The sequence below is a fragment of the Manis javanica genome, chromosome 9 (assembly GCF_040802235.1).
Source record: "Manis javanica isolate MJ-LG chromosome 9, MJ_LKY, whole genome shotgun sequence".
NCBI lineage: Eukaryota > Metazoa > Chordata > Mammalia > Pholidota > Manidae > Manis > Manis javanica.
The window spans coordinates 66,830,539-66,902,627 of NC_133164.1; positions in this window are offsets into that span (position 1 = coordinate 66,830,539).

A 72,089-nucleotide genomic window follows, 5' to 3' on the forward strand; every position below is an offset into this window, starting at 1 on the left:
TTCTATGTGGAATTTCTCCATCATGACAAAGATATGTAGGTTACTCATCTATTTAATGCCTTTAAGGCCTAGACTGGATAGTTATATTTTGAAGAAAAAACAGTAATGGGTTTGTTCCATTACAATTTATTACATCTATGCACTTGACCAGCTGTATCAGAATAAAGCAACATTTCAAAGATCTGAATGCTTTTGGCATAAGAGAGTTTCTTACCCTCATTCGTAAAGTATGATTCTGTTCACACCAAGAAGCTCATGATATTGTAATGCTAGGTTTCATTTTTCCATTGAAAGTCTTAGTTTTCTTTCTGTGTACAACTTACTGCCTAGAAGTTTCTAAGTATCTGACCCTACAGCACTGTAACTCTGCTGAATCAGCACACTATGATCTGTAAATAATACCTGAGAAGTACTTATCCCTGAGCAGTAAAAGCTTACTTTATCACTTTCTTTGCAAAAAGGAATAAAAGCATGAAGGTTTGGGGAAGTCGCTACACTGTTACGACCTGTTTTAAATTTTCTATGATCAGGCTTGTTTTATGGAATCTATGGTTTAATTCTTCACTAAAGGGAAATAAAACAGAATTTCACCCACATAACAGGAAGGTCTCTTTGGAAAAGCTGAGCTGACTTGCCTGAGAGCTTTAGCAGAATCAGGAGGTGCAGGCGCTAAGAACGTGACAATTAGGAGTGAGTAAGGAAGAGTCAGAATTAGCCAGAATCCCAGGTCCAGGGCGCGGTGCGTGGGCCCTGGCTGCGGGCTAGTTTCCGGGGCTCGAGAATGAGAACTGCATGTAGGCGCGTTCTTCCCCTGGGACTTTCTTTTGCGTGTTTATAAATTAGAAACTGCTAACATGCTATTCATATTTGGTCAGGAAGCATCTCAAGATAGCTATATTCACCAAAAACTCTCTCCTTTTTCTTGGCAGTAAGTGTCCCGAGAAAGAGCCCATTGTGTGGGGGCATGAGCAGCACCAGGTGGGCATTTTTATAGGTATGTGTAGAGACTGTGTCTCCACCTTCTGGCCCCTAGGCCTCTCTCAGAGAGCTGCAAGGAAACCTTTCCTTTGTTGCAGGAGAAGGGCAGGTGTTCACAGCAAGTTCAACAGGGAAGAAGGACAAGGGGGCCTTTGAGGGAAGTTAGAATTGTGTTTTGTGAGTGACCTAAATTTTTATCCTTTGTCCTCCTAAGAATTCTGTAGTGAAGTATTCACTAGTACTTTGCAAAATCGGCTTTTTTTTTTAATGTGCCAAACTTGTTTCAGTGTTGGCACAGAGGAAAAATAGAGGCTGCCTCCAGGACACCCAGCCATAGCTGAATGAAATGTAGCATGAAATAAAGAGATTGTTAGAAAGCAGCAAAGATAAATCTGGAGTCTCAGATTGTTTGCCTGAATTTGTGGGAAAGCTGAAAGCTCTCATCCTGGGCCATGAGGACATGAAGAGCTTCTTTTAGGAACAGTGGCTGACACAATACTGGTGGTCACTAAACCGCGAAGAACACTCCCAAGGAAGTTGCAGACACATCAAGAAACACGAGGATGATGGGGATCCAGATGGTCTTAAAGTTCTCAGCTTGACTAAACTTTACACAGATTTCTTTCTGACTACAGGACCTGACCTCCTTTTTCTTAGAGCACTTACTTTAGAAAACATGTAAATTATCTCTCAGCCCTTTTGCAATGTATGTAAATCTTCTCCCGGTCTAGTGGCAGTTTTGCAGCCCAGGAAATGTCCTTCTCGAGGACCTGGAAACCATCTCTGAAATGTAAACACAGAAGGAGATAACACGCCTGTCTCTCCATCTCTGTGGGAGGTCAGAAGCCTAACGTGGATGGGAGCCAGTTCAGCACCACAGACGGTCTCATCACAGACACACAAACTCGGGGAAAGCTCCGCAGGCTCCACGCACCCCATTGATCATCTACCCACAGCGTGCTCCAGGAATATTCCGTTAACTCACCCGGCTCTTAAAAACCCTTCAATCCTTTGTTTCAGAGGAGCTGAGTATCTGGACTTGGTCTGTATTCTCTCACCTATTGGTAATGGTAATAATACTGGCATAAAATCAATTCTTTATGTGAATCTTCTTTGGTGCAGTTTTTCCTTACACATTTACAATGGGTAATTAGCTCTGGAAAGATACAGAAGCCTACTTAAGAGAAATGTGTGACAGAAAAAAGAAGTGAGAAAATGCCGACTATTAACAACCAAACTTTCTTGTTTTTAAATACTTGCTATCATGTAATGGTATAACATACACCTTCTTTACAGTTTATCATTGAAGAATTGCTCAGTTCCCTTTAGAACTCCAGTACTGTAGAAAGAAAGTGGATCTATTTCTGAGCCACAAACTTCAGAAAAACTTTGTCTTTATCCTTATATGCTTTACTTGACAACACACCTGAGCTGTAAGCCTGAGCTTCAAGGAAACACATCTTTAAGAAAATAGATCTAAGGATGCTCAACTAGCTCATGTCTTAGAAGCCATTGTTTTAAAGACTGGCTCTGAGTATTAAAGTGAATGGTGTAGGTGAAATGTTTTACAAAGTGCCTGCCACCTAATTAATGGTGACAACATCAGCAAGCCATCTGTTTTCTATTAACCTGTTTCATCAGTTGTTAAAAGGGGCTAGAAACAATACTATTTCACTATTCAGTTGTGAGGAATGAAAGAGATACATGCAGAAAGTAATTGCAGATTCGTAGGCACATACTAAGGCTTATGCAGGTTTTTGTTATGTTTTGATTTTTAATAAGAAGCTAAGAGCAAATACAACCAAGCCCACCCTACCCACTCAGCAATTGCTACACTAAACCTCCTTGTAAGAAGCAACTGCTGCTGGATTTCTTCCCCTAACCCTATCCACCAGTGCCCATCAGTACTTTAAAAAGTCCCTTCATGAACCTGAGGGTCAAGTAGGTTCAAGCTATGATTTTTTTTTTGTTCACAACTTACTCAAATAGCACCACAGAGTGAGGTTCTCTGTGATGAAGAAGACATAGTCTGGGCCTTAGAAAGTCTATACCATGCAATTGTGTTTACTCCACAGCTCCTTCCAGAAGCCTATCCAGGTAGACCACCAACAGCTTGCTTTAAATCCCCCTCCATCAGCCTTCCTCAAATACCCAGGATCTTGGATAACCATGCAAATAACTGAAGGAACTATAATCCAAATTTCTCCCAACTGTCTCCTCTTAGAAGAGAGAACATCAATCATTTTTCCTAGAGAGTTCTTCCATCTTCCCAAGGCTTCACCTATGCATGTGGACGCAGTTTTACTAAGATGAATGAATCCATTTTTCTCTACCATTGCCTTAATTTTTCTGATGAAGGGTCACCAGTCTCATGCAAATTTCCCCCTGAGCATTTATTTGATTCTGTGTGTTCCCACATGTGCTTAGCAATGCATCTTTTTCATTCAGTACCCAGCAGGGACGGCAGCCCCTTCCGAGCACTGCAGAGGCCTGCAGCATACCACCACAGTGACAACAGCCTCTGTGGCCCTTGAGGCTTCAACCTCTTACCATCTTCTGACAGCGATGTGCAATACAAGTGGGGGAGTAACCCGTTTGCTCTCCTCTTTCTCACTGTGCTTCACTCATGGGCCTCAGGGAGCAGGGCCTCTGCTCCCACGGTGAGGGATGTACTTGAAATGTCTTTTCTTCTCAGAAAATCATGTTTCCTATTAGTGGCTTATTCATTCTTCTCGTTGGATGACTTTTCCTCAGAGACTCTCATTCCTCATGCAATTAGAACCTGCCAGCAACTCCAGATGAAGGTCCCTCCATTCTGCCAGAAATATCAAGGCACGTCAGATGTTCATCTGGGCTCTGACACATTAAAACTAAAATTATGGGATTTTACAAGCTAAATTTGTACCTATTTTACCAGACCAGTCACCTCATTTTCACACTTTCTTTCATTTTGTTGCTTCATGCTTTAATCTACATTCTCTAAATCTGATAGATTTTACCACTTAACTATTTTTTCCTTTTCTTATTATTTTCTTATACTCACTACTCAACTTGTTTTAATTTCAGCTAAAAAATACATTTATACTTTGAATTCAGCCCAGACACAAAAAAAATGTTATTAGAACTCATATATATGCTGAGTAATGATATTATGCTAGTAAAATAAAGATGAACTTTCTATAAATGGGAAAATACTGCTAAAACACTCTTTCAAGATATTTTTTGGTTTGTTCTTTATGAGATACTATATAGGAAATTAAGTGTATTTGCAAATATGTTTTTAAAATTTAATCATACTGACTTTAGACCAAAATATTCATTTAAGTGTTCAAGATAAGTGGCTACACTCCCAGATTTTATATTTGTGCCAGATATATGGGGGGGGGGGGGGGAATTGGGCAAAAATAGAATTTACAGTTTTCCAAAAATAGCTTTGTTACATAAACATATCTTGAAAATAGGCTTTGTTGACCTCTCTCTTAGACAGCATACACCTGACATCTCCAGATCAGGTGTACTAATTGTACCCAAATGCTCAAGAGAGACACTCTAAAGAAGGTGGAAAGTTCTCCGTTTGTGTATCAGAAAAGTAATGTTGTTAGCATTCTCCAACATGTTTCAGAAATGAAACTGGTATTTTACATGATTATTTTCAAGTTTCATGGAGAAAAAGCATATCAAGCAACAATTAACATCTCCAAATATAACATCACTTTGTTTCTCTGCCAGTTAAAATCAAGTTTTTGGACTGAAAATAAATAAATAATAAATAAAAGACAGTCTCTAAAAAATGTCTTTTAGTAATTTTAAATCAAATATATTTGTCACCAAGGAAATATCACAGGCTTTCGACTTGTTTTTCATACCAGATGTGCATATAGGCCTATTTCCAATTTTCAATATATCTCAGAAGCATCAATGGATACCAATTAATCTGATTCCATGCACAAAGGTTAGCATCCAAGTAGTAAGACTTTAAGACACCCAACAAATAAAGCTGAAGTGTAAATACTTAAAATGACATGAATGAAAAGAACTGTGGAAATTATAGGGAGTAAATCCCGCAATATTATCCTAAATCCTAAATCAGCAAAGCGTGAAATCCTTGGTCTTGGAAGGATTTTGAAAATGTATTTAACTCAACAACAGTCCTTGAGCTCCATTCAGACCTATTTCTGCCTTATGGCTTACACTGTGCTAATCACATAATTTCATTTAATCTTCACAGTAACCCATGGAAGCAGATATGACAAACACATGCAAAGCTCGTACATGGCGAGGGTGGAACATACCCGCAATCTCCAGTTTCATCTTCTGCATTCCTTCCCTTGTATAATACAGGTGACAGTTTGTTCTGACCTAATTCAGCTCCAATGACAAAATTTCAACTATCAAGAATTATGATGCACCATCTGCTACAATAAATATGTACAGATTTAGGCATGGCTTACTCAGCCCAAGGGGTATTTGTAGAAGCTAGACTGTTGAAATAGCACCTGAACTCACTGAAGAATAAATGAAATATGATCAAAAGGGGAAGAATAATGAAATTTGGGACTGAAAACTTAGAATCAAAATAAGAAATTTCTGATATTAGCCTTTATTCCCTATGTTATTATCTACACATCACATTTAGCCGATAAGAAAATACTGTTAAAGCTGGCAAGGTGTTCACCCAAGATTATTTATTCAAAGTAAGTTTTCCTAATATATTTCTGTTAGGATGGGTTATTTATTTCCTTTAGGAAATCCAGCTTTTTTGAAAAGAGATAACTGAAACGAAAGACCTTGCCAAGAAATTAGTATTTATGATTAGCCTCTATTTCCAAGACACTGACATTAATACTTTTGTGTCAAAAGAGTTCTTGTACTAGGACTTTCAAATGAGTATTGATGATATTTATCCAGAGTTAAATCCATGAAATCAAAGGGCAATCAGGGAACTGGTGGGTGGTGTCTGAGAGCCTGGGCTTTTGAGTCAGCTGAACCCAGGATTGAGTCCTGGTCCTGCATTAACTAGCTCTACAGCCTTTAACAAACTACTTACATTGTCCCTATTGTGTGAAATGGGTCAGATGATAATTACTTCATAGATATGTTGTAAACAACAATTCAGTAAGATGCAGCTAGCAAGAGCTTTATATGAATTATTTCAGGATAAATTAAGTGTTGTAAAACAGAATTTCCCAGAATGAAGTACATGTACTTTGAATTGATCTTATGTGATACATCTAATAATATATTTAAACAGTTATACATTTATTTTATTTTACATTAGAACTACTGTAACTACCTCAAAAATATGATTTCATAGGCATGTTTCCTTTTTTGATAGTTCTCTACCTTGAGGCTAAGACAATATACTGAGTTAGTTTAATGTTGAAGGAAAACATTGTTATCTTTCAATGGAACCAAAAGATACATAATTTGGTAAAAAGTATGGTCAATAAATTTTAAATGACTTGAAGTTTCCTCAAAGCCCAAATTAATATATTTGGCAGTAAAAAAGAAGAACAAGGAGAAATTAATAAAATAATCCTGTGATCATTGTATATAATCTAATGACTTGCAAATTTAGGATAAACTTTTCTAATTAGACTATTAAATACAAAACATAATTAAATGCTATCATATGAGTAAGCTATTTTGATTCTACATAAAAAAACTCACTATAGTTCGCAGAAAACTTGTGTGTAATGGACTGTGCACAGGTATTTTATGGAGCAAAATACATCTGGTTATTTTCACAATTTAATATTCATTCATTAATTTATTCATTTATTTAATCAGCCCACATTCTCATTTTAATTTTTCTTACTTTTTTATTTTGAAGTGTCATGCACATAATTAAATGTTTACAAGTAATGTGTGTTACAGATCACTGAATTGTGAATTATCATTACAAAATAAACGCACATGTCACCAATGCCCAGCCCAGTACCCCGCACAGCACCTCACCTCTCCTCTCCTTCCCCAAGTCTTCACTGTCCTGACTTGTGACATCTCAAATCAGTGTTTTTCCTGTTTGAGTTTTGAATCAATTAAGCCGTACAGTGTGTAATTACATTGTGCCATGTTTGTTCTCTTGTTTTCTAGCCTGAATATGCCACAACTCTACAAAAACAGTAGAATGCTACTGGTTTTGGCATTAGGATGTGCCTGAGGGCGGGCAAGCTGTGCCCAGGCCCTGCCAGCTTTGCGTTCTTGCCCATCCTGGCGGTGTCCGCGCACCTCACCAGGCCTCCAGTGTGCTTCCCTGGCGATGGTGAGGCGGACGTCTGTCCTTCTGTCTGTTGGCCTTTGGGGTGCCTGCTTTTGTAAAGTCCCTTCCAGTCCATTACCCATCTCTCACACTGGGTGGCCATCTTTTTTTTTCACTGATTTGCAGTCATTCTTTATATATCTGGATGTGAGTCCTTTGTCAGTTATATGCATTGTAGCCATCCTCTCCCCCTCTGTGTCTGGGTTTATCATTGTCTTAATATGTCTTTTGATGAACAGAAGCCTTGATTTTAATACTGTTGACCTTATCAACTTTTTTTATGGTTAACGCATTTTGTGTCATTTACAAAATCTTGTCCTACCCCCAAATTTTTAATTTCTTCTCTGATGCAATAGACTTTCCTTTTGATAAAAGAGAATAAACTTTTTTCATCTACCTTGGAACGATTTTTTTTATTGAACCATAGTTGACATACAATATTATATTAGTTTTAGGCATACAACATAGTGATTCAACATTCATACACATTACAAAGTGATCACCATGCTAAATCAGGCTACCATCTGTCATCATACAAAGTTTGAAGTAATACTAACTATATTCCCTATGCCGTACCTGGCATCTCTGTGTCTTATTTATTGTATAACTGGAAGTTCATACTTCTTTATTGTATAACTGAAAGTTTGTACTTCTTCATTTTATAACTGTAAGTTTATACTTCTTAACCCCCTTTACCTATTCCATTCATTCTCCATGTCCCTCCCCCCTAGGAACTGCAAGGTTGTTCTCTGTGTCTATGAGTCAGTTTCTGTTTCGATCAACAAATATTCTTAAGTGGCTGTTACAAACCAGATACTGATCTGGAGCCGGAAATACAATGATGAATGAGACAGACATAGCACCCTGGCCATATCCTAGTATGGAAGACATAAAATAAATAACTCAATGTCTACTTTGTTATAGAAGAGTACAGGGCTTTTGAATTATTTTTAGCTTTTTGTACTTACATTAATTCCCATCTTCTTTTTTCTCATTGAATTGGTTATCATTTTGATAAACTTTCTGATATTTTTATATAAATATAATATATTTTTTATCAATTAGATCAAACTGAAAGATTCAAATACATAATACATTAAATACATCATACACGCAAATACATTAATAACGCAGGTTGTTTTCGATATGTGTATTTGTAAAATATAAAAGTTAACTTGTATGTTACATTGGCCAACACTTCTTTATCAGTATCTAGTTTCACATATTCTAAACGCTTAAGACTGTGAGTTTTCAGTATTAGAATTTTGGGTGTATTAACTCAGAAAATACCAGACACATCTGTACCTTCTCATCACTGATGCAGTTACCATTCTTTTGGAATTCCTGTCTAAACCATTTTCTCATCAGTTCTTATTTAAAGAGCAGAGAACATTTCATATTTAGGTTTCTAAATAGGAAGCATGCTTTCTTTCTTTTAAAGGACTCTGAACAATGATGTTTTAGTCCTGTGTCACTCTGAAATGACTTAAACTTTGATTTTTAGATTTCTTCCCAGAACAATGGATCAAGATAGAAAAGTAATTAAGTATAAACTCATCTTCATTTTCCCTTGTCCTTGAAAAACAGAGCCTTGATCAACTTTCCAACATTAAAAGTTATAAAATATGTGGGATACAACAACTTTGTGAATCTAAATTCTGATTTGGTAGATTAGTGAAAAAAAATTCCATTTGGGAGCATTTCAGAGTCTCAGCAGATATATTTAGGTGCCACGCTGCTGTCATCATTTCAAATAAGGAAAAGGAGATTTCCATAAAAGACTGTCTGTCACAGGAGAGAACACAACTGATGAATTATTTTCTTAACTGCCATTACTTCTGCCATTAAGATTTCTTTGCAAGAAACTCATTTTAGGAAAACTCAAAACTTAGATCAAAAAAAATTATTTCTTCTGCTCACCGATTCAAATTACCTGAATGTCCTGAATGTATAAAACATTTCCTCAGGTTGTTCACTGTAGTAATTTGGATTTTTGCAGTGATTCCAACACATATGGTGACAAAAATTGGACACAAACTAAGAGGTCAGACAAGAAGCTATACGGGACGTGAGAGGATTAAAGATGGCGGTGTGAGAGGAGAGACAGAGGCTTCCTCCTAAAACTGGATACAATTAGAAAATTTAACTGGCGCAACTAATCCTGAGAGAGCAACAGGAAAGAGAATGGCATCAGACTGCACACACCTGGAGAAAAGAACAGACCTCAGTGAATGGGGTAATGTACCAGAGCTGTGGCTCTGTGGGACCCGAGCCCCTCCCCCACCCCAGCTCACTGGCGGGAAGAAGAGAACAGAGCAGGGAGGGAGTGGAAGGCTTGGGACTGCTGAGTACCTAGCTCCGGAGATCTGCGCTGGGAGCACAAACCTACATTTCATGGTGCTTTCATGAGACTCGCATGACTACTGGGTTGGAAAGTTAATACAGGCAGAGTTCCTTGGGAGACAAGGATTCTGGCTGCTTGTGGAAAGCAGGGATCCATATCTGGCTGCTCTGGGACAAAAACTTGTATCTGTGTGCCTGGCCCACTGGCTCAGGCAGTGGAGACAGGCACAGGAGCCAGGAGGTGGGGAACAGCTCTTTCCTCCCCCAGGCACCAGTACCGGCTCCCCTGTGACCCCCGACATTGCTTCAGGGGCTGAGCAGCTCCAGAGACTACAGCTTCTGGACACTAGGGGGCGCCATATACAAACATGAACCGCCGAAGGAACCTGGTCCAGAGTAAAATTGTTAATACAACTCCAGAGAAAGATTTAAATGATATGGACCTTGTGACTCTTCCTGAAAGGGAGTACAAAATAAAAATCATCAACATTCTAATGGAGGTACGGAAAGACATCCAAGACCTCAGGAATGAATTCAGGTCAGAGATCTAATCGTTGAAGAACAGGATGGAGGGTATTAAAAGCAGGTTGCATACGGTGGAGGAGACAATAAGTGAAATAGAAACTAGAAAAGGAATACAAAGAAGCTGAGGCAGAGAGAGAAAAAAGGATCCCAAAAAATGAAAGAATATTGAGAGAACTGTGTGACCAATCCAAGGGGAACAATATTTGCATTAGAGGGATACCAGAAGAAGAAGAAGAGAGAGAGAAAGGGATAGAAAATGTCTTTGAGGAGGTAGCTGATGAAAACTTCCCCAAGCTGGGGAAGCAGAGAGTCTCTCAGGCCATGGAGACCCACAGATCCCCCTTCAAAAGGGATCCAAGGAAGACAACACGAAGACACATAGTAATTAAAATGGGAAAGATCAAGGATAAGGACAGACTGTTAAAAGCAGCAAGAGGCAGAAATAAGATAACATACAAAGGAAAGCCCATCAGGCTAACATCAGACTTCTCAGCAGAAATCTTACAGTCCAGAAGGAAGTGGCATGATGTATTTAACGCCATGAAGCAGAAGGGCCTGGAACCAAGATTACTTTATCTGGCAAGATTATCATTTAAATTTGAAGGAGGGATTAAACAATTTCCAGATAAACAAAGCTGAGAGAGTTTACCTCCCACAGACCATCGCTGCAGTCTATTTTGGAGGGACTGCTATAGATGGAAGTGTTCCTAGGGTTGGATAGCTGTCACCAGAGGTAGTAAAATCATGGTAGGGAGGGTGGAGCATCTGATTGTGAGTCAAATGTAAAATTAAATTGACTATCCCTAAAGCCAATCAAGGGAAAGAGAAAAAGTATATAATCTGATACCTAATATATAAAGAATGAAGGAGGAAGAAAGAGGAGGAGAAATAGAAAAGAACCTTTAGATTGTGTTTGTAACAGCATACTAAGTGAGTTAAGTTAGACTCTTAGATAGTAAGGAAACTAACCTGGAACCTTTGGTAACCATGAATCCAAAGCCTGAAATGGCAATAAGTACATACCTATCGATAATCACCCTAAATGTAAATGGACTGAATGCACCAATCAAAAGACATAGAGTCACTGAATGGATAAAAAAACAAGACCCATCTATATGCTGCTTACAAGAGACTCACCTCAAACCCAAAGACATGCACAGACTAAAAGTCAAGGGATGGAAAAAGGTATTTCATGCAAACGATAGGGAGAAAAAAGCAGGAGTTGCAGTACTAGTATCAGACAAAATAGACTTCAAAACAAAGGAAGTAACAAGAGATAAAGAAGGACATTACATAATTATAAAGGGCTCAGTCCAACAAGAGGATATAACCATTATAAATATATATGCACCCAACACAGGAGCACCAGCATATGTGAAACAAATACTAACAGAACTAAAGGAGGAAATAGACTGCAGTGCATTCATTTTAGGAGACTTCAACACACCATTCACTTCAAAGGACAGATCCACCAGACAGAAAATAAGTAAGGACACAGAGGCACTGAACAATACACTAGAACAGATGGACCTAATAGACATCTATAGAACTCTACACCCAAAAGCAACAGGATACACATTCTTCTCATGTGCACATGGAACATTCTCCAGAATAGACCAAATACTAGGCCACAAAAAGAGCCTCAGTAAATTCAAAAAGATTGAAATCCTGCCAACCAACTTTTCAGACCACAAAGGTATAAAACTAGAAATAAATTGTACCAAGGAAATAAAAAGGCTCACAAACACATGGGGGCTTAACAAAATGCTTCTAAATAGTCAATGGAACAACGACCAAATTAAAATGGAGATCCAGCAATATATGGAAATAAATGACAACAACAACACAAAGCCCCAACTTATGTGGGACACAGCGAAAGCAGTCTTAAGAGGAAAGTATATAGCAATCCAGGCATATTTAAAGAAGGAGAAAAAAACCCAAATGAAGAGTCTAATGTCACAGTTATCAAAACTGGAAAAAGAAGAACAAATGAGGCCTCAAGTCAGCAGAAGGAGGGACATAATAAAGATCAGAGAAGAAATAAACAAAATTGAGAAGAATAAAACAATAGAAAAAATCAATGAAACCAAGAGCTGGTTCTTTGAGAAAATGAACAAATAGATAAGCCTCTCACCAGACTTATTAAGAGAAGAAGAGAATCAAAACACATCAACAGAATCAGAAATGAGAAAGGAAACATCATGACGGACGCAACAGAAATACAAAGAATTAATAGAGACTACTATGAAAACCTATATGCTAACAAGCTGGAAAACCTAGAAGAAATGGACAACTTCCTAGAAAAATACAACCTTCCAAGACTGACCAAGGAAGACACACAAAATCTAAACAAACCAATTACCAGTAAAGAAATTGAAGTGGTAATCAAAAAACTACCCAAGAAAAAAACAACCAGGCCAGATTGATTTACCTCGAAATTTTATCAGACATACAGAGAAGATATAATACCCATTCTCCTTAAAGTTTTCCAAAAAATAGAAGAGGAGGGAATACTCCCAAACTCATTCTATGAAGCCAACATCACCCTTATACCAAAACCAGGCAAAGACCCCACCAAAAAAGAAAATTACAGACCAATATCCCTGATGAATGTAGATGCAAAAATACCCAATAAAATATTAGCAAACCGAATTCAAAAATACATCAAAAGGATCATACTCCAGGACCAAGTGGGATTAATCCCAGGGATGCAAGGATGGTACAACATTCAAAATCCATCAACATCATCCACCAATCAACAAAAAGAAAGACAAAAACCACATGATCATCTCCATAGATACTGAAAAAGCTTCAACAAAATTCAACATCCATTCATGATAAAAACTCTTAGCAAAATGGGTATAGAGGGCAAGTACCTCAACATAATAAAGGCCACATATGATAAACCCACAGCCAACATCATACTGACCAGTGAGAAGCTGAAAGCTTTTCCTCTGAGATCAAGAAGAAGACAGGGATGCCCACTCTCCCCACTGTTATTTAACATAGTACTGGAGGTCCTAGCCACAGCAATTACACAAAACAAAGAAATACAAGGAATCCAGATTGGTAAAGAAGAAGTTAAACTGTCACTATTTGCAGATGACATGATATTGTACATAAAAAACCCTAAAGTCTCCACTCCAAAACTACTAGAACTAATATCGGAACACAGCAAAGTTGCAGGATACAAAATTAAGACACAGAAATCTGTGGCTTTCCTATACACTAACAATGAGTCAACAGAAAGAGAAATCAGGAAAACAATTCCATTCACCATTGCATCAAAAAGAATAAAACACCTAGGAATAAACCTAACCAAAGAAGTGAAAGACCTATACCCTGAAAACTATAAGACACTCTTAAGAGAAGTTAAAGAGGACACTAACAAATGGGGACTCATCCCATGCTCTTGGCTAGGAAGAATTAATATTGTCAAAATGGCCATCCTGCCCAAAGCAATATACAGATTTGATGCAATCCCTATAAAATTACCAACAACATTCTTCAACGAACTGGAACAAATAGTTCAAAAATTCATATGGAAACACCAAAGACCCCGAATAGCCAAAGCAATCCTGAGAAAGAAGAATAAAGTGGGGGAGATCTCACTCCCCATCTTCAAGCTCTACTACAAAGCCATAGTAATCAAGACAATTTGGTACTGGCACAAGAACAGAGCCACAGACCAGTAGAACAGATTAGAGACTCCAGACATTAACCCAAACATATATGGTCAATTAATATTCGATAAAGGAGCCATGGACACACAATGGGGAAATGACAGTCTCTTCAACAGATGTTGCTGGCAGAACCGGACAGCTACATGTAAGAGAATGAAACTGGATCACTGTCTAACCCCACATACACAAAAATAAATTCAAAATGGGTCAAAGACCTGAATGTAAGTCATGAAACCATAAAACTCTTAGAAAAAAACATAAGCAAAATTCTCTTGGATGTGAACATTAGCGACTTCTTCATGAATATATCTCCCAGGGCAAGGAAAACAAAAGCAAAAATGAACAAGTGGGACTATATCAAACTGAAAAGCTTCTGTACAGCAAAGGACACCATCAATAGAACAAAAAGGTACCCTACAGTATGGGAGAATATTTTCGTAAATGACAGATCCGATAAAGGCTTCACATCCAAAATATACAAAGAGCTCATGCTCCTCAACAAACAGAAAGCAAATAATTCAATTAAAAAATGGGCAGAGGAGCTGAACAGACAGTTCTCCAAAGAAGAAATTCAGATGGCCAACAGACACGTGAAAAGATGCTCCACATCGCTTGTCATCAGAGAAATGCAAACTAAAACCACAATGAGATATCACCTCACACCAGTAAGGATGGCCACCATCCAAAAGACAAACAACAACAACGGTTGGCGAGGTTGTGGAGAAAGGGGAACCCTCCTACACTGCTGGTGGGAATGTAAATTAGTTCAACCATTGTGGAAAGCAATATGGAGGTTCCTCAAAATGCTCAAAATAGACTTACCATTTGACCCAGGAATTCCACTTCTAGGAATTTACCCTAAGAATGCAGCACTCCAGTTTGAAGAAGACAGATGCACCCCTATGTTTATCACTGCACTATTTACAACAGCCAAGATATGAAAGCAACCTACGTGTCCATCAGTAGATGAATGGATAAAGGAGATGTGGTACATATACACAATGGAATATTATTCAGCCCTAAGAAGAAAACAAATCCTACCACTTGCAACAACATGGATGGAGCTAGAGGGTATTATGCTCAGTGAAATAAGCCAAGCTGAGAAAAACAGATACCAAATGATTTCACTCATCTGTGGAGTATAAGAAGAAAAGAAAAACTGAAGGAACAAAACAGCAACAGAATCACAGAACCCAAGAATGGACTAACAGTTACCAAAGGGAAAGAGACTGGGGAGAATGGGAGGGTAGGGAGGGATAAGGGCGGGGAAGAAGAAAGGGAGTATTATGATTAGCATGTATAATGTGGGGGGTGGGGGAAAGGGGAGGGCTTTGTAACACAGAGAAGACAAGTAGTGATTCTACAACATCTTACTTTGCTGATGGACAGTGACTGTAATGGGGTTTGTGGGGGGGACTTGGGGTAGGGGAGAGCCTAGTAAACATAATGTTCTTCAAAAAAAATAAAACTTTAAGCCAAGATTTCTGCTGTAATAAAAGGAAAAAAATACAATATGAAGAGAAAAAAAAAGAAGCTACGATTGATTTAACAGGAGAGCCATGATAATACTGGACAAAGAAGTACTCATTATTCTGTCAGAAATTGCCAAAACAATGAATTGAAAGATGGACTTAGATGACTCTTCCCTTTAAAAAAAACATCAAATAATTAATTATGCATATGTGGAGACTAATTTGGAAAAGTTATTTTTTGTTTAACCAAAGTAAAAAGGTAGACTCATGTCATCCAGGATTCACGACATACACATAGAAAGTGCACAACACATTGTATGGTAAAATCTAAACAGATGAGATCAAGGAGAGGCTCAGGCACTTCGGGGGTCTTCATGGAGGAAGTAAGGCCTCAGATGGACGGAAAGGAGCAGGACAGAGCAGCACAAATGTCAGAGGGCACAGCAGTGGGGACAGAACGTGGAGGCAGAAGTGGACATGTGCAAAGCACAGCGTTTCTGGAGAAAAGTGATGGCTGTTTTAAGAGCTGGGTTGGAATTCTGCATAAAATGCTACGAACTTTAAAGTAGTTCATAGGAATAGGAAACTTTTGAATTCTCTTATTTTTTAGCTATGGAATTAATTTAGGAGATAAGCATTGTTGTGGGTCACCAAAATGACAGTTCTATCATATTGATGTATGGCCAGAACATACATTGTTCTACTCCTGGACGCTCTACGAGTGTGCAGTAACTGTATTTCACCCGTTTGTAAGACTGTCATGTTGTGAGAGAACTGGCTGAGTGGGCTGGGCCAACGTCTAGCTTTGGTGATATCACATGAATTATGGTGGAGAGACTTCTCGGGGCTTGAGCCTCAGGCCGGGTGCCCTGAGGATGCCTACATCAACTCTGCTCGGGAATTCAGACAGAGCTATGAAGGTTCTGAGCTACAGGGCAAGGCCCCAATCATCTCTCAGTCATCATCTGCTCCAGCATCAGAAACCAAGTACTCTAGAATAAGCACTTAGGTCAAAAATAATTTGTTTCAGAAATGAGACAAAATGAGTGAAAATTCTAGAGAGATTAGAGAGGGGAAACATCATCCCCAAACATGAGCAAGAATGCTAAGGACTTGGGAGGTCTGACAGCACGTGAGCAAAAGCAGGTAATGGACACAGATTTTGTTCAATATCAGCTTGGTGAATAAAGCATAAATACATCTGGTCTACTTAGAAAATCTCACAGATAAGGAAACCTCTCTTCCCAGAACAGTATTTCCACACTGTTCTGATACTTGGAACAGGTGAAGAATATTCCTGATCTTCTGTTCCAAGAGTAGAACAAAACCAGAAGAAATCTCTAAAAGGCAATGCCCTCATCTCAAAAAGAGTGACATGAAAACCAAGTATTTTCAATTTCACCATTTTCTGCTCATCAACACAGTTGAAACTGTAGATTAGCTCCTGCCAAGAGCCTCACCTCCTCCAAGACTTGGCAGTAGAATCTGGACTTTTCTGTGTGTTACCTCAGGGAACCTAATATCCCAAATGCAAGGCCCTGGATTCAGCCACCTGATCTCAGTTTCAGAACTTCAAGTTCATATCTGTGAAAAATATAGAGTTTTGGTTAATGAATTGTGCAGGCTATACTTTCCAAGCTTCAGAAGGGAAATTAGGAAAGGGAAAAAGAAATCACTCATTTAACAAACAGTTTTGAGCTCGATTCGCATAGAAATAGTGCTCACATATAAACCTCATATGTGCCTCATCTTATAGGATCCCATTTTGTTCAGTTTTTAATATTTGCTATTATAGCCCTGATTACATGCCAGAAATTTCCCTTTAAGGTGAACTGGAACTTTTGATTATGTCTTGTGTCCAGGACCAATTTGGAAAGCAGGGAGTAATAAATCCATACAGGCAAATTTTTCACGAGTCCAGAGAGGAAAGGAGCATTCTTGTCCCTAAGTGCGAGCACAGAAGTTTACCGTTCAAGATGCATGGCTTCCTCAGAGGTCAGTGTAAGACCTGGAGGGCTGCCTCATAGGGTGACATGTGGAACTGAGCACCCCGTCAGTTACCCGGTTGCCCATCTCTGAGGTATTCAGAGAAATAGCATCTCTGGCAGTTATGAAGCTAGAGACCTGGGGACTGCAGTGCTACCCTGAGGCATGGAGATGGCAGGGGAGGAAAGGAAGAATCTCCTACTCCTTCTGTCCCCCAGCGCACAGGAGGAATGAAGAGCACATTTCTAGCTTGATATTTAAAGAGTAGAAAAGAATGACTTCAAATGTAGATCATTACCTCATGTTTGTCCTTCTTGAATTTATGTCACCTTGGTCCTATCAAACTCAGTTAAATACTCAAAAATAAAACTCTTGGGTCTCTAAGAAGGTATGACTAGCCCAGAATTTCTAGTTAAAGAAGAGCAGTTTATTGCTTACCTCAGCTCCATCTGTAAGAAGAACCAAGTTTAAATGATATTGTTTTAATAATTGTTAAACCTTCAGAATGTATTTTAAATATAGTTAAAATATGATAAAGGCAACTGACTATATAATTAATGATAGTATAGAGCAAAATCATTAGAAATTTTCCAAAATTGTACAAACATCATGAAATAAGAAGATGTATTCTATAAACCTATCTCTTTCTAAGGAAACAATAGCATATATTTGAAATAAGAAATAAACATTCTATTTCTGTCTACATCTGCCACAGAGAACATAACTGTAGACAGTGCATGTAATTGTAGAGATAAGTAAGATTGTTTAATTTTCCTTAGGGTCATGCTACATACAATTCTAGGGCATGGAATATGAAAGGACACAAGTAGCCCTGATTCTTAATTCTGGACATGCAAATCTATGTAAAAAATCAATAATTTTTGTAAGAGCTGTATCAAATTTGACTAAACAATCAGTGGGGCAGTACACTTTTTCATTCCTATCACTGTGCTATGATCTTTTTCCTTTTCTTTCTACAACTCTTTTTCCAGCAACACTTAGATGGCAAGATTTTATAGCAGTACAAGACTGTGGATCATAAGTCTGGTTCATGACCAGATTCCTAAATCATGGAATTCAAAGCAGTTGAATTAATCCCAACTTCAAGCAATATCAAATGATAGCAGATGCTCAATAAATGTTTGTCTAATTAAAAAATGTGCAGATTCTAGAAACAGACACAAAGCATATAAATGTCCAAATGGACAGTCTTCATAAAACCCTCAGTTCCATGTCAACAAAATGACAATTGTGAGAATGTTCTGCTAACTGGCGATTCTCCTCTACTGGGGAGAGGAAACGTCTGCAATGAGCAATGGAAGTAGGACTATTTATAACATATGCCAGAAAACACAATTTGATTTTGGGAAAGAGAGAACAAAAGTTCATTACTTACTACTCATAATTTTTAATAATATTTTCTATGATTGTTAAAAATTTGTTTCATCTATTCCTCCATCCATCTACTTATTTAACAAGCATGTTAGACCCTATGTCTAAGCACTGTGTTTGGCACTGGAACAAAGATAAATAAGATAAAAACCTCCCCTCAGGGAACTGTACTCCAGTAGGGTAAACAATATCTGATCAAACCACTGAAACAGAGTGTGAAGGATGTGTTGGCAAATAAAGTGAGAGCACACAGAGACAGCGATCAAAGCTGCAGAGAGGACAGAAGAAATTGGAGCGAAGTGTTGAAGAATGAATATGAGTCTGCTATTCTGACATGAAGGATAGAGTTTTCCATGCAGCGGAGATGAGAGTACTGAAAAGCATGGTCCAAATGACACAATCAGAAAAAGCTTGCAAGTGTGTCATGTGACCAGTGCAAGGGAACAGCCTGAGGTTAGAGACAAACATGTCATGTGAGCAGCAGGGAGTCACTCAGATATTTTATGCAAGAAAAGGACAAGTTCATTCCTGATTTTAAAAAGATAAAACTCTTGGGTCTCTAAGAAGGTATGACTAGCCCAGAATTTCTAGTTAAAGAAGAGCAGTTTATTGCTTACCTCAGTTCCATCTGTAAGAAGAACCAAGTTTAAATGATATTGTTTTAATAATTGTTAAACCTTCAGAATGTATTTTAAATATAGTTAAAATATGATAAAGGCAACTGACTATATAATTAATGATAGTATAGAGCAAAATCATTAGAAATTTTGTGAGCATTACAGCAAGGGAGAAATTGGAATCAGGGTTCCATATATGAGGTTATTGAAATAGTGCATTTAAAGATGAGGCCTTAAATTATACAGGAATGGAGAGGTGGGAAAAGAGGTTGGTATTCAGGTTTCTGGCCAGTGCCTTTGACTGAAATAGAGGTCAAAGGAGAAGGAAGATTTTGGGAAAAGAGAATGAATCGGTTTAGGGCACGTGGAGTATGAAGTTTATGGGACATTAATATGAAGGAATTCAGTAGTATAATATATATAGTTTTATGGGTAAGTTAAATATAAATATTTATATATCCAAAAGAAAATATCCAAAACATTTAAGGAAATCCTACAACTTAATAACAACAATGACAAAAAAAAACAAATCCCAATTTTAAAATGGGCAAAAGACTTGAGCAAATATTTCTCCAAAGAAGACATTCAAATCGCCAAAAGGTATATGAAAAGATGCTCAATAGCATTGATTACCAGGAAAATGCAAATCAGAACCACAATGAGGTATTACTTCAGATCTGTTAGGATGGCTATAAAAGAAAAGATAAAGGTGAGGATATGGTCTCATTTTAAGATTTGACTTGATGTGAATCCACAAAACTGTTCTTTAACAGGATTCAGCTGCTCACAAACCCTGGGCTGGTGGGCCTTTGACTCTGTCACAGCAGTGCTCCATACTGTACGCCAGCTAGCTTCCTTCAGAGGAAAGGCAAAAAGGGAAGAGAGAATAAACTGGAACAAGATAGAAGTCAAAATCTTTCAAATTTAATCTTGGAAATGATACCCTATATTTTTTGCCATATATAATTTATAATAAGCCTCTAGACCTAGCCCATGCACAAGGGGAGGGATTACTCAGGGCACGAACACCAGGAGACAGATCATTGGGGGATTCAGCCTACCACGTTATGGAAATAAAACTTCACTTTACTGAATTTTAGGAAAAAAATTATTCCTACTTTTTCAGGGAGTTTTTCCGACTTTATTGCCATAGATTTATACGCATTCTTTAAAAATAATTCCTCAGCCACTTCTACGCTTCAGTTCCTGGACCCAAGTAGTTTACCACTGTTTATTTATTTAGAGTGTATACTTCAACCTTGAAGGACTGCACCCCTTCCTTGTAGGGTATTAATTCAAACTGGTGCACTAGCAGCATATTTAAAAGACCATTCAATTGGTTTATGAGGTTGGCAGTTTCTGGGTGGTGTGGTATGTGACGGACCAGTACATGCTATGGTCTTTTGCCCACTGCTGCACCTCCTTTGCTGTGGAGTAAGTCCCTTAGACTGATGTGTCATGCAGGATTCAGCATCAGTGATTCAAACTCTGTTAAGTCCTCAAACATGGTACTAGCAGAGACCCTGTGGGAAATGCACCTCTAGTATACATGTGCTCTGCTCTGAACGTCTGTGTCCCCCCAGAATCCACGTATTGAAATATTAATGCCCACTGTGATGGTATCAGGAGGTGAGGACTCTGGGAAAAGGAAAGCCGAGCCCTCGTGAATGAGATTAGTGACCTTATAGATGCAGCGTCTGAGGCCTGGTTCACCCCTCCCACCATGTGAGGGCGGCGCGGGAAGTCACAGTCTGCTATGGGGAGGACAGCCTTCACTAGAACCTGACCATGCAGGCACCCCGACCTTGGACTTCCAGGCTCCAGAACTGTGAGAAATAAAGAAATAAAATAAAGCCCAGCCTGGTATTTTGTTACAGCAAGTCGAATAGACTACGACAATGTGTCGATCTCAATCAAGAGGAATTGCTTCCCTGGTGGAAGGGGTTCCAGAGAATCCATTGCCACCAAACTGGCCTTCTCAAGTTGCCGTGTCACATCAGCAGCACGCCGCTGATGCCTGCTGCTGGCAGATGCTATATGCAGCGTGGTCTGTGCATCTGCCTCGTAGTTCTGCTACATGACACCCACAACCTCTGTGGACCAGCAGACAAGCCAGGGCACACGATTCTCAAGACAATAGCAAAGGTGCAAAAGAACATGTCCAACCACATGAGCATGTTTCCATCTCCACATGCTGAAAAAAAAAAAGAAAAGACAAGCTTTTAATATCCCTTTGGTCAAAATGAGTTGTCGCATTAGCCAAGCCCAGAATCTAAGGGTGCTTTGGAAGTACACTCTCTGTTCTGGGGGACAAATTGCAAAATTACATGGAAAAAGGTATAAAATTGAGGAAGGAATGAAATCTACTTTAATACTACAGATCTTTTGAAGAAAAGATAATGAATTTGGTACATTTTATAGTCAAATTAGAATGTAAACATCCAGGGTATATCCAGGAGGCAACTGAGGTCAAAGACTTGATAATATCAAAGCAAGGGAAATAGATTTTGCCAACAAATATGTAACAGGTTTTCAGTTCATACAATACCAAGGGTTAGAAGGATAATATTTTGGAATAAATATAAACTTATGGGTACAGGTAGCAGAAAAGAAAGCAGCAGAGGAGGTTAAGAAGTAACATTCATATCTATGAGTGGTGTGGTAGATACTAGACGAAAAAAAATTCTGAGGGAGGAAGAAGTCATAAAATATGCCAAAAGGTAAATAAGGCTGAAACCTAGAAATAGATAATTACGTTTGGCGATTCAGAGGTCTTATTTTCATGTTACAGATGTATGAAGTAATTACATAATTTGTACATGGATTAATATCTAAATATGAATCACACATCATGGCATCTGACTTCAGGACTGCCTGCACTAAGACCATGTAATAAACATGAGACCTTGCCAGTCATATTCCTAGGGGCAAATTAAATATTAAGATCCTTTGATATTTGCATAAGAAATTCTTATAATTAGATGTATATGGAAGAACAGTTATCCAAATTACAAAAGCTGAAAAAATATTAAGCTGGCAAAGCCTCCTCAGTCTATCTCTTTTACAGTATGAGTAATAAAAAATATAATTAGAATAAAGTACAATAGGAGGCACAGATTCTCCAAGCCTACCCTACAAGTTTCAACTCTGCATTCCAAGGAAACTTATTTAAATGAGCAAAAAGAAAATGCAACCTACTGAGAATAACAAAATCATAAGTCATATCAGTAAAGCTGTTTGCTCCCCACAGGAGTACACTCAATAATATCAGTTGGAATTCCATACAAAGAAGAAACTTAATAGTGTTAGATTCTGGTCTATCAGGAATAATTTTGTTATCTATCCAAATGTAACTTGTTCTCATAGATTAAATAGTTAAAGAGAATGCTACACATAGAATATGCCTGACAAAACTTCATCTAATTTTTATAGACACAGCAAGAAGGATTAAGTGATTTTGGCTGTGAAGGTTGATTTTATGTATGAAAGGGTTTGAGTGGAACTGTGTGCTGCCTAAAAAGACACCTTCAAGTCTTACTCCCCAGAACCTCAGAATGTGACCTTCTTTGGAAATAGGGGTTGCAGATGGAATTGGAGGAAGTCATGCTGAAGCAGAGTGGCCCTCCAGCGCTGTATTACTGGTACCTGTTCATGACTGCCGTGTGAGGAAGTGCAAGTGCATATGTACAAGCCAGAGAAATCCTAGGACAGGCAGCGAACCACCGAAGCTAGGAAGAGGCAAGGAAGGGTTACCCGACACATTTCACAGGCAACATGGCCCAGTCAACATCGTGTTTTCAGACTTCCGGCCTCTAGAACCATGAGAAAATTAATTTCCATTAAATTTCCACTGCTGGTGCACAGTGAGGCCATTATAAAATATCATGCCAATGCACAGTGAGGCTGTTATCATTCTTGTCCTATAACCTGATAAACTTCTATCCTTTCAGAAATCCTTGCTCCTCACTATTGCAAATCATTATATTCCCCTTTCAATTTCCTTTATCATAGGATTTCCATATCATCCTCTAATTAAAGTACAATTCAAAAGTGAAGTGTATGCTGTGGCTTATCAATCTGACAGGAGAGAGATGTGACAGGGCATAAAAATGTACAGTCTCTACACCCAGACCCATCTGGTCTTCCTCCACTGCCAGGAAGGAAGACTTGGGCAATTCATCAAACCTCTCAAAGTATCTGTTTATTCTGCTGGAGAATAAGATAATTATAATGTCTACTTTACATCAAGTGCAAAATATACACAGAACATCTGGCACATAGAGGCTCAAAAGTTGCTGGGGTAGGCCTCCCTAATCCCTCAATCCATTCAGGCACCAGGTCCAATCCATTGCCATCCCCATTGGCTTTTAGTTTATCAAAGGTCATTGCCTTTTGAGAGAATCAAACAGCTTTCTAAACTAGCTGCCTTGACTTTGATCTCTCTACCCAGTCCTATGCAACCTGCGTACAGCTCACAATGAACTTCATGGTATTGTTGTGCTTTAAAAAAAAAAAGGGCACAAGTTCATCATTCATGATTTTAGGTACTCTAAATCCTTCTTTCGTACTTGGAGTAGTCTTTATAGTCTAGTCTGACCCCGCTACAATGGACACTGTAATACACCACCCAGGTCCCTTTAGATGAAGGAGCCCATCGGGGGCATTGTCCCCATTGCAAAGAGTGCTGGCAGTGGACAGCTTTCAATTGCCAGAGACTTCAGAATTGCTTCACCTGCACACAGCCATGGCCCTTCCCTGGGTGCCTGCATCCAGCGACTCATCAGAGCCAGCACACAAAGTCCTTACCAACTTTGTCCACAGTGCTGAAAGGCCATGCCAGCCCCAGAGCTCTCCCTAGGGCTGGCTGAGGTTATGATTGCAGTTACTGTCTTGACTTCTCCTTCTGACCACTCCTGTTTTGTCCCCTCCCTTTCACAGGGGTTGATTCCAAAGGCTTTCTTTAATAAACACCCTGTCATCTCACAGATGGCTCCCCAGGAATGAGTCTTCAGTCCCCCCCAATCCAGCTTGGTTTGCAAGAAGCCATCGACATGAGTGCCTCTCAGTGCGGGCATTCTTCTCTCTGTGCGTTTGTTCCTTAACTCGTTTTCAAGATTATAAAACATACTTCCTCCCCTGCAGACTGCCTTTCTATAGACTTGGAGAGGAAAATAAGCATGTAAAATAAATGTGACCAAGACAACTGGAAGATGAGGAGGCCAGGTGAGCACTCCTGAGGACCTGGGAACTCCTATTCTGCTGCTCCACAGACTGTTCCGCACCCTCCCTTTTCTCCTCTCCAGATATAAATATAACATCTGTTAATGACAAACTCCATATTCGCCTCTGCCAGGGACCTTGTCCCTGCAAATCTCACTGTGTTTATTTAGATTTGCACTGCCAATTATGGGATTCTTTCTGGTGAACACATCATTGCCCTTACTTTTAATACAAAATGCATGCTTGTAGTAGGTAAAGGGTAAAGTGCAGAGGTTCACAGAACTGATTGGAAAGTTTGTTTATAAGTTAACCATTTTCCTGAATTCCCTAGTTGTCAGTCTGAACAATTTTCTGGTATGTATAAAAATGGCAATAACAAGTTTCAAGATAAAACACATACATTCCCCTAAAACAGGGTTCATTATTTTCCAAAGATAAAATAATATTGATTTCTACAGCTCTGCTAGAGTGAAATCTCTTTCCATATCTCAAGATATGGGCAGGGAAGTCCAGTTGGGAAAAATAACAAAAGTTAACATTCACCTTACTTGCACATTTTTCACTGATCATTCCATTGCCAAATTGTTCTACCCACAACAAAATGACACCTTATCATCTTATGCATAATCAGTGAAACAAATTAGGGTCCCAATAAACAAGTAAAATGAACTACATAGTGAATAAATTAATAGAAAAGCACCTGCAGTTTCTTCCCCATTAAAAATCTCAAAATTATACTCTTGGAAAGCATTTTTGCATGTATGTAACAAGACTTCACCTCTGAATTTTTAGGGTTGAACAATAAACATTAGAGTTTCTAAAGAAAGATCAACCAGGCAAGCACCAAGGCACATCCCATAGGTCTGGGGAATGGCTACTGTATACCCCAGAAAAAGCAACATGCACAGAATCTCTATTTGCACCTTTTTTGCATAATTGCAGTTTTCAGAAATTATATATATATAAAGTTGTTCTGTACTGTACTATTATATTTATAGAATATTTCAATGATAATCCTGCCAAAAGTCAGGTCTAAATCAACACTCCTGTATGAAATTGCTCTAAATTTAATACTATACTCAACAGCTGTTCCTATGTTTTCTGTCAGCATTTCAATGATTTTAAGAGAGAATTTTTTTAAATTGTTGTTATTCTGTTTCTGATGAACACACTAATCAATCACCCTTTCCAAGACACTTGAGGTTATTATTTGTAATCTCAAGTGAGTATAAATTCTTAGCATTTTCATCATAGGTGTGGGTAACATTAATACCTTTGAAAAAACAAATCTCAGTGAGCTGACTACCTACTGCAGACTACCATAGACAGTAAGAAAGAGTAACTGAAGGTGTAACCTCTTCTGTGTTTCTGCTACAGTGAGAGTCTTATTGATTATCCTAGGCTTTTAAAGAAGCATTGATGCTAGAGAATAAATGGAGAATTTAGGGCTGAAGCAGCATAGCACGATTTGGGATAAAGCAGTGATAGGGGGTCAGAGACTCAAATATAATTCTAGCATTTGAATTCATATGTGACCCTATACTAATTTCTCTAGCAGTTTACTGCTTACATCTAAATTAACCTAGAAAATCCGTCATTAAATACAGCCAGAGAAAGGTACATTTCTATAGAAACTGGACAAGTTGGCAGTAATTAAATTCATTAAAGTCATCCATTTATACACTCTGTCTTTATTTCTTTTTTGCATGCACAGAAAAGACAGTATTGCTAAGAGCATCTTCAGAAGGCAGGATTGCAAATTGGGTGAAAATACTTAATTTGCTGGTACTTAATTCCAGGGCACATGGAAGCACGATGGTGGAAAGGAACAGGAGAAGCAGAGGAAAAGAAAGGAAGTGTTCGCTCTGAAAAGTCTCTGTTCCTCTCCTCTGTATTTTCAGGTCTAGAGGCTGGACTATCCTCATTCTTTAGTTGACCTTTCTTTCCCACTAGTGACTTAAGCAAGAAAAATCTGCAGGACATGTTTTACAGAATTAGAACAAAGAATGTGAGAAATAACAGGCAACAGCTATGAGAAATTCACTATATATAATCTCCCCAAGACTTTCCAATCTTGAAAATGAATACAAAGCCTAGTATAGTTCATAAATTCTTGATCGTTGGCACCTTTGTAGAGTGAAAGATTTCGCACAATACTTAAGTGTTGACTAAGTTCTTCCTGTGATCAAACCTCAGATCTTTGATACTATGTATGACTCAGGTTTGCCCATTTGGAATGCATGGTGGGGGTGTGCATGTGAAGTATAAAGAGAGTAGTGCAAAGAGAGAAACGAGAGAAAAGGAGAACTAGAGAAAAGATCAAGCCTAGCCACACCGCCCTCTGTCGGGTAACTAGCATAACTGCATAAAGGAAAATGAAGGAACAATCCATGTTTAGCTTTTGTATCAAAATAAAAAATTAACCCTTTGGCAAACTCTAACTTTTTGAGTGTTTTGTTACTTGCATGTATATATTATTATCATATATTTTTCTGTTAGGAATTTTTTGTTTTATATGATACCCACCACTCAAAAAATAGAAAACTATTCATGTCTTCTTCTAGCATGTCTCTTGTTTATTTATACATGTAAATTCATACAGAACTAATTCTGTATGAGTCCACTTTTGGACCCATAATATCCTTAAATTGCCCATAATATCCTTATTGATTTTAAATGCAACATTTATCATAAATTATGATATAAACATACGCTACTCCTGTACTTCTTATCCTAATTTCTTGCTCTATCAATTTTTATATTATAACATGCTGTTTTAATTATTCAGTAGAATTGTTTCTGCTATTCTCATATCACATGCTTATTTCTCCAGATTAATATTTTGTAATCATTTCATGTAATAAAAAGAAGTTTTTTGAATACGAACATATTACAGTAAAAAAATAACCACCTGTAGGAATTATTTATAGCTTTACAGCTTTGAGAACTCTTGCCAATACAAAAGGAGTAGCAGAGTTACAAGACTAATCTAAATATTGAACTTTTTACCAATCAATAAGGTAAAGCCAGTATCTCATTTAGAGAAAAGGCAAATTATATGAACAACAATTTCACACAAAATAAGAACAAAAATAATTAGAACTTAATGTTCAGCTTCATTCACAAAAAAGAAATACACTATCAAAGAGCAATAATGTCCCATCTCTAAACTATCAAAGTGGTACAAGATAAAACATTTCATGTAATTTTGTGTTTGTGAAGCATGATAGAATGGACTTTGTCACCTATTGTGGACAGGATATTTGTGTTTTTGAAAAGCAGTTTGGGAGTATAGAGACAAAAATTCCTGCTGCCAATCAACATAGCATCAAGCCCATCTTCAGGGAATAAGCAACAGCTTTAAAACTGAAAGTTTTCAAAGATAAAAATACCTGAAAATTTACTTAAGTATTAAAAACAATGTTAATATCAAAAAGTAAGAGGCAGATCTAACAAATGACTACACATCTGTATAATGGAGCATTACAGAGAGATTTTTAAAAATGTGATGAATTGATGTGAAATGTCATAAAAAGCATGAAATGATGATCCATCAAACATAAAATAAAGTGGAAAATCACAAAATGGCAGGTTAAAAGTCATTCTGTTGTATAAAATAAGTTATTTGTGAGTACATGTTCTACCATGCAAAACTGACTAGTTCTAAAACTATAATAGGAGGCAGAGCCAGGATGGCGGCGTGAGTAGAGCAGTGGAAATCTCCTCCCAAAAACACATAGAGCTATGAAAATATAACAAAGAAAAATCTTCCTAAAATAGAGACCACAGGACACAGGACAACATCCAGACCGCATCCGCATGTGCAAGAACCCAGCGTCTTGTGAAGGGGGTAAGATACAAGCCCCGGCCCGGCAGGACCCGAGCGCCCCTCCCCCCGGCTCCCGGCGGGTGGAAAGAAACCGGAGCGTTTTTTTTTTGGCGAGTGCTTTTTGGAAGCCTTAAAGGGACAGGGACCCCGTTGCGAGGGAGGCAGGGTGGCGGGACAGGTAAGCGGGTGCCTGACACCAGCGCCTGAGGACAAAGAATATCCCGCGTTTTTCCCTGCGGGACCAGTGGGCAGATGCCTGAGACCGGTGCCCGAGGACGGAGGAAATCGCACGTTTTTCCCCTTTGTTTTTTTTTCCCCTTTTTGGCGAGTGCTTTTTGGAAGCCTTAAAGGGACAGGGGCCCCGGTGCTAGAGAGGCAGGGCGGCGGGACTGGTGAGCGGCTGCCTGGGACTGGCGCCTGAGGACAAAGATTATCCCGCGTTTTTCCATGCGGGACCGGTGGGCGGGTGCATGAGACCGGCACTTGAGGACGGAGGAAATCGTGCGTTTTTCCCCTTTTTTTTTCTCTTTTTGGCAAGCGCTTTTTGGAAGCCTTAAAGGGACAGGGACCCTGGTGCTAGGGAGACAGGGCAGCAAGACCAGTGAGCGGGTGCCTGGGACCGGCGCCTAAGGACAAAGAATATCGTGCATTTCTCCCTGCGGGACCGGTGGGCGTTTGCTTTTTGGAAGTCTTGAAGGGACAGGGACCCTGGTGCTAGGGAGACAGGGCAGCAAGACCAGTGAGTGGGTGCCTGGGACCGGCGCCTAAGGACAAAAAAAAAAAAATTGCGTTTTTTCCTATTATTATTATTTTTTTTCTGTTCCCTCACTCATTGTTGCTGTTGTTGTTTTGGTTTGGAGAGTGCTTTTTAGAAGTCTTAAAGGGGCAAGACAGGTCACTTAGACCAGAGGCAGGGAATCTGGGGATCTCTGGGCACTCTAACCCCCTGGGCAGCAGGGAGCACAGAGGCCCCATACGGGGATAAATAGCCTCCCAGTCACTCCCCCTCCAACGGGGCTCCACCATTTTGGAGGAGCAGCCCCAGCCAGGCCACGCCCACAGCTACAGTGGAGATAAACCCCATAGCAACCGGGCAGGAACCAGAAGCCCTGTCTGCACACAGCTGCCCAGCACAAGCCACTAGAGGTCGCTATTCTCCCAGGAGATGAAGGCCACAAACCAACAAGAAGGGAAGCTCTTCCAGCGGTCACTTGTACCAGCTCTGCACACTATCTCTATCACCATGAAAAGGCAAAACTACAGGCAGACAAAGATCACAGAGACAACACCTGAGAAGGAGACAGACCTAAACAGTCCTCCTGAAAAAGAATTCAAAATAAAAATCATGAACATGCTGACAGAGATGCAGAGAAAAATGCAAGAGCAATGGGATGACATGCAGAGAAAAATGCAAGAGCAGTGGGATGAAGTCCGGAGGGAGATCACAGATGTCAGGAAGGAGATCACAGAAGTGAAACAATCCCTGGAAGGATTTATAAGCAGAATGGATAAGATGCAAGAGGCCATTGAAGGAATAGAAGTCAGAGAAGAGGAACGTATAGAAGCTGACATAGAGAGAGATAAAAGGATCTCCAGGAATGAAACAACACTAAGAGAACTATGTGACCAAGACAAAATGAATAATATTCGTATTATAGGGATACCAGAAGAAGAAGAAAGAGGAAAAGGGATAGAAAGTCTCTTTGAAGAAATAATTGCTGAAAACTTCCCCAAACTGGGGGAGGAAATAATCAAACAGACCATGGAATTACACAGAACCCCAAACAGAAAGGATCCAAGGATGACAATACCAAGACACATAGTAATTAAAATGGTAAGGATCAAGGAAAAGGAAAGAGTTTTAAAGGCAGCTAGAGAGAAAAAGGTCACCTATAAAGGAAAACCCATCAGGCTAACATCAGATTTCTCGACAGAAACCCTAGAGGCCAGAAGAGAATGGCATGATATACTTAATGCAATGAAACAGAAGGGCCTTGAACCAAGGATACTGTATCCAGCACTACTATCATTTAAATATGATGGCGGGATTAAACAATTCCCAGACAAGCAAAAGCTGAGGGATTTTACTTCCCACAAACCACCTCTACAGGGCATCCTACAGGGACTGCTCTAGGTGGCAGCACTCCTAAAAAGAGCACAGAACAAAACACCCAACATATGAAGAATGGAGGAGGAGGAATAAGAAGGGAGAGAAGAAAAGAATCTCCAGACAGTGTATATAACAGCTCAATAAGTGAGCTAACTTAGGCAGTAAGATACTAAAGAAGCTAACCTTGAACCTTCGGTAACCACGAATCTAAAGCCTGCAATGGCAATAAGTACATATCTCTCAATAGTCACCCTAAATGTAAATGGACTTAATGCACCAATCAAAAGACACAGAGTAATAGAATGGATAAAAAAGCAAGACCCATCTATATGCTGCTTACAAGAAACTCACCTTAAACCCAAAGATAAGCATAGACTAAAAGTCAAGGGATGGAAAAACATATTTTAGGCAAACAACAGTGAGAAGAAAGCAGAGGTTGCAGTACTAATATCAGACAAAATAGACTTCAAAACAAAGAAAGTAACAAGAGATAAAGAAGGATACTACATAATGATAAATGGCTCAATCCAACAAGAGGATGTAACCATTCTAAATATATATGCACCCAATACAGGAGCAGGAACATATGTGAAGCAAATACTAACAGAACTAAAGATGCAAATAGACTGCAATGCATTCATTTTAGGAGACTTCAACACACCACTCACCCCAAAGGATAGATCCACTGGGCAGAAAATAAGTAAGGACACACAGGCACTGAACAACACACTAGAACAGATGGACCTAATAGACATCTACAGAACTCTACATCCAAAAGCAACAGGATACACATTCTTCTCATGTGCACATGGAACATTCTCCAGAATAGACCACATACTAGCTCACAAAAAGAGCCTCAGTAAATTCCAAAATATTGCAATTCTACCAACCAATTTTTCAGACCACAAAGGTATCAAAGTAGAAATAAATTCTACAAAGAAAACAAAAAGGCTCACAAACACATGGAGGCTTAACAACATGCTACTAAATAATCAATGCATCAATGAACAAATCAAAATAGAGGTCAAGGAATATATAGAAACAAATGACAACAACAACACTAAGCCCCAACTTCTGTGGGACGCAGCGAAAGCAGTCTTAAGAGGAAAGTATATAGCAGTCCAGGCACACTTTAAGAAGGAAGAACAATCCCAAATGAATAGTCTAACATCACAATTATCAAAACTGGAAAAAGAAGAACAAATGAGGCCTAAAGTCAGCAGAAGGAGGGACATAATAAAGATCAGAGAAGAAATAAACAAAATTGAGAAGAATAAAACAATAGCAAAAATCAGCGAAACCAAGAGCTGGTTCTTCGAGAAAATAAACAAAATAGATAAGCCTCTAGTCCCGCTTATTAAGAGAAAAAGAGAATCAACACAAATCAACATAATCAGAAATGAGAATGGAAAAATCACGACAGACTCCACAGAAATACAAAGAATTATTAAAGACTACTATGAAAACCTATATGCCAACAAGCTGGAAAACCTAGAAGAAATGGACAACTTCCTAGAAAAATACAACCTCCCAAGACTGACCAAGGAAGAAACACAAAAGTTAAACAAACCAATTACGAGCAAAGAAATTGAAACAGTAATCAAAAAACTACCCAAGAACAAAACCCCGGGGCCGGATGGATTTACTTCGGAATTTTATCAGACACACAGAGAAGACATAATACCCATTCTCCTTAAAATGTTCCACAAAATAGAAGAAGAGGGAATACTCCCAAACTCATTCTATGAAGCCAACATCACCCTAATACCAAAACCAGGCAAAGACTCCACCAAAAAAGAAAATTACAGACCAATATCCCTGATGAATGTACATGCAAAAATACTCAATAAAATATTAGCAAACAGAATTCAACAGTATATCAAAAGGATCATACACCATGATCAAGTGGGGTTCATCCCAGGGATGCAAGGATAGTACAACATTCGAAAATCCATCAACATCATCCACCACATCAACAAAAAGAAAGACAAAAACCACATGATCATCTCCATAGATGCTGAAAAAGCATTTGACAAAATTCAACATCCATTCATGATAAAAACTCTCAGCAAACTGGGAATAGAGGGCAAGTACCTCAACATAATAAAGGCCATATATGATAAACCCACAGCCAGCATTATACCGAACAGCGAGAAGCTGAAAGCATTTCCTCTGAGATCGGGAACAAGACAGGGATGCCCACTCTCCCCACTGTTATTTAACATAGTACTGGAGGTCCTAGCCATGGCAATCAGACAAAACAAAGAAATACAAGAAATCCAGATTTGTAAAGAAGAAGTTAAACTGTCAGTATTTGCAGATGATATGATACTGTACATAAAAAACCCTAAAGATTCCACTCCAAAACTACTAGAACTGATATTGGAATACAGCAAAGTTGCAAGATACAAAATTAACATACAGAAATTTGTAGCTTTCCTATACACTAACAATGAATCAATAGAAAGAGAAATCAGGAAAACAGTTCCATTCACCATTGCATCCAAAAGAATAAAATACCTAGTAATAAACCTAACCAAAGAAGTGAAAGACTTATACTCTGAAAACTACAAGTCACTCTTAAGAGAAATTAAAGGGGACACTAATAAATGGAAACTCATCCCATGCTCATGGCTAGGAAGAATTAATATCGTCAAAATGGCCATCCTGCCCAAAGCAATATACAGATTTGATGCAATCCCTATCAAATTACCAGCAACATTCTTCAATGAATTGGAACAAATAATTCAAAAATTCATATGGAAACACCAAAGACCCCGAATAGCCAAAGCAATCCTGAAAAAGAAGAATAAAGTAGGGGGGATCTCACTCCCCATCTTCAAGCTCTACTACAAAGCCATAGTAATCAAGACAATTTGGTACTGGCACAAGAACAGAGCCACAGACCAGTGGAACAGATTAGAGAGTCCAGACATTAACCCAAACATATATGGTCAATTAATATTTGATAAAGGAGCCATGGACATACAATGGCAAAATGACAGTCTCTTCAACAGATGGTGCTGGCAAAACTGGACAGCTACATGTAGGAGAATGAAACTGGACCATTGTCTAACCCCATATACAAAGGTAACCTCAAAATGGATCAAAGACCTGAATGTAAGTCATGAAACCATTAAACTCTTGGAAAAAACATAGGCAAAAACCTCTTAGACATAAACATGAGTGACCTCTTCTTGAACATATCTCCCCGGGCAAGGAAAACAATAGCAAAAATGAGCAAGTGGGACTACATTAAGTTGAAAAGCTTCTGTACAGCGAAAGACACCATCAATAGAACAAAAAGGAACCCTACAGTATGGGAGAATATATTTGAAAATGACACATCCGATAAACGCTTGACGTCAGAATATATAAAGAGCTCACATGCCTCAACAAACAAAAAACAAATAACCCAATTAAAAAATGGGCAGAGGAACTGAACAGACAGTTCTCTAAAAAAGAAATACAGATGGCCAACAGACACATGAAAAGATGCTCCACATCGCTAATTATCAGAGAAATGCAAATTAAAACTACAATGAGGTATCACCTCACACCAGTAAGGATAGCTGCCATCCAAAAGACAAACAACAACAAATGTTGGCGAGGCTGTGGAGAAAGGGAACCCTCCTACACTGCTGGTGGGAATGTTAATTAGTTCAACAATTGTGGAAAGCAGTATGGAGGTTCATCAAAATGCTCAAAACAGACCTACCATTTGACCCAGGAATTCCACTCCTAGGAATTTACCCTAAGAACACAGCAATCAAGTTTGAGAAAGACAGATGCACCCCTATGTTTATCGCAGCACTATTTACAATAGCCAAGAATTGGAAGCAACCTAAATGTCCATCGGTAGATGAATGGATAAAGAAGATGTGGTACATATACACAATGGAATACTACTTAGCCATAAGAAGTGGAAAAATCCAACCATTTGCAGCAACATGGATGGAGCTGGAGAGTATTATGCTCAGTGAAATAAGCCAAGCGGAGAAAGAGAAATACCAAATGATTTCACTCATCTGAGGAGTATAGGAACAAAGGAAAAACTGAAGGAACAAAACAGCAGCAGAATTACAGAACCCAAAAATGGACTAACAGGTACCAAAGGGAAAGGAACTGGGGAGGGTGGGTGGGGAGGGAGGGATATGGTGGGGGAAGAAGAAGGGGGTTATTAAGTTTAGCATGCATGGGGGGAGGGAGAAAGGGGAGGGTGGGCTGCACAACACAGAGAGGACACGTAGTGACTCTACAACATTTTGCTAAGCTGATGGACAGTAACCGTAATGTGGTTGTTAGGGGGGACCTGATATATGGGAGAGCATAGTAAGCATAGTATTCTTCATGTAAGTGTAGATTGAAAATTAAAAAAAAAAAAAAGAAAGAAAGAAAGAAAGAAAGAAAAGGGGGATTACTCCTTGATAGGATAAAACTATTGGTAAATCAAAGATCAACGCATGCTTTAAATATCCTTAATGTTGATCACTTAAAGGGTGTCAGATGATCAGCTATGGAGGTACTCTTTTCTGATAATATTCCTTTCTCTTAATAAAAAAAAAAAAAACAGTTACTGTGTGCTGACCTCCAATGAGTTCTGCACAGTGGTATAGAGGGCATGTCAAAGTGTGGACAAAAGGTCTGTTTGTTTCTATGCAGAAGATCAAGGCCTAACTTGGATACCCAGAAAATGAACTAAGATACGATATGACAAAGAGCTTCCGGCATCAGCACTCTCTGGAGGACTTGTGCCAGGGGATGATCATCAAAAAGCCTCCACAGGGATCCGGACGATGCTGCGGGTGTGGCTGCATCCAGCCCACCATCTCCTGGACTTGCCATAGGAATGAGGAGGGAGATGTCTAAGCTGGCATGTGCATACAGTGAGACAACGAATTTGACCAGATCTGTACTGTTGGAACTCAACCAGGAGTTGGGAGGGGTGCAAGTTGTAGCACTCCAAAAGCTCATGACTATAGACTGTCTAGAGTTAAAAGAACATAAGGGATGTGAACAGATCCCAGAAATGGGCTGCTTTAATTTGTCTGATTTTTCTCAGACTGTTCAAGTACAATTGGACAATATCCATCATATCATAGATAAATTTTCACAAATGCCTAGGGTGCCTAAATGGTTTTCTTGGCTTCACTGGAGATGGATGGTAATTATAGATTTGCTTTGTTTATGTCACCGTATTCCTATTATGTTAATATGTGTGTGCAAATTAGTTAGTAGTTTAAAACCTATACATACTTAAGATACTCACAAGAGGATATGTCAAAGAAATAATCAATCCTCCCATGTTTCCTTCCATATGCTACATCTGTAGCTTTTCTTCTTTCTTCCTAATTACAACCCTTAAATAGAATTCGTGCCTCATATCGAATTTACCGAGTATCATAATTCCTCCAGGTGGTAAAGATACCTCGAGACAAGTGCTGGGCATAGAAGCCACAGGGGATAAATCTGCAAAGAAGTAAAAAGCTAACCTTTTCAAACAATATGGCTTCTCTCTCACTTACCAACTTTACATTTCCCTGAATGGCCCCGGAAGATGACTGGTTAGCCAGAGACGGGTAAGATTCCTCAAGGGAGGAACAACCTAAGACAGGCACAGTCGCAGGGGGGCCATCAGGTGAGAATTTGGGGGTCAACAGAGGTGAGGCTCAGAACCTCACCCCCCCTGCTTTGAGAGAAATCTTCTGCATCCGTGGATGTTTTGCTGCCCTGGATTAATACTTAGTCCATAGGCACACACCTGATCATCTGATCATCTACATTTGCCCTCTTACAGCACTAAACGATGTTTTCTACCCTTATCTTGCATCTACCTACCACTTCAGCATTTTATTAAAAATAAAAATAATAATAATAATAATAAAGGGAGAAATGTGGGATCAACATATAAATCAAGTACAAAAATCAAACGAATATTCATATTTGACCTGATTGTTTATAGTTCATAATGCGTGATCAAAACCGAAAGTTTCTGTGATGAATGCCCTTGTACTGTTCACCATGTAAGAATTTATTCACTATGTAAGAATTCGTTCACCATGTAAGAACTTGTTCGTTATGCTTCAGAAGATTGGAGACTGATGAGAATTAGACTTGAGATGGATTAATGATTGTACATTGAGCATTGACACCCCGATACTGAATTTTATTGTTGTTAACAACCATTTGATCAATAAATATGAGAGATGCCCTCTCAAAAAAAAAAATTATAATAAAACAAACATAGTATTTCATAGTCATCCACAAATTTTATGTAATATAAGAATTATGTTTTATATATGTAGATATGAGATTAGTCAAGTAGAGACTTTTGATTCCATATTACTCTGACTCTGCAAGTCCAATACAAAATTCTAAACAATAAATTTAAGAAAAAAAAATAAAAACTGACTAGTTCTGGGAAAGGGAGGAGGTGATCGTAAAGATGGACTTTTTGAACTTTCATTCATATAATGCACTTACTGATTCTTCCTACACGTGTTATTGTTTGTCACATACTAAAGCATGTATTACTACTTTTTTGTTGGACCACTTAAAATTATTGTAAAATATGCAAATATAAAATATCCAGCAATATGGCAAAAATGCTTATCTTTTCTGATATGTTCAAATTTCTATTTCTATACTTACATAAATATAAAAGCCATAATTAAATGGATCAAATTTTGAAACAAATAATACCACCTAATATTTTGATGTTTTTATAACTTTACATCTTGATATTACTAATGCTAAAGACACACTAAAATTAAAGATTAAAGTATTTTGTGTCATAGAGAGTAATTGTTAGTATTTACATAATAATAGTATTAATAATATCTACTATTTTTTAAATTTTCCAAGGCTCATTATGTGCTTTATTAGCTTATTTGAGTTTGATAGTAGTCCTGTAAATTATAGATGAATATAATACAACTTTAATGGAAATTATCCCCCAAATCTCCATATTCCACAAACATAAACATCTTAGACACAAAATGCTGCATTTAAAAATGCATTGTAAATATAAACTAATACACAGATTTTTAAAATATATTTATTTTAAAGTTCATCTTCCTGAAGGTTTAGAAGAAGCATATCCTGTGTACAAAAGCAAATTGTTTATCCATATTTAAAACCAATGCTCAGGACAATTCAACATGCAAATTAAGCCTAAGCTGTTCCACTTGCAGTGAGTCTGTATAAACTAGGTGAAGACCACAATCCCCACCTCCCTGTGCCTTCATCAGCCCTGCCTGCCAACAGGAAGAGCACTCTGTAGGACTCAGCTGCAATGACGAAGCAAGTTTATCTTTTTCTTCCACTGTCCCTGCAAATCCTTTTGGTAGGGCTTAGTTTTCCCCTCTTCTGGAAGAAATCTCAAGTCTTGGCCCCTGACTTTTCCTGTCATCAGCCACTTTTTTTTTTTTTTTGAGAGGGCATCTCTCATATTTATTGATCAAATGGTTGTTAACAACAATAAAATTCTGTACAGGGGACTCAATGCACAATCATTAATCAACCCCAAGCCTAACTCTCAACAGTCTCCAATCTTCTGAAGCATAACGAACAAGTTCTTACACGGTGAACAAGTCCTTACATAGTGAATAAGTCCTTACATGGTGAACAGTGCAAGGGCAGTCATCACAGAAACTTTCGGTTTTGATCACGCATCATGAACTATAAACAATCAAGTCAGATATGATTAGTCATTTGATTTTTATACTTGATTTATATGTGAATCCCACATTTCTCCCTTATTTTTTTTTTAATAAAATGCCGAAATGGTAGGTAGATGCAAGATAAAGGTAGAAAACATAATTTAGTGCTGTAAGCATCAGCCACTTTTGTAAAAGCCTCCCATACCTTCAGTACTTCTGATGGGTCCAAGGGATTCATTCCTGCTACTGTTATGTTCAGGCAGAGTAACAATCAAAACTCCAAATTTCATTAAAATTCAAAGTTTCTCCCTTCCCTCTTCTTGGGCCTCGGGAGGGCACGAGTGCCTCAGGTGGAGGTGGGGAGGCTGCCAGGCACCCTTCTGCTTTCTCCTCGTCCTCTCCAAGCCAGGAGAAGAAACCAGGGGTCGAGGGAACCTTACTCTCATCTATTTTGGGAACACGGTGAGCTGCCCACAGGTTCCCCTGCTTCTGGGGAACATGAATCCCTTCTAGGTCTTCTTGTCCCCCTACCATACTTCACGTCACTCCAAAGGGATATGGGGTAGGAAGAAAGCATTTCCTTTTTAATTTGTCAACTCCAAACACTGGGAGAAATAGGAGGGTGAATGTGATTCAAGACAGAAGGCAGTGCCAAGATGAGGAGGGGGGATCTTTGAGCACATGCACCAATGCAACAGACTTGGGAGAATTGTGTTCACACACTGCTACACCCACCCCAGCATCTGTGCTTGAACTCTGAAAGCTTTCACAAAAATGTATTATCTGACTTAATCTTATTTGCACTACTTCTCAAGCACCTATCGTGTTATTTTAACCTTGGTTGTAATGACATTTATGTGTATATACTTAGAGGTGCAATTTATGCATATGTACTATTAAAGATATGCAATATCTTTAAGATTTTAAAAAGTAACGGTGTTAGTTTTTCATTCAGTGGTAAGAAATTTTTTAAAATATTTTCTGGGTCAGGAAAGACCCAAGAGTAAACTATTTTAATGATATTTCTCCCATATAGGCATTGATTTAGTTTCACATGGAAGGGTTTGAAAGTAACAACTGGAAAAAAAAGCAGGCATTTTCAAGTCAAAATAAGTTGACGTCACTTTGTGTTCAAAAGTTTGGGAAATTTTCTATTTCAAGTCAAAGAAACTCAAATTTCATATTTGTTGACAAAACTAATATTGGGAATGCATAAAATAAGGCTTCCTTCTGTATCCCTAGCAACTCCTTAACTCGACTTTGTCTGATCAGTGACTTCACCATCCACCTGCTACAGTCAAAGGCTACATTTTTGAAATTGATATAAATCTTGTCCTATTTCTTGTGGGGGAAAATAGAAATTAGTTTCTTATTTACTTAACACCTTAGGATAATAAAATATACATTTCTATTACAACTTGGGTGTCCCAGAAAACATATAAACATCTGAATTCAGGATTTCTACATTCTAACAGACAAGACTTTGCCTGGCAACCAATGGGAACGATTCCCTTTTTACTCTTTATCACCATTGGCAAAAAGCATGGCGATGTCAGCATCCTGTGTAGCTTGCCTTTCACAAAGACCAAATGTTTTTAAGAGCTCGGGATCATGGTGTGGCTACAAAGGAAGAATTATTTAATCTTAATCACATCTTGGAAAACCTATGCTGTGTTTTCACATCCTTGCATTCATACAAGAGATTATTTGGCAAATTCCTTTATTCTACAAAATAAGTACTGTGTGTCTACTCTGTTCAAACTCTATATTGGGTACTCAGGATATAAATATAGGGGACAAATTAGCCTCTACTATCTAGAACCTTGTAGAATGGGACATAGAATGGGGACAAGCATGCTAACAAAAAATTTTAATGCAATGTATTGTTGCTGTAATAAAGGTACATGCCAGCTGCAGAGGAACTTTAGGCAGGTTGCTGACAGTTACCTGAGCAAATCTAAGATGGATTGTAAGAGACAGGAAGCCTTAAGCTAAGACCAACGGGATGAGGAGGTGCTTGGGTGACAATCAGCAGCCCGCCTGACAGATGAAAAGAATATCAGGTGTGCAGGTGTAAGTCCGAAAAGATCTGGCAGCAATGAGTAATTTAGAAAGGGAAAGTGGAATTTTGAATCAGGTGAGATGCAATGTTTATGTACTTTAGTACTAAGAAGAATCTAATACGCTGTGCAGAAGACTAGATTCTATTACCTAATTAAGTGTTTAAAAGTTACATTTGCTTTTGTAGTTGACCAGTCAGATAACTGTGTTGGGTGCCCCTGCTGTGAAATAAAAAACAGAAGTTTTTTTTTTTCTGTTTTACATGATTAGGGAATTTTCATCAAATCACTATAAATGATCAATTAAAGTTGATATCTAATAATAATAATATTTAAATCACTGGTATTAGTATAATTAAGCCAGAAGCTGTATAGAACTACATAGTTGTAAGGAAAATACAAAGTATAAGGAAGATACAAAATACTGGTTCTCCATGCCTTCAGAAGGCTGTTTATTAATGCCAAGTTGTCGTTTTTAGTTATCTTTCTCTAAGGCTTTGCCTCTCAAATGTTTTTGAACATGGCTCTCCTAATGTGCCTTTTCACACTTTCCAGGGGAGTCAAGGGGAAAATTCAGTGACAATAAGAGTGTCACCACCATCAGCCAAGTTAGAGCAGGGCCAACAGGAAGCAGACGCTGCCACTGGTGTGGGGTGAGGGGTCATCCTTCACTTAGTGGACCTCATCTTGAGCAGCATACTGGGTACAGTTAGAAGGAAGATGCTGTAAATCCAGAGGGTCAGGGTGGAGGTCAGTGAGAATCCCATGAGCCATTCTTGAACAGTAACTTGTAGTCACAAAATGATCTTTCAAGAAAGCAAGTTGTATTCTATTCAAGGCCCTTCTGAAGAGGCACATGCAATTTCTGAGCCAGAACTGGTAGTCGTAATACGGGAAAGGGTTGACTCTGTCTCCCTGGGGTCTCCCTCCCTACCTTGGTCAGCCTTTCTGTTTAAAAGGTGCCAGCCAAATCACATGGCCTGAATGAGGCACCCAATTATTTTATATTCCTAGAGTGCCCACACATTTAATCTACTTAGTCCAAAAAGATCAATTTTAAATATTCTTGCTGTCCCCACAAAATAAACCCTTAATAGACTGAAAGGTTTTGTTTTTCCTTCCATTTTTGACTTCAACTCTTCTGCCATTATCTATGATGTGCCTGCCTGTCATAGATATACCTCCAGTAGGGTCAGCATATTTTAAATTGTCATGTTTACCTCTAACATTCAAACTGGAACAGGTTTATGATTATGAAAAAGAGGCAATATGCTGGAGATATTAGTACATCAATCATTGTCAGGAAGCCCATCTTGTGTTTCAAAGCTGCAAAAAGCTTTTAAAGTATTGATAGAGGTTCAATCAAAAAGGCATGGAGAACTTTCTCTTCTGTTCTAACTGGATATCTCCTCAAGATGTGGTTTTTTTGTCTTGAGAAATTCAGTTGATTAAATATTCTTATAATAGACTCCTTTAACAGACTCTGATTAAAAAAAAGCTGTCAAAACTGAAGTTCTTTTCTGAATATGTCATTTTATACATCATTTTTTAAAATTTTAGAGTGAGAAATGTACCCTGTTCTTTTAGAGCTAAAGTACTTAACCAAACAACTAAAGCATTTTTTTTCAAAAGCAGCAGAAACAAAGACAATTATTCTAATTCACGCAAAGAATTTAGAAGACAAAGATTTTTTGTTAAGATGGGTCAAACTCTAACATGGTAATTATTTGGGACATTCAAATAATTTGTATTTTTTAAGCATCATTCGAAAAGACTTCATTAAAGTATCTACATTTAGTTTATTATTTCATCTCTTGACTTTAAAACACAAGTTTGCTGCGTGACTTCATTAAAAAAATTATATAAATGAAAATGTTAAGGAGAACTTTTAGGTCACAACTGTTTACCTCCTTATTAAGTTACTTCTACATTTTATCCTTACATAGGACAAGCTCAGAAGGACAGACTCTTACAGACAAAAGAAAACGTATTCGTAAATGTTCAATTAAATTAAATTAAATTTAAAAAAATCACTGAAATTGGAATCAAAAGATTTGAAACCTGGTTCTACTTTAGGTTATTTAAGTCTTGACTTCAAACAAGTTTTAAATCTTAGGATCTCATCTTTTCCCAAATACAAAGGAATGAAGAAAAACAAAGCTATACACACCCAGTCTACTCAATTGTTCTATAGTTCCATGATAAAAAGTTTAAGTAACAAATTATTGTTCTATTTATTGCCCAATGTCATATACATATACAATATCATCTAACAATTCTCCTTTCTGTAAAGAAAAATACATTGTTCTTATGATAAAGGCAAAATATTTGGACACTAACATTACCTTTACCTGAATGGACACCATGGTTATTTCTGTAGAAAACAAGTGTAGGAAAGAAATCCACATCAAAGAAAGAAGTGGAAGAAGTAGAAAGGGGAAAAAAGAAATGTGAATTGGAAACATTTCTTGCCCACATATAATTAACAGTACAACAGAGGGTTAGCAGGTGATAGAAATAGACCTGAGTTTGGGTTATGATACTATAGCTTCCTAACTATGTGCCCTCAATCCGATAAATTATCCTTCCCTGTAAACCCCAGTTTTCTAATACATACAATGGAGATAAAAATCAAAGCCATCTCTGAAATTGCTTTGAGGATTAGACGCAATAACAATTAAAGTCGCTTAACAAAGTGCCCAGCCAGGCCTCAATAGCTGGAATGGGTCTCATGCATAAACATAGCTTAATCTTGTTAGAAACCTGAAGCATACTTGAAAAGTTAGCCTTCAGGTTTCTAGTCTTACAGTAAATATGCAGGAATGAACAATGGTGGTTTTATAACCTTTCCTTGTTTGTGGTGACGTGAGAAGACATGCAGGGGCATCTGTAACCATGAGAGAGCAGGAGAGATTAGGTTCCACTACCCTTGTGTGGTGGTAGCACTGGTGATTTAAGTTCCCATGGGGAACTGCAAGTAACTGGGAAAGATGTGCCTCCACCTGGAATCATGATGCAGCCATAATTGTGTATTTGTGTTGCATATCTTTTGCCATTAAAGACTATTTCATTATCTAACTTTCCATCACTCCTACTTTCTACCCATTTTTCCAGCCAAGAGCATCAGTTTGGGGTTACCATTTAATAGCCTTTATCTCCTTTGACCAGAGTTCACCGTCCAGTCCCCACCTCCAATCCCAGCCCCAAATGTCATGAAGAGCCTTAGGCAGTGGGCCGTGGAGTGGACCTGAAAATTTCCAGGATGAGGAATCTCCGAAGGGGCATTGAAAGCAAATTGGAGATGAAGTTAACAAAGTCATCAATAAAGGCATCAAATCTCAGAAACCAGGGTTTTCCTGAATTTTTGCTTTCCTTTAGGGTTAACTGCTTCACTTCATCTTATTTACCTCCAATGCCATGTTCCTCCCAAGTCCCCAAAGGACAATTTGTTTATAATCACTGATTACAAAATGTGTTCTCACTGTTTAATTGGCTGGAGATTTTCAAGTAACAGTCCTAAATGAACCACATTACCTTTAAATAATGACCCAAAACCATAAGAAATCCTTAGCCTTTCATTTTGATTTTTGGTGGTGTTGGTTCTTAATAAAGATGACCCCTATCCTTGTAGTCAAATATTGTCTTTAGTAGGAAATCCAAATGGAATTATTGCTGTCATTAAATTAATAACAAAACAAAACAACATCTTAAGAGAATTTTAGTTTGAATACGTTGGGTTTTTTAACATTAGCTCTAATTTTGAAGGAATGAAACTTTTCAGTGAATCTTCATTGTTAAACCTGGTTTCTCTTACTCTTAGCAAAGTGGATTAGAATGACAGGCAACTGGCATTCAGAAAAGGGAGAAACAGTCTACTTTTTGAAGTTCTTATTTAGTTGATTTAGCAGAATGAACATAACTTGGCTTTGGAGAACTTGGCTTTACTCAAAGTAACATTGTATTCTGTGCATTTATCACACTTCCATTAAAAGGAAAAAAATAATAATGCAAGAGAGCTATATTTCCTTTGGGAGGAAATCTAGTGTGGTTACTTCAAAAAACCATTTGCCAACATTGACTACAGGTGAATATATGCACACTCTGTGGCCAAGCAAATCTACTCCAGGCATACGCCCATGAAAACACACACACTCACCAGATGACATGTGCAAGAACATCCTTGGCAGCCTATTCTTAATAGCCAAAATCCCTGGAAGTGATCTAAACAGAATATATTTGTTCTATTCGGTTAGTGGGATACTACAGAGAAAGCAATACCCAAAAAAAACATGCAGCTATCACAGTAACATGGATAAATTTTGGAAAACATACTACTGAGAAAAAAAAATCTACACAAATGGGTCCATTCTGTATGATTCTGTTCATAAAATGTTCAGGTCCCAGAAAAACTAACCTGATGTCTTAGAAGACAGGAGGATGGCTACCCTGGCAGTGGGAAAGGGAGGGAATACGACCTGGAGGTGGAAACGTGGCGGCTTCCTAGGGGCCAACGATTCTGTTCCCTAACATGGGCATCAGTTCACGGCTCTGTCAATGGAATGAAAATCGACCAGGCTATGCAATCATAAGTTTGTATTTGTATATGATTATAAACATGTCTATTTATATTCAGGAGAGTTTTCCTGAATTTCAAGAATTCTGCCAACAAACATTCTACATAAAAAATTCATGTGACAGATTTTCTCTCTTACATGGTGAGCAGGCCCTAGGAGCAACATTAGATTCTAACAGATTATCTATTTGTTTGTTTCAAGCTGGCTCCTATACACAGTCACACAAGATGGTAATGCACACAAATGACAAACTGCTCCGGGTTTATACGCAAGGAGACCTGATGTCAGCTGAGAGGTGGTTTTACCACCAAAGAGAGACAACTTAGTGAAAGTAATTAAGCGCTTGTGCGATAATACTCCAGGAAGTGTTTGTGAACAGGCAGCACTGAGGAAGGAGGTGACTTGACAAGAAAAGGCCAGCAGCATGGCACTTGGACCAGAGCTCACTGGGCAAGAAGAAACAGTAAATGCCAAGCCCCTGCAGTGAGAGCAAACATGGAATGCATGAAAAACAGAACAAGACCCATTTCTGGCTACAGTGGGGGCCTGGGGAGGTGACAGAGGCCGCGGGCAGGCAGCGGTAGGGACTCAGGTCCATGCAGGGAAGGAAAATGAATTTTGGTACAACTCTGAAGCCATTCGGAAGGTTAAAACAGGTCAGTAATATGATCCAATTGGCATTTTTAAAAGTTCACTCAGTCTATTACCTAGAGAATGGATTGTAGGGTGGAAAATAGAAACAGAAAAACAACCATGAGGTAACTTGGTCCTGATGAGAGGTGAAAATAGCTTAACATTGACAGGATGCACCAAAGGATTGTGTGCAGGGGTAAGGGACGGAATTGTCAGAGGTTTGAGGGCTTGAACAAGTCAAAGGGGAGTAGTTCCATTTACTGAGAAAACATGGAAAGGCCAAGGTCAATTGAAAAGATGCAAATACGGCATTTAGCACAAAGTGTGAAAATGTTTAATTAATGTCATTTTTGCTATTGTTATTACTATTGAGTTACCTACTTTGGGTAGGCTATAGAACTCTTAGGATAAAACACGAGACATACATTTGGCTCTGGCAGCTGTTAAAAGTGCCATGCAAAGTTCCTCAACATCAGTACTTATATTTACAAGGGTTTCTGAAATAAGCTTCCCTTTTATAGGTAATGAGACTAACTAGTTAGAGATAAATGATTTTTCTCAGGGCTAGCTTTATTCTCAAAGCCAAAATGTCCTGAAATCTACTCTTATGAATATGAAATCTCTTTTAAATTGCTGTATAATAAAGTGGAAATATTATTTGTGACCAAAATTGGCAGTAGTCCCCGGCACCATCTGAGGGCAACAGGACAGCTTGTATGAGCTGGAAGGACATCTTTACTCTGCAAATGCCAAAGTGTTTCTATTCTTCTGTGCTGCTCAGTGATGGAATCTGAAGTAGGGAATTTGTCTGTCGTCAAGCAGAACACATTCATGAGTCTTTTTTATGGCAAGGTAGGCCCAGGAGTGAAGAATTAAACTTCTTCGAATGTTAGAGTAAATGGAATTGCTTTTGCAAGAAGCTGACTTTTCAGTAGAAAAGGACCAACTCTTCAGTAGAAGAGGAAACACACAAATATTTTCCATAACAATTTTATTTATGTTTTTTTGAGGATTAGAACAGCATGAAAAATGAACTGATATTCCATGTCTGTTTACACGGAGAGCAGAGGGAACAGAGGAAATGGGCAGGGGACACTTGGAGGACAAACAGTAAGTTGTGCTAGGTTTAAGCATACACCCGCCTGTGCGCACATGCCTGTACACACACATATGCACACAGTAACATGCACGTGCGTACAGTTAATTAAAATTCAGCAGTGACTGTAGCAATTGTTGATTACTTAGCTCACAGATATATTCAGAGAGGAGAGTTTTGTCAATGGCATTATTTAGAATTTTGAGCATATGGTGATAAAAACTAACAATTTTGAGTCGGTTTTTTTTTTTTTAACTTTCTACAGACAGTGACTATATCACCTCCCTTCCTTCAGTATGCCATAAGAAAATGACATGTAGACAAAAATAGATTACTAAAATTAGCATGTATGTATGTATGTGTGTATATATGTATGTATAAACATATCATATGCATATGTACTTACACATATAATCCCATATGCATATATGTGTATATATGTACCATGTGTATGCCTCATGTGTATATACATATATTCATACATATACTTCCTAAGGAGCAGGTGACTTCAAATAACATCTGAGTTACAGTTAGAATATATTAAATATAAAAAAATTAACATTTATCTTAAGATCAATAAATCCAAAGATATGCAAAAATACAAGTCTTAAATATAAATATCTTTCTTGCAAGGGTGATTTCATAGTTTATACAGAAATAGTTTGGCCTTCAAAAGGTAATCTGATACTTCACACAGTATTCAAGAATATAAGCTTAAATTTTATACCTAATCAGATTCCGAACCATTTCCTTGACATTTATATAAAATTGCTGTAATATTTTACTATACATTATATATACATACATTGTGTACATATTATACATTTATTATAAATTGTAGAAATTTTTATTATACATACTATATAAAATGTTTATTATACATTATTATACAATTCTACATATATTTTATTATACACAAATATATCATAAAGACAGAAGATACATTATGTATAGGAAAGCTTTCAAGTTCTCATTCTATAAATCCCATTTTTTTCCTTAAATAATATTTCAAAATAAACTACCTAAGCTCCAACCATTCTCTCTCACTCTTCTTTGTGAACATGTAAAAGACACACACACGAAAATAAATATAATGAGTTAAAACAAGGAATTTGCTGAAAACTTAGCTTTAGAGTCATCTATCTTTGTAAAGTGACTATGAGAGCAGAACATTTAGTCAGTACATCGCACAGGCAATAAATCTTTTGGAAATTTCTTCTCATCTGGACAGCAAGTTTCCCCATGAGGCCTTCTGTAGTTATTCTGTGTTGTTCTTTACATTCTCTTCATAATTTGGGGAAGGTGTAAAACAAAGACCTAAATTCTGGGCAGATGCAATACACCTGAGAAGAAAATTGGAAGTGGTTGAGGTGTCTTTATGGCACTGTACCAACCAGTCACAAGTATTAAAAACTGGGTGACAGCAAATCAATAAAATGCATTTAGTTTGACTGGGTTCCACAAGTTAAAATATAAATGAAAACAAAACCTATTATTCTATTCAAAATACACGATCACCTACATGGTCTCATCGCTCTAGGAACACAGCCTGTCTTAAAGGATTTACTGATAACAACTAACAAACAGGAGGGTCAGGATTTCAGATCCATAGGTGTTAATAGAACTGTAAGTAGTATTGATTTTCTTCAAACAGTTAAGAAATATTTAATTGAAACCCTGTTTGGCCCATGACAAAAAAATGTCAGATTTGAGCCAAATCTTAAACATACTGTATTCAGGATTAAGTGCTTCTTAAAACCCAGTTCTAGTAAGTTTCTTCGTATTCGACATTAGCCAAAGCTGTCCTATAACGCACAGTCACTTTGCAGGGAAGTGTCTAAGGGATGCTTTGTATGTGCCCAGGGCTGACCCTTTGTATACTCAGTTGCTATCTCAGAGAGGTGCATGGTGGTGTAAAAATCGTACAAAAGCTGCTGCATTTTTGTGGATCCACCTGCTGTTTTAGACACTGCTTTGCCGTTTGTCCCAGGTGGTTATCTATTGCTCTGATGAAAAATAAAGCATTTTGTTTCTGCCCAATTCCGTATAGACCCTTCAGTTTGCAGACAAGCTGAAGCCACTGAGGGTACAGGAAATTCCTTCCATCACCATGTGCCCAAGAAAAGCTTACGAACCCTGCCCCCTTCAGCTCCAGCTCCTCCCAGCCTAGTAGATGTGACTTTGCTCCAGGACTCTCGTAATAGCAACTTCCCATCTAATGTTAAAGTTTATTCCAGGACTGTGTGTCATGTCCCTAAGCCTAACATTCACATGCTGTTGTAAAGGTGCGAACTGAAGTAAATCATTATTATCTCTGGTAAGCTGTCCATTCAGAGAGAAAGAAACCACAGAGGACTGGTTATCCACACACTGATTCATTCACTCATTCGCTCAGTAGAATATAAGCTCCATGCAGACAGAGGACTTGTCTCTTCTCTGGAGATCCAGCACCAAAAACATCATCTGAAAAACATGCTTCTATTCAGAGGATACAAAGATATATTAACAGAAATAAAATAAACACAACATCCTGCCCTTGCAACACTCCAGCGGTGTACAGTGAATAAAGCTCAGGGGGAAAAAAACAGAAAACCAGGCAGGGTTCCTCCTTCCACTTTGAAACCTGGTGGACTATATTTAACCAGTAGGTGCCTCCGTTTAGTCATCTGTAAGTGGAAGTATTTGCACAGCATGACTATCATATGCTGGGCTAGTCATATATAACAGAAAATACAAGTAAGAGATGGAGGCATAAACAAGATGAGTATTTATTCTTCTTCAAGTAGGGCAAATTCCATGATTGGCAATTTAGGTCAGGCTTACCAGCTCCATGATACCCCCAGAGACCCAAGTTCTTCCTGGCCCCCGATCAGCCGTCATCAGCACGTTCATCTCATTTTATGGAGCGTCAATATTACAACCACATTCCAGGGAGAAAGATGGGAAGAAGATCAAAGTGTCATTCCGGCTGAACTGGCTTCTTGTACGGAGTTAGGTACATTCCGTACTTTCCCTTAGACCTCAGTGTCTGGGACTATGGCTTAAATATGGCCATATGTTTTACACAGGATGCTAGGAATTGTTTTTTAACTGGTCACTTGAATGTCCAACCAAATCAAAACTGTTAGGAAAAAGGTGGAGAAGAATGAATATTGAGTAATAGACCAGTCATTTCAGTCACAAGATTAACGTGTTTATTTACATTATAAAATTTCTTGCATAGACATTTAGGGTTAAGTACTTTACAGTGCTTGAGATGGAGGCAAAGGTGCATCCAACGATGAGTGAAATGCCTGCTCTGGACTGCATGTTTGTGTCCCCCAGAATTCAGATGTTGGAACCTCATCTCCAGAGTGCTTATTAGGAGATGGAGCCTTTGGGAAGTGACGAGGTCATGAGGTGGAAGTCTGTCAGTGGGACTTCCTTCCGGGAGCTGCCCCATGCTTCCACCCTGTGGGAACCCAGGACCATCCATGAATGGGGAAGTGGGCCCTCACCCGTTACCAGCCTTGCTGCGGCTGGAGCTCGGACTTCCCGGCCTGCAGAACTCACGCTTCTTGGCTAAGCCATGCAGCCTGCGGTATTGTGTCACAGCAGCCTGAGCTGACTGAAATAGTGCCGCCCTCAATGTCTTGGAAAACAAAGATGATAAGATAATGCTTATAAATCTTTTTTTCTTCCATCAGGAAGTCTATTCTAAAAGCCTAATTAGACACTCGGTGCAGAAATCCAACTTTGACCTGTGTGGAAGGCGTGGGGAAGCTCCCTCTTAGCTGGAGGCGCATGGCAGGAATTGCTCCATAGTCTGGAGGGCGATCATGAGCTTTCATGAGGTCGTCGGTGCTGCGTGCTAGGCTGAGGGATGGCCCACCTGAGGCTGCCCGTCCTCCCAGCCGCGGGAATTCTTCGAAGTACGAACTCACAGGGATATAGGGCCCCGAGGTTCTACCGAGTTTAAACTCTCCTATGTTTTTAAGGGATAGTTGTCCATAAAAAGCACAAAATTCTCTACCATGCTATTTTGTTCCGTTTGACCCAGTTCTGTAAATTTCAAGTTGCGTATCTTGGTTATGATGGTTAATATTTTCTGAATTTCCTAATACTTAAAATTGGAATGATGCCATCTACATTATGAATCAGAAAAGCTTACATCCAATGAAACAATGGATGTTAGAGCTCTTCACCAGCTGCAAATTACTGTACAAAGATGCAGTTTTGTTACTGGTACCCTGGGCTTCGGCTTGTCTTGCACTCCTCTCTCTACATGAGTCCTTCTCCCACACAAAGCCCTTTGCTCGGTCATGATTTCGTAACAGTGCATCATCTGGCCACAAGGCAATCCTTTATCATTAAAATGAAAATAATAAAGATTAAATACAGAAATAAACTTATTTCCCCCTGAAAATTCTCCCCTCATTTGCCATCCTGGTTATTACTCTCACATATCACATACTAACCAATGTGAATTTCAAGTTTATTTGACTATTTGAGTAATTATTTACTCATTTCTGTAATTTATATTCTTTGTTTGCTATAGATAGCCTTATTCAAAGACCTGATTTACAGGAAATCCAACTATTAGTTGTAATGAAGGAAAGCAGGGCATTGATAATCTAAGAGTGTTGAGGGCAGTTTCTATTTGCTTTGGGGATGCAATTTTTCAAAGGGGTTGCTTTCATAATTACATTTCTTCTTGCTAGAATTAGCATTTATTTGCATTCCTCTGGCAGGGAAGCATGAGATACTGAGGAGAATTTTGAGTACAGAGAGAAGATGCTCTGGATATCAGTAAAATTCCATCATGAAGAAGCTATATAGTTTTAAAATCTACTAATCACTGGGAGTTGATTACATAACACATTTGCTTTTCTTCATCCCATTTCTCCATGATATCATAAAGTCCTTGAGTAGAGGGACCAGCTGCAAATGAATTCTATAAATAGAATTAAACTGATGTACACCATACTCAGCCCTTAGTCCAATGATGATCAATAACTGTTAGTGGCAAGAACAGTTACCTAATTCTGGAGCTGAGCCAAAAGCATTAAGTTGATGTGATTTTATTATATCTTTTATCCTCTCTCTTTTGATATAAATATTGATGTGTGTGTGTGGGTGTGTGTGTCTGCACCTATGTATGTGTGAAGAAAGAAACAGAACAGGAGAGGAGAGGATGACATTGATTAGGATAGAAAGAAAATAATGTTCTAACTGAATCATCTTTAATGCCAAAATTCATAGTAGCTTAAGGAATGATTCCATAGGAAAAAAACAATAAGATAAACACTTAAAAGTTGTATTTCATAAATATAAAGTGATTTTAGAGTTTACCTCAATGAATGTGATGGACATTTATTGCTTTTATTTAATTTAGAACAAGATAGCATTAGCTGTCTCTTATCTAGGTTCATTTACAACTACTAATGATTTAATTTTCATTTCCACCAAGAAGAAAAAAACCCATCATTATTGCATAGGTGTCTTTTTTCTCCAGACACAGAGTCATTATTTAATTAAGTGATGTTTACAGTTTTACATACCATATTTGCATTTTTATCTAGGTGCTATAATTTGCATAAAGACATATTTAATTTGTCATCTAATATATTATTTAATCTAGGCAAATGGGGATTATTAGCTTTTCTTATAATGTCATGTTTTCTTTAAATTCTTTAAATGCTAACAATGGTTTCACTTTTCTTAAAAAATAGTGTTGTTAGTAAGTAAGAGGCCAAAAGAAAACCAAAATATTCTGTATCACTTTGCAGTGACCTATTCACAGACTGCATTTTTAAAGTAATTTCATTTTTACTACATATTGTGTGGTGTTTCCAATTACCTTTTTACACAGACTTGATTTTCCCTCTCAATGTCTCCTTGTAAGAGGTATGTAAGTAGTTAACCACATTTTGAAAATTCTACAAAATCCTTAGTAGAATTTAAGCTAACACAAGAGAACATTATTAAAATGGAAGAAATGGGTATAATATAGAAACTCAAGAGATTGTAATCATTATCTCCAATTATGGGAAGAACTGTTTTCAGGAAACAGAAGTATAAAATCACAAAAATGAAAACTGATTTTGAGTATTAGGAAAACAGTAGGCAAGTCTTTAAACTGTCTGATACTCTTCTCAGCCAGGTAAACTAACTCCTTGTGTAGAATAGTTTATTGGCTTCCTTGAAAGAACATGAAAGCCAGGGAAAATATCTGCCCCTGGTATCACGTCCCTCTGTTGCCATCTCTGTAGTGCAGCTTTAAAGGGAAGACTGAGCAACTTACCAACATTACCAGGGGTGGTGTCTCCCCAACAGGAGAGTCATTCTTTAGGCCATTGTTCTCTTCAGCAGTGCAGGAGGAATTGGCAGGCTCAGCTTCCCCCAAACAAACAAAACCTGAGCCGACTGAGAATCAGAGAATCAGAGCCCAGGTAGCCTGGAGCTGGAGCTTCAGAAAGCTGGACCCGGAAACAGTGCTGGAGACAGAGAGGCAGAAAGCCACATCCAGAGCGGCAAAGAATGGGAGCACACCAGCTGGTGGCTGGCTTGAGCCTAGATGCCTTTAGTCCTACTACTGTAGGAAGGGTAGCAAGGGGAGAAAATGTAGCTTGAAACAATTCAGCCAAGGCAGAAGCGTGCGGAAGTAGCTCTAGATCAGGGTTGGCCACTGTGAAAATTAGCAAAAATATTTATCTGGAGGAAAGTTTGCCCAATGTACCTGCAGGATCAGAGGTGAAGATTACCAAACTCGAAGCCAAACCTCTGTGACGACAAACAGCAGAAAAAAGATAAAAGATTTGAAAGCACAGACTGCAGATTTGAGAACTGCTGGATATGGAGTATAGGATGTAGGAGAGCTATGCAGAAAATTTAAGGAAATTAAAAAATGCAGTTATAAGGAAGACTTGGAACAAGAAGCCATGAAGAATGAATAGCAGATTTGAATAATAAATTCGATTTCTAGAAGTAAAAGACAGAATTGTCAGGATAAAAGCAAACTCAAAGGACAGGTTAAAGGACAAATTAAAAGCATTTGAAAGAAAATTTAGGAACTTGAAAAATATATGTAAAAAATTAGTTTGAAAGCAACAAGGAAAGATCAGGAGGTGGAGCACAAGAAAGAGAGATTAAGGGGCATGGAAAATAGGAAGAAAATTCCTAACTTCTATCTAGTTGAAGTTCCAAGAGTAGAGACTAGGCAGAATGCTGGAGAGACAATATTTAAAATCATAATAGGAGCAAGTTTTCCAGATGTAAAAATATAGACTCACAGACTCAATGCATCCAATCAAAAATAATAAAAAGAAAGCTATGTCAAGACACACTGTAGTAAAACTGAAAAAAATACCAAAGACAAAAACCTTGAAATAGAGAAAAGGAAAGATTACCTACAATGGAATGACTACTACAAAGGACCACAGAATTCTCAACACCACCAGCCAGAAAACATGAAATGGTATCTTTAAAGGATTGATAGAAGATAAATGTCAACAAGAATCAGTACTTAAAATAGAATATATTAATTGTACTGTTATAATACTCTTTTATGTAATTCCAAATTAGTCAACCCAAGCACAATATATTATATGGGACTGCATATATGTGTGATAAAACTGTACATAGTAAGCGTAGCATGGTATAGCAGACCAATTGTAACATACTAGTTTTAGAATATAGTGGTTATCTTAAGAGGAGGGGAGGTGGGAGAATGGGGTAGGGGAGGAGCACATTCACACAGATGAATCCCAAGGAGTGTTGAGTTTTTGATGTGTATGTTGGTTCATGGGTTTTCATTGTACCACAATAAAAAAAAAGGAAGCAGGCATAATCCAAGATAATAGTGCACCATTAACCAAGGACTGAGGTCAAATAAAATACCAAACAAAATAATCTCCATCCATTAGGTAACAGAACACAAGAAACAGATGACATAAAAAAAATCACTTAGCACTATTTTTTAACTGCTGATAATAATCTTTAAGCTGTTACAAAAGAAAAATAGCTGCTGCATGTATGGATGCGCTGTGTGAACCGTCCCGCCCTCCTCAGCACCAGTGGCTTTCTCCCTCAGGGTTGGGACAGGAAACAGTTACAGAAGCATTTCCTAGTATCTGTGCCCTCTGAAAGCTCTTTGCTGTTACACCCAAAAACACCTATCACCAGAATATATAGTCACTAATCTGTTTCTGATGGTTCTACACAGGCTCAGAAAGAAATAGGGTGAAGTTGAAATGCATTAATTATGGGAATAATAATAAGTAGGAAACAGCTCAAGGGCAATATCAAATATAAATTACCTAGAGAAAAGTGGTTCAGGATGACTATGTTCAGGAAAGTTCTCTGATTTTATTTTTCAAATTATGGAGTGGTATTATTTTAGGTCATGATGCGTTTTGACCTATTGTCTCCATTAGTTCTACATCACTTAAAATTTTTCCTATCGTCACCTTGGATCACCTTGGCCTTGTGTAACAACACAGAGAGACGCTGATTTGGACCAGAATCCTGCCAGCATTTGTTAATTCCATGATGACTACTGATGTCATTAGAATAAGGCTATGGATAAATTTAGCTGCTTAAGGATATATTTTTGACCAAACTTATCATAAATATGTACACATTTACAATTTGCCTTTCATTTTAAAAATCAAGCCCTTTTGAAAGAATTTTCATACTTCTGTGTTTACCATTAGTTTTCTTCTTTTTTATTTTTTAAATATGGCATGCTTCACGAATTTGGGAGTCATATTTGCACAGTATGTTAAGTGAGCACTACTACTAGTTTTTAATAAACATTGTTAAGGTCCTTTATTAAACCCTTACATTTTCTATGTAGTATGTGTACTGAACGGACAAGTTTTTCATATATGAAAATAAAGATATTAAATTCTCATATTACCATGTTCTTTTACTTGAAATTGTTTTATAAGATTTAAAGAACTAAATGTTTTCCTGGAAAACTCAAGTTAGAGATTACTTCAGAAAACAGTACTACTTCACATAAAAAAGACTTGAAAAAAACCTGGCACATATATAATAATCTTTAATGACAACTGCAGATATAATAAGAATAAGGCTATGCATAAGCTCAGCTCAGCTGAAAGAAAATGTTTCGTAATGTAGCTTCCAGGATTTCTTTTCTTAAATAATGAAACATTTTGGAGCAACAACCAGTCAGTAAATAAGACAATCAGTGCTTGTTTTATAAAATAAAATTTACTTGAGTAGCTTTTTAGAATATAAGATTTAGGCTAATAAGACATTCAGGCATAAATAAATATAATACATAAGGCAGATTATTTAAGGTAAGAGCATATTTTGCCTCTAGATCCATCTCTGTTGTTGCATATGACAGGATTTCCTTCTTTTTTAAAGCTGCATAGTATTTCACTGTCTGTATATACCACAGTTGCATTACCCATTCATTCATCAGTGGACATTTAGATTGTGCTTCTATGTCTTGGCTATTGTGAAAACATTTCAATATTTATGGTAGTTCAATCCTGATAACAATTCCTTTGGATATGAAGATAGAAGTGGGATTAATGGATCACATGGTAGTTCTATTTTAAATTTTTGAGGAATATCCCATTACTGTTTTCCACAGTGGCTGCAGTAATTTACATCCCATGGACAGCGTACAAGGGTCCCCTATTCTCCACATATTTACAAATACTTGTTACTTTTGTTTTGTTGTTTTTTATAATAGCCATCCTTACAGGATGAGGTGATATTTCATTGTGTCTTGACTTCAGTTTCCTTGATGATCAGCAATGTTGAGCTCATTTCACAGACCTGGTGCCCATTTCTATGTCTTCTTTGGCAAAATGTCAATTCAGTCCTTTTGCTCATTTTTTTAATTGGATTATTGGTTTTCTTGCTATTGAGTTGCAGGAGCTCCTTATATATTTTGGATATTAATCGTTTAACAAATAAATAGTTTGCAAAATTTTGTCCCTGTCTGTATGTGCCTTTTAATTTTATTGTTTCCTTTGTGTTCAGAGATTTTGTTTTGCTTTTAGTGTTCTTTATTTCTTTTACCTTTCTAACAACTCTATTCAGGTATGACTGACATACTTAAAGCTGTATCCATCTACTCTAAGCAACCTGATAAGTTTGAAGATAAGTATATACCTGTGAAACCATGACCTCAATCAAGTCTTTTTGTTTATGAGGAATTTACTTTTTATTTGTGAGGAATTTACAGGGCTTTACTTTAATGAAAAGTCTAAAACAGCCAAACTCAAAGAAACAGAGAGTAGAATAATTGCCACAGGCCAAGAGCAGACAGAAATAAGGATGTGTTAGTGAAAGTATGCAAAGCTTCAGTTATACAAGATGTGTAAGTCCTAACGATCTATTGTACAACACATTGCCTGTAGTTAATAATATTGCATTGCATGTTAAACCTTTGCTCAAAAGATAGATCTTAAGTTAGTTTCATTTTCACAAAACAATAATGACAATCAATAATAATAAAAAGGGTGGAAGGAAACTTTCAGGGGTGATGTATAGACTTATGTTATAGACTGTGTGTGTACTTATCTCCAGACTCATCCAGTTTATAATTAATTATGTATCATTTTCTGTATCTCATTTATACTTCAAAAAGTGTTTCTAAAGAAAGGGTATACTTTTCTTAAAATTAAACCTACCATTTTTCTCTATGGTTTCATATATACATCAAAAAACCCTCAGATATCCCTGATGAATTATGACCACTTTATTTGCTATAATAAATTAAAATTAAATATTTGGAGGAGACCTCATATATGGTACAATATCTTTGGAGACACACAGTATAGATAAGAGCTTGCAAATATAGACATATAAGGAAATGTCATATTGTCTATGAGCACAGGCATAAGAGATAGAATTGAGTTTGGAAGCTGGCTCAGCTGCTTCCCAGCTGGTGACTGGGCAAGTTTCCTAATCAGCAAATGGAGGTGGTAACTATGACAGAGGTAGGTTTTTAACATCAAATGATAAATGCATATAATGATTGGCAGATCTTTCATTTAATTATCACTCATTAAATAGTCATTATGGCACTAGCCTATTTTGAAAGGTATCATAGAAAGAGAAATAAAATATATATGCTACCCCAATTGCTGATAACCTAAGTATTGTGCTTAATAAAATTCAGGGTATAGCCTGAGAAAACTTAATTAAGTGCAGTCATTCTCTCATTTCCTTTCCCACATAACTCAATTTTGGAAGAAAGCTGACATGTTTGAGGAGTTGGACTCCACTGTCTTTGGACTCGGGATGTGAAATACTGAAGCAGATACAATACTAGGAAAGACGAGATGGGAGAGTGCAAATGTGGTAGGCCACATAGAATATCTGTGGTTGTAATGATTTTAGAGACTGACCACAAGCTGTCTAATACATTTCCATCATCATCCTCAAGTCATTTGAGCCACAAAATTCCTAGTTCAAAGCCTTCCTGCTTGGCTGTGCTGTGACTTTGGAAAGCTTTATAGCAGAACTTTAAATAAATACACATGATTTGAGCTTTAAACTCAACTTTTGGAATATGAATCTAAGAGAACAACAGACGTTTATTCTGTCCCAATGTGCTATAGGATCTCTTAAAACCGTTGCTGCACAATTCTGTGAGTGATCAAGAGCATTCTACTGCCTTCTCATCTCTGTTAAGTTCCATGAAAGGCACTGACTCTTTAATGGATATTTGTTCACCTGTCTCATCTATTCCAATGAAAAGCTGAAATAAACATACACTTGAATTGCTCTGAGGATTTATTCACAGAGAAATTATCTGTCAGGAAGTTAGTTATATCCACGAGATATTCATCTCTGTGTGGAGCAGGCCACCAGATGGGAGCTCTCCACAGTTCTGGGAGGCTGTGAATTGGCACTAATTGGAGTATCAACACTCACTTCAAGGCTCCTATAGAGAAACCACATCTCCAAATCTCCAAATCCTCTAAACCACAAATTTACAGTGCACTGCATTTAATGTTATTGTTTTTACTTTGGAAAAACCAATAACATCTTCACAGAAAATGTCACACACATGGTAGAAAAAAATCCTTAAAGTTTCATCATTTACATTTTCCATAATTTTATCCTGCTTCTAAATGGCTCCAAATAGCATCTTTTTCCAAGATGGAATAAACACTGCACATGACGAATTTCACTCCAAGAAGGATATTATTTTGAATTGCTTTGATTTCATTAAAGACACACATAGATTTTTTAATGATGGGAAATAAAAATAAATTACTATATGATTTTCTCCTGTATAATTTGCATGGCCATGAGCTATGACAGACAAAAACACACTTAAATGGATAAAAAGGTACTCAAATAAGGAATGCCCCACTTCATAATTTTCACAGCAAACATTTTATATTGGTAAAGTTCCTAACTGTCGATAAAATGCTACAATAAAACTTTGATTTAATTTAGCAAATATTTGTTGAAAACTGTTATGTGCTATTCATTGTGTCAGGCATGGCAGGACAAAGATGTCTATGAAATCATTTCTGACAGTTTGAGGCTTCCTTTCCAGGGAAAGCAATCAGCATAGATGCAAATACAAAAAATTATTTTAGAAAAAAAGTGTAGTGTTCTAATAGATGTGCAAAGAATAACCTTTCCTGAGACAAATAAGGAAAAGCATTGGAATGTGATGGAAGATAAATTGAGTTGGAATATATGAAGATAGAGCAAGGACATGAAGGCAGAGAACAAAGTTATCAAAATATAAAAGTAGTCAGTGAGGTGAACTCCAGTAAAGAGCCAGAATGAACTAAATAAAATGGACTCCACCTCAAAAGTGAACTTGATGACTATGTGGATATAGTTTTCATTGCCATGGAATTTTTGTAAATATTACTAGGAACTAAGGCAAGATAATCATTGTTTTATCCTGAGATAAAGGACTCTTCTTAGATATGAAAGCAAATTCGTCACTACATTGCATGGCATTTTCTCAATATAAAATGGTGAGGTTAAAAGTCAAATTACAAAGGAATCAGGACTAAATGGCAACCAAGTAGATCAACCTAAGAAGTGCTGGTGATACAACAGGTGAGGAAACAGCAGTTAGAAGTTAGAGAGTTTGGATACAAAAGAAAGTCATCATTCAGGGAATTCTGTTTTAGATTAACTGGTCAGACAGCCCAAACACTTCACTTAGCAAAGAGCTTCACTTTAGCAGAGCAAATCACATATGGAGCAGTTCAAGTATTCTTTTTCACATATACCATATTGAGTTACTTCGAAACCCAGAAGAACATTTTGAAGACAGTCTGCATAGAGGGTAAGAAAGTTCTATTGTCTACCATGGTCTTTCAAATAATAACAAGAGCCAGCAAATTATGGTAGGTAACAACCAAAAGAAGAGTTGATAGATCTTTAAATGTTTATAGAAATGGCACACACTCACAAATAACCAAGCAGAACTCATGAATGGCCTGAGACTGTTTAGTTGAACTTTAAGGGCATGTATGTTTTCCATTTCTTGTTTTCATTGTAACATACATCAAACACTCAAAAGAATGTGTATATACTTATATCCTTAGTTTAAGGAAGAAGAAGTAACATATATGAGCCCACACACACCTTAAGAAATTAAACATTAACATTACCCTGATTGCATCTTACTCCCCTCCTTAGTCGCACCTCCCTGAGAACTAACCATGCCCTTGAACTGGAAGTATTTCTGTACACTTTAACCAATCAAGTTTCACCTCCAAGAAATGTACAGTCTTGGTTTTGTCTAGTTTTTTTTTAGCCTTTATAGAAGTAACATAACACTATCTTCATTTTTCAAAGACTTACTTTTTTGGCTCAGTATTAAAATTTTGAGATTTAATCATGTTTTTTCATTTTGTTGTTATTTTGTTTTCACAGGTATGTCACATACTGTTCTGTACATATACCTCAGTTGACTTATTTATATGTTCTACAGCCAATAGATTTTGAGGAAATTTCCCAGTGGTGTTCTATTACAGAAATGTTATTATGAACATTCCTATCATCTCCTTTGGTGTACTCATGCAAGAGTTTTTCCCGGTAATATATTTAGGATATATTGAGTGTACCTTCAATCTTATTGGGTAATGCCGCATTCTTCCTCAAATTGCTTGTACCAATTTACACACAAGTATTCAACAAAAGATCCTGTTGATACACACCCCTTCCAATCTTTGATATTTTCAGACCTCGTGATTTTCACCACATGGATCTGTATTCTCAAACAGATTCATATCTATTGAGCAAAAGAGAAAGCAAAATTTTGCATGACCATAAAGTTTTAGTCCTGGTGAAAAGATTTTTTTTTTTATTGATGACTACAACTAGTATTTGGAAGATGTTCTTGTAATGACATGCACTCAAATGTACTCTAAATTTTCATCAGCCACTAGGATTGCAAGTAGTTAATTCTTTGCAATTTTTGCTAATTAGGAAGGAAAGAATATCAGGTGATAGTAAAAAAGCAGAGGAAAATCCAAAAATTCAAAAGTTTCCTATGTAAGTTTACACATATACACAAGTTTTCCCACATTGTGACAAATGACCCTTTGCATACCCCTTCTAGACTTCATGCTCTATGACTTGTCATCTATTCCTGGAAGATCAAAACACATTTAATTCCTCTGATAACTTGATGTGACATAAAATGAACTTAATCATTTGACAAAAACAGTAAGATTGTGTGGCATAATTATTTCACATTGATAGAGCATTTATACACTTGCATATGAGAGACAATACATCTTATACCACTAGAGGCTTTGTGCTGATGGAGTTTTCAACTCTATTTTCAGTTGGAGGGCAGTAAATGGAATTACCAAAATCACAGAGACTTTATAGGTTTAATTTTTCTAGTAGCCCAGTTTAATCCTGAGGAGATAAAATATTTAGAAGATTATTGATTACATAGGATATTAGGAAGTTAGGGAAATAGCTATTCATCCAAAATGGATGGAGTTCGTGTTACATGTTTATGTCTGTTGTATAGGTCTTTGTTTAGATGCAATGTAAGGACAGTACAACTATTAAAGCTTTTTATTCTTTTTTCTCTTTCTGTACAACAGCTTTTTCAAGTAATGTTCAATATTCTTTAAGTATCTCACTGGGCTCCTTTACATGAGTACTTCGCCTGCATTGCTCACATTACTCCAGTGCCTTTCTCGATGCTCTTCACCAAAATTAGGATGGAATCTATATAAATCTATAAAGCCCTGAATCATTAACACCATTTCCCACAGATTAAATCCATCTTTTCATGGAAATACTAGTGAATGTTAACATGGCTCTGTGAAAAGTCTTAACTGTGATCGTCCGCATAGGGGACCAATGTATGTACCAAACTGATTGAACCTTTTTTTTAACAATAGCTTTTTAGTCCAGTGTAGGGAAGGAAAGAGCCTGCTTTTTCACACAATACCACACCTTGAATAGTTCCTATTTCAGCCTAATCACACTGTCCTTAAAATTTCACTTGGCTTGAATAATGAAAAAAGGTGATATGAAAATTGTATGAAACTAGCATGCCCCAGGACAGGCAGAGTGGTATGTAATTACATATGCTTCAACAGCTGGAGCAATGTGCTGTGAGAAAGCCTGGTAAGGTGACAGGCGTTAATTGCACAGGTTTTAGGTCAGAAGAAAATGTATGTGAAGAAGCAAAGGGAAACGAGACAAATCCTGAGAGGGTATCAGATTTAGAGATTTGAGAGAGAAAGGATTATTCCCAATTAGAAATGAACATAAAAAGTAAATGGTGAGCCACTTCCTCCAACAGATGAAATAAAGAGAACCTTGGCTGTGTGCAAAGCACTGTGTCCTAGGCAGCCTCCTAGGCATAAAGCCCTTTATGAGGCACCTGCCTACAAACCAGGCCAGCCTCTGTGAGCCACGCTGTGATGTTTCCCCTGTGACACTGTCCACAAGGCAGCTCAGTGAGAGAGAAATGGCACACTTTCCTGTAATACCTGGAGTGATGGTAGTGTCTCTCCTGGACAAGATACTGCAGGACCATAGAAACCAGGATGTATTCAGGCTTGTCCCCAGCTGAAAACACAAAGCTTTTGAGAAAGACCCCACGGGTGGCATTTCTCTAATGAAGGCAGCATCACTTTCTGCAAGCTGTGTGAGTTTGTCACAAAGAGAAAGGGACCACATGTGATAGTAGGTGTCACATTGAAAATAAAAGTTGCAGAAGGAAAAAAGGGAAGGAAAGAAGCTGTGTTTTCAATTGTGGTGTTGTGCACCCTCCCCAGGGGGCTACCTTTATACAGAGCTAATTGTTCATGAGCTCTGCTGCTTGTTCCTGGTGGGCATACAAAAAACACAGTATCTTAAATACATATTCTTCATTTCCTGAATGTTTTCAGAAAGAATATATGATAAATCACCAAAAAGAAATCTTCATGGATTTTGTACAATTATTATCTCTGCTAGAAATGTGGAGAGTTATAGAAGTTTTAATAAGCCTGATGTTGTAAGTCATGACACTTGCTCAAGGATATTACCACTAGATCTTTAATTGATACTAATAAATTCATCACATAGCATTAAAAGACAATAAAAACTGAGGCTTGCTCAAAGAATGAAATTTTACTGTTGAATTTTAATGCATAATTCAAATACACTGATTTAGTTGCTCATTCTTTCCTATTCTTTGGACACTTCATTTTGACTAGCTACAAGTATTTTGAAGACATTTCTTCAGTTTGCTGAAAAAGTCAAAATCTTTCCTAAGCTAGAATGTAAACACAAACACTAAATCATTTACTAAATATCTGTCAGCAATTCACAGTCCCATAACCTCATTTCAAATTAAAATCTCTTAATGCTCCATCATTCTCCCCTGGGGAGATCAGCTTGAAATTCTCAAGGCAAATACAAATTTCTCCTCCAGATTCAACTTAATCCTGATTTCTCATTAGAAGGCTTATTTAGAGTAACATGATGTAATCTGCTTTCTCATTATGGGCAGCTGTGTTTATCAGCCTCCAGACATATTAAAGGTATAGATATATTCATTTGCAATTTTTTCCTAAGTAAAGTTATTCCAGTCATATTTTGTATGTCTTTTGTGTACCTTTGCATGAGAAACTTCACCCTAATTCTCTATTTGGTCAACTTAATTTTCATCTCCCCAGTCTGCTGTTATTTAAAGAAACAAGTTGTTCAGGAAGGAAAGCTTAACCCAGATTTTACTTGTCCTCAAAGTGTTTTAACAAAGAAGTCTATACACATATGTATAAAATGAAAAGGACTGCCCCACATGTATACCACACTGATCCCTGGCTCGTTGGGAAATATGGAGGAGGATTCTTGAAGGGAATCAAAGATCATCTTTAAACTGTCATCCAATCTCTAGACAAGAGTGTACTTAAGTCATACCAGAGGAGAATTTTGACAAAGTAAATAAGAAGACCTCCAAACGTCTGGCGTTTCTCCGAAAGACCCCTCCCTGTATATACCTGAGATCTAGCAGAGTGTGAAGGACACGTTTCCTCATCCTTCTCTTGTTATTTATGAAGAATAATGAACTATAATTTCAAAATAATAATCTTTACCAAGTCAGACGTCTTGCAAAATGGATCAGGGACCAATTACATCTCCATATCCATCAGTGCTAGTTGCAGGCTCCACTCCAGGTAGTGCACAAGCAAGGAACTGATCTAAAAACACACCCACGTCCAGAGGCCTGCAGGGAACAGCCCCCTCATCTCTATTCTGCTCTAACACCAAGAGTTTATAAACAGACTGCTTTCTATCACATGAAGGTAAGAATTAGAGTTAAGAAATATTGCTTTTCTGATGTTGACTTTATTTGTAATCCCTAAATCACCTCCATGATTCCAGAATATATTATCTAATGTTTCATTGGAGGTTGACACTTAGCTGTGTGTAGCACCAGTTCTGATATAGGACAATGATTCTGATTTTCTTTTTATTTGGTATTATTCAAGTCAGTTTAAAAAGAAGAAACTCTGTACCACATCGTACTTCTCCTGACAAAGTCTCCTTGAATGCATTTCTCATAAGCAACATATTTCTTTACTGAACAACTATTTCTTAAACACCTGTCATAGGACTATGATTGTTGGAGGCTTTTGGGGACACCAAGGAAAAATGAAAAAACAATGCAGTTTCTGGTGTTAGAAATATATAGTTTATGAAACAAGAAGCTGCTATAATTATATATACATGTGTGTTGTATATGTGTGTGTATACATACATATATGCACACACATATATGCACATGTACGTATATACACACATATTCAGTTACATGTATATACTGAGGGATATGGCATGCAGAAGCGAGTTAATATGTGGCTTAGAAATTTCTAGCTACGTAAGAGCCACTGATAGAATAAAGAAAACTTTCAACAAAAGAATAACAAAAAAAATTAATTTAAATACAAAAAGTAGAAAGTGAGTTGAGGCATGTAAACTTCCTCTCCAGACTCCCTTGCTACTCCCAATTTCTGGGCCATTTTGCTGAGAGGTTTCAGGTTTTAGGTCGTCTCTGCCACAGAAAGATGAGATGTCTGACAGAAGGAGACAAGAGTTAAGTGAACTCACTGCTTAACAGACCGTTAACTGACAACTAATGCTTAAGTCCAAACCTTTTCCTCCTCCTTTCTACAGCCATTGTAAGACAAAGAAAAAAGTTTCTAAAGAATTTTGACAATTTTAAAAATGCATGTACACTTTTACTGGTGAATGATCATAAATCAATCCATCATACAACTGCAAAAGGTTTTCCTTAATGTAAAAGTAGTAATTTATTTATCCAATTGAAAGCCCCAAATGTTAGCTGAATGCTTAAAAGATATTTCAATAACACAGGGGCAAATATTGTTCAAATCAATTATAAATTCAGAAAATCCCAGGCAAGCTCACTGGGTACAGCGTTAGGTACTTTCCATGTTGAACAGCATTATCATCGCCGAACAAGCTCCTGAGCGAGTAACGCCAGCAAGCCGCAGGTGACCTCTTTCTAGAACTAAGAGGTGGGGTTTCAAAGTCACGTGTCACATCCTGCAGTAAAAACAGGAAGGTGCCCAATAGCCTTGCACCAGCCCCCATGCTAGAATTTGCACAGGCTCTCCTGGAGTCCAAATCCTTGTTGCACTGCCCTGTGGAGGAAGCTTTAGTCCCTTACCCTTCACAGAATTTTCTGGCCTTAGCAACTTGCTTACCGGGAACCGCAGAATCTCACGGGCCCCTCCTACAGTCAGGCTGCTCCTTCCTCCTGTGGGTCAGTCCCGTCCTACTGTGCCCCAGCCCCTGAATGGCTAAAAGGTGCCTCACCTCTACCCAGCAGTTACCACGAGTCCTCCATTCCTCCAAACCCTGTATAATATGGATAAACAGGGCAGTGAGAAACATGAGCAAAAGGTCACATACAGTAGTATTCAGGGGTCACCAAAGAACAAGCTAAGAGGCCATCTGGGGGGAAAGGAGTAGATGAAAGAACTCATACATTCCAATATCAAAAGAATGCATTCCTTGGATCTTGAGCAAAATCAAGGTAAGAATAAATTATAGGTGGAAAAATATGAGAGAGGAAAGGGAGAGAGGATACATATTGGTTCTTATTTCAATGCCTTTGCGGTGCACAGAGCCTTGCAGAATGAGTGAGGCTATAGTTTGGGTGAACATGATGTAATCTGCTTTCGCTGGTTTGCTGGCACAGTTGTGGATTCCGCATTTTTCTGGTGTAATTATTAAGAGAATCGTCTTACCCTTAAGAGTGTCCCAGTTTGGCTATCAAATCTCATGATGATTCTACTACAGTCAGAAAAGTCGTCATGGTGAGGGTGAGCCATAAAAAACAAGTTTTAGGTGAGACAATTGTGTAGTGACTTGGGGGAAGCCAGAGCCGGCATTCGGCTGTGAGGTGACGGGGGACAGGATTCCGTGACCGGGGACAGGATTCGAAACTGAGTCTGCCGAGTCTGTGGGAGAGAGGGAATAAATTTGCTTTTGTAGAGCACAGCATTTAACTTTAAATGTTACAGAAAATGAGATCAACGAGGCAGAGAGAGTCCTAGTGATTAAGAATTTTGAAACCCATAATTTAGAATTCTAATTAGACATTAGCCAGCATTTATTTTCCTTCTCTGAAGAGGAGCCTTACTGTCCAATTTATACTGAAGGATTTGGGATTCTTGCTGCTTCAGAAACTCTCAGATGAAGGTGTGAGATTCTGAAACCAGAGGAAGTGGCTATGGTCCTGGTCTAGACTTAGCATGGCTAATTCGTTGACCACGCTTCTGCTTATGCAAATTCAGTCAAGGAGTAAGAAATCAAAACCTTAACGATAGACACTGAGGATGAGATCAAAGCAGTACTCCCTCTCAGATGACCCATATATATTCCATCTAAAGACAGAGAAAAGCATTCGGAATACTAATTAATAATATTCATCAAGGTTATTAATTTTAAGGAACTTCATTTCTTTATTGACTTTTTTCCTACTTGTCTCTCAGTAAAAGAATTAAAACAAAATTTTAAAAAAGGAGAATAAATGTATCTAAGGCTGCTTACTATACACACAAGTCTTAGGTATTTTAATGAGGAACAAATACAGAACACCTGAGTTGCCCCGTCCCTGCCCTTAACCAGAGACCCCGCCGTGCCGGATCCTCTGCGGTCGGTGCCTGCGACCACGTTCCAGTTGCCAGGGGACTTTCCCAGCTAATGGATGGCTGGAGCTCCCAGGAAAACTCACACTGTGTCGAGCTCATGCATCAGGCCTGAGCAGCACAGCCCACTCAGAACCCAGCCAGCCTGCATGTTGCTTTCCATTCTCTTGCAATGCTGGACGCGGTGACCCTTACCCTAGCTGCTCTCAGGTGCGTTCTCCTCCCTTCTCAGAAGACAGGCAGCTTTTCTGTCTTGTATCACTGGGGTTTGACTCTGTGAAACATAACCCCAGGCACCTGTGGAAGAGAAAAGCAGGGGACGCTGCCACCCCCGCTCTGTTTCAGGTAGGGTCTATGGCAGTGGCTGTGTCCCGTGTGGTCCCCGCTGCACAAACAGTTCGTTTTATCCCTGTCCCCACTCCCGCCTGGACAACTGCATGGTGGTTCTCATCTCCCCTGGGTTGTTCAATTCCTGACTCCTGACTCTTGCCGACAGCCCCCCTCCCTTGGCTGCAGGCCCAGGGAAATCTCAAGGCAATTTCTCGGTTGCCTTGTCCCCTATTTTGAATTTCATGTCCTGTAACAGCTTGGTGACCTAGATACCTTCTGACACAAGAGTAACTGCTCCTGCACCGCAGCTCCAACGGACCTCCTGTGCACGGCACCCTTCTAACCACCGAGCTCTTTGCTGATGGTGTGAACGGAGACACACTCACTTCACAGTACTGCTCTAATTATGGCTGTGATCAGAGTGACTGCCTTTTGAGCCCCCAGAAGATCCTGAGTCATGCCTGTCGTCTGAGTGCGATTATCAGAGCAGCCCCCGCTTTCGCCCTCAGAGGTGCTGCATTCACGATCATATGGACACCCTCAATTTATCATGAGTTTTAAGAATTTAAAGATGACAAGTTCCCACATGAAACATGGAATTCACTACCCTTTCTCCTGCTTGACAAACCTCACTTCTTTCTCAGTTTATGGATATTTGAGTTTCTCTCTTACTCCAGACACCCTGGAGTCTGACTGACTGACATCTTCATGGAGTATGCAAACAGTGAATAAATTCCAGAAATGTTCAGTGAGTGAATATTCATTTACTGACCAGAGAGTTCGAATCCATATTGAATGTAATTAAACAAAATCACTGAAACTCATAAATGGCTGGTCAAAGCAAAATATTTTTAAATAATAATGCCCAAGACAACAGCATAGACATGAGGTTGAACCAGAAGCTGGTACCTTTTAGCTATTTATCCATTCAGCAATAATTTTTAGGTGTTTATTTTGTACCAGTATGTGCACTAGGTGATAGAGAGACTGAGGAGCAAAACGGAAGAGGATTGATTTGCATACTATTAATTAGTATTCCGAATGCTTTTCTCTGTCTTTAGATGGAATATATATGGATCATCTGAGAGGGGGTACTGCTCTGATCTCATCCTCAGTGTCTATCGTTAAGGTTTTGATTTCTTACTCTTTTGCTATCAGCATGCGGAATTGGTACCGTGCCTTTTGGGGAAGTAACATAGGTATATATTTCAAGGGCATGTATATCTGTATCTTTTAGCTTATTAATGCTCCTCAAAAATGAATTCTAGTGAAATAAGACAATTATTATAGATAAAACCCAGTACACAAAATATTGCTTACAGTGGTATAAAACCAAAGGTTAGGAAAGTGATAAAATATTAAGTGCACTTGCGCACACACATACATACACACACACATGTGCACACACACACACACACACACACGGAGGATCTCATACTTGGTATCACTACAACTACATTTAAAAATACAACATAAAAATGCTGAAATAAATGCAACAGTTTTCTGGTACAATGATTTTTATACATTTTTTTCTCCATTTAAAAACTTTCTATGAATACTATTTTTCTCAAGTTTAGTCCATTTTAAAATAAAAATAAAGAATAAATTCACATCAGTCTAGCAAATAATTAAGAATGTAAGACATTTAAGTTTGAAGTTACTTTCTGTAAGATGAAAATTAAACACTTGTGAAATGAGTATTTCTCTGCTTTCTACACATGATAATGAGATGAAACTTCAGAGTCACAGGCTGGTGTTTTTGTCACTTTTCTGTCAATAGCCAACTTTCACTAAAATTCCTGGGACTGTGAATTCTTGTCTGTAAACTGATAAATTCAAACTCAATTAACTGTTGATCCATCAAAAGCATTTAAAGAAAGAATAAAAACCTTAAGCCCATGAAAGTCTGTTATTTCTAATGGCTACTACTAATTACATTTCCATTGTAAAGCAGACCTGTTTCAAAACAATGTTTACATTTGTAAACCTGCATCCATCATTTTTATGCTTAAAACATACTTTGATAGATCTCTAATCTAGGAATACACAATTTTAATATAAATGCTACCAAAATAGTCAGTATCGTCCTGTCTAGATAAAATGAAGCGTCCCTTCCTTCTCAGGGAGAGAACACTGGCAGGGCAAGGGGCCCTTATGGAGAAACATTTCACTCACCTTTGTGACGTTATCATGCTTTACCAAACAAAATAAAAATATAAAGAGCTCCCTGGGTAGAATGTCCCTAATTAACAGAGAGTTGACATTAAAATGTGACAGGTTGAAAGAATAATCTGAAGAGCTCAAACATTCTTACTGCATTCATATGAATAGCTAAGATGTGGGAGACAGATTCACTATCCTAATTTATTTTGTCACTGCAATATACATTTTAATTGACACAAAATTTTTGTTTAAAAGTTCATTTTTGAAGAATGTTGAGTTCAGGAGAAGACACTCATGTGGAAGGTACATGACAGCTTAAGTGAAGGTAGGAACAATACCACAGACTCATCTAAGTATACATACCATGTCCTCAGTACCTATTTATATAATGAATGATTAACAACTAAAACAGAAATATAAGTTCATAGGAATAGGAATAGGATTCTCTTGTCTTTTTGCTGGCTGATGCATACCAAGTTCATAGAAGAGGGGCTGGCATATAATGGCAATAAATATTTCTTGAAAGAAAAATAGAGGACACACAGGAAAAATCCCAATTTCTCTCTTGGCTCATTGAGTTGTATTATCATTAAACTGTCCTTTCCAAAAATGTAGCATTAGAAAGAAGATTAGCGATTTAGTTGTGGGGACAGCAAAAAGGCTGTGGTGAGTAGAACAATGAATGAACACAGGCCTGTGGCCTACCTTCAGTCTTCAGCATGAATTATTAGATTACTGGATATGTACATGGTTTTAACAGTTTCTTAATAAAATGGAGTAATAAAGGCATTAGTGTGTAATATCACTATCTGACTGTGTTTACTGGTTTTGGATTCCTGCACATGCAAAACATTATGGCGTCAACAACAAAGCCCTATAACAGCTCTTACTACTTCTGTGGGTCAGAGGTTGGGGGTGGCTTGGCTGAGCAGTTCTGACTCTGTGTCTCTCAGAGTTGCAGCCAGGGTGTCAGCCAGGGCTGGAGGCTGCGAAGGCTTGTCTAGAGTCTGGGGACCCTCTTTGAGGTGGCTCACCCTCATGACTGACAGGTTGGTGCCTGGCAGCAAGCTGACCAATAGATCTCAGTCTCCCCACGTGGGCTTTCACCAGGGCTTCTGGAGGAGGCTCACCACATGGTGACCTGCCTCCCCCACAGTGAGAGCTGAGGACAGAGGCCAAGGTGTCCCTGAGGCCACCTAGCCTCAGACTGTCACGTCCACGCTGCTCCCTGCCTCCACGAGAGTCACTTCATGCTGCCCACACTCACAACAGGGAAGAAGGGAGGGCTATCGAGGACATATGTTCAGACCACCAGAATGTGGACAACTGTTTAACTGACTATATTTAACCTCCTTATCCATTGCTCTAGCTATAGAAGGAACACAGTAATGTTGCAACATTTTCAATTATATAATAAAATGACTCACATAATCCTCCATGTAGATATTCCCACACACTAAGGATTTTTCTTCCCAAATTAGTCAAATTATTGTCTCTAATTTCCACTTGGTTTTGTCTATGAGTGCACGTTTATGTATAGAGGAACTTTCTTTCCAGTGGGCCTAATATTTATTGTGTGGATTACTGTAGGTATCCGTAAGGAACCTTGAATTCCATCCCAGCCTGACTAAATTAGACTCTTGTGTATGGGATGCTGAGATCTTCACTTTTAAGAAGCTCCTGAGGGTGATTCTGATTCAGGTTGTCCACAAACTCTAATCTAATAGGCTCAGGTAGAAAGAAGTGGTGAGACAGACCATTGCCATTCGTGCAGCCAAGCTGGGAAAGATGTCTGGATATACTTCCCCATGTCAGGGGCTGGTTAATGGAAATAGGATTGCAGTTTTTTTTTTTCTTTCAATTATATCAACTACAGCATCAAATAGAACTTCTGGAAGAAAATCATCATGTTTCTACAACTCGGCTGTAGGCTAGAAAACCAAGCAGGAAATATTGATAGGCTTAAATCATTACAGAAACTTGAAAATGCTTTAAAGTGAATAATTGCATCATTTAAAATTAGGCTTCTAAGTTACAAAGCAAGAAAGGCAAAGAAATAAAGCATCACTCATCCCAGTTAAAAAGGATCACAGGGAAAGCACTGCTCCACAGCAACAAAGTAAGGAGAAAGCCTTGGCAGCGACTGTCCAAACAGCAATGTTTGCAATTACCTTATTCAGAAAATAAAGAAATAAACTATTGTTCAATACTTTAAAATGTCAGAAAATAATCAAATGAACAGCTCTAACTTTATTAACTTTTAATTGCATTGAAGCAATTTTCAATGCACATTATTTTAGGTTACTTTTTAAGTAAATTTGGAGTTCCATGAAAAAAGGCCTACAGCTCTATCTTTCCCTTCACTCACAATCCTGGAGGAATACAGGGAGCAATATGTGACGTGGATAAAAAGAATGACACATTTTTAATGGACACCGTCTAAACAAGTACATACAAAACATATAGCCTTTTAAGATACTCCTTTCGTCAGATCATAGATTTCTACA